Here is a 72,089-nt window from a genome sequence, read left to right as displayed (position 1 = left end):
ACATAACTCCCCGCAACTGATTCCAAGTATTTCCCTAGGATTATTATGATGAAATCTCCCTAATTACGCAAGTTATACCCTGAAATGCAAAAACACTAGAAAAACGCATCAAATACACAAAAATACTTGATTTCAAGACATCAATTCAAGCCATTATAAGACGTTCTAAGTGGTATAAAATGCCACTTATCACACCCCCAAACTTAAATCGATGCTTGTCCTCAAGAAACACAGACTCAAAAACAAAATAAAAATATGCATGAATGCAAACTACATGAATGCAGCGATCCCCATCGCGATGACTAAACCAACCAACACATGACATCTCAACAAATGCAATTAGGCAACTAAAGATCAATCAAATCACGCAAGCTAACATACAACTAGAAATGTGGTGTGTGCGAATGCTTAACAAATATGCTTCTAAACTAGATCAATTATCATAACTCAATTATCCTCAAGACAATCACAAGATTATACGAAGAATATATTCTAGACACAAAATGACTTATAACACTTCAAGATCACTGAAGCTTATTACGGAATCATGCTTTTATTTAACACAACAAACAAATGTTTATTTGATCGTGCAATGAGTGAGGCCACAAAAGACTTATGCAATGGTATCCATTTAGCGAGCGTTAGGTTAGCGAATCCCAGACTATAAAAGCCTTAAGTCACTAGGCACAAAGTCCCCTAAGAACTTAATAACTCGAATACCAAAGAGCTCACTCGTGATCAATTATTCATTAAACCATATTTTTTTCTCTTTTTTTTTTCTTTTTTTTCAATGCTTTTTTTTCAATTTCTGAGCAAGTGCGTTTCGCTCCATCTTGCTCAACCCTAGACTGCTCGCATACAATACGAGCCGGCTACTAGCCATTTGACGCCTAGCCACAACTAACAATGAATTCCAATTTTTACTCCAATTTTATCTTTTCATGCATTTTATCATTAAGAGCCTATCATATATTCTAAGCATAAGTAATAGATTAACCTCAAAAATCATCAAACCATGACAACAATCTAGTCCTTAAGCATACTCTAAGACTTAGTGAAATTACAAGTGTTTCTAGCATGCATGCCCACCTAACAAGATTCAACATCATTCTAACGCTATCACTACACTCGCATCAATATCACAAATCAATCGGTAAAGTAACGCAAAAGGGATCATGGTATATGCATGAGCTATATGACATGATAAATAAGCTATAAAAAAAACTATATGGAAAAAATATGCAACTATATGAACTAAACTATCATGAATATGCAACTACATGACACACACAAATATGTTCCTTAACTACCACCCCCAAACTTAAAATCTTCACTGTCCCCAGTGAAGGTAATAGAAAGGAACACAGGGTATACCTACTCAGAGAAATCATCATCATCATCACCCTCAGAGGGTGAAGTGTCAGGAGGCGGATAAGCAGAGTCCTCACCAAAAACGGGCCACTGGATATCAGCTCCAAGGCCTCTAAAAGCAGTCCCAAGCGCTAGGGTGAGCTCCTGCGCAAACCTACTATGTGACTCATACATCGCATTCATCCTCCTAGAAAGCCTCCTGTACTGGACATCAGCCATCCCTGAACCATCACCTCCCTGGGCTCTAGAAGAACCTGCCTCACCATGAGCCTGGCTAGGCCTAGCCATCGTAGCACCAGCTGCTGGACGTCTTTCTGGGAGATGATATCTCAAACCATGCTCCTCGGGCTCTCCACCCGTCCACTCCTGCATCGCATTCAGCGTCGATGAATCAATAGGAGCGGCTGACATCTGCAGCTGCTCATAAGAAGGCCAGTGGACTCCAACTGTCTTGCACAACTTCGTGATAATAGAGGCATACGGGATGTTGTAATGTGTCCTCCCCCTCAAAAACTTCAAAATCCCTTGGTAGATGAACTCACCAAGGTCCACATAATACTCCTCATTCAAAATCCCCCACAACAACCTGGCTATCTCAACTGTAACCTCATGTGCATGCGAAGAAGGCAAAATATTAGCACAAATAAAGGCATTCCATGCACGGGCATACCTGTTCATCGCAATAGCCAGAAAAGAATGATACTCGTTAGATCCCGTCTTAAACTTCCACACCGTGCCCGGATGACAGAGAGTAGCAATAATCAAATCCGAGTCAAAATCCTCAGGGGTCTTCTCATTCCAATTCTCCTCCTGGGGCTTCCTTTCTCGCTGCCTAATAACACGGCAAATCACCTCGGGCTGATAATCAACAGTAAGCCCACGAATAACAGAATACCCATTCTTATCGGCCTTGGCTTTCGCATAGAACTTGCGAACAACACTCATCGGGACCGCCTCAGGTGACTCGCAAAAAGTAATCCAACCCTTCTCTGCAATCATCGACAATAACTCACCATCCCTCTCTGATGGAAAAAATCCCCTCTCCTTCAGAATCGGCTTAGTCAGAAGCCTGTCATACTCCTCCTCAGCAGCCCTATCCACCAATCGAGGCCTCGCAGCAATACCCCTTGAAGAATCAGCAGTCGGAATGGTGCTACTTCTATCAAAAGTTCGAGATCTCTTTGGGGCCATTGAAACTGAGAATAAGAGTTGTAGAGTTGTATTTTGTGTGTAGGAAAGGGTTTGTAAGTTGAAAGTATATGGGAGTGTATATGGAGAGGTTGTGTGTATATATAGGGTAAGATTAGGGTTAAAATTAGATTATGAGTGGGATAATGGCTAATTTGTAGGGAGAATTCGTGGGTAATGGGGTTTGTTGTGCTGTGGTTTTGTGTTTTTTATTTTTCTATTTTTTTTAAGGCTGAAACGAATTTTTCAAAATTTTGGTCCGCAGGCGGTCGCCTGGAACCAGCAGGCGGGCGCCTCCAGCAAGCGGCCGCCTGGAACCAGCAGGCGGGTGCCTGCAAGGTTCCTGGAAAAAATATTTTTTTTAGCCAGCTTTTCTGATTTTTTTGGGTTTTTGGATAGAGTACTAAATTCTAAGGGTTTTTATGGTCTCATATCTTGGGTTGCCTCCCAAGAAGCGCTTCTTTTACGCATTAGCTTGACGTAGAGTAGTTCGATCAAGTTGACAATAAAACGACACTAACCACTTCCTGGTTTGGCGTATCCCCATAACAGTGCTTCAGTCTCTGACCATTTACTTTGAATTCTTGGCCCAGATCGTTCTCAAAAATCTCCACCGCTCCATGTGAAAACACAGTTTTGACGATAAATGGTCCAGACCACCTTGATTTCAACTTTCCAGGAAAAAGTCGGAGACGAGAGTTGAATAAAAGAACTTGTTGCCTCGACACAAATAACTTAGGAGATAGCTTCCTGTCGTGCCATCTTTTTACTTTTTCCTTGTATATTTTGTTGTTTTCGTACGCTTGAAGTCGAAATTCATCAAGTTCATTTAACTGAAGCATTCGCTTTTTCCCAGCTGCATCTAGATCAAGGTTTAACTTCTTCAATGCCTAATAAGCTTTATGCTCAAGCTCCGCAGGTAAATGACATCCCTTACCATAGACAAGTTGAAACGGGGACATCCCAAGTGGAGTCTTGTATGCTGTTCTATAAGCCCAAACAACTTCATCGAGCTTCAAAGACCAATCTTTCCTTGACGGACAAACAACTTTCTCTAGAATGCGCTTGATCTCTCTATTAGACACTTCAACTTGACCATTAGTTTGTGGATGATAGGCAGTAGTGATGCGATGATTCACATTATAGCGTTGCATCATAGAAGTGAACTTACGATTGCATAAATGCAACCCTTCATCACTTATGATAACTCGTGGCGTTCCAAATCTTGTGAATATCTGCTTATGAAGAAAGCTCAACACTACCTTTGCATCATTCGTCGGTAGAGCCTTGACTTCTACCCATTTTGAGACATAATCGACTACCAGCAAGATGTACTGATTATTGCAGGATGAGATAAATGATCACATGAAATCGATTCCCCAAATATCGAAGACCTCAACTTCAAGCATTACATTTAAAGGCATCTCATCCTTTCTAGTAAGATTCCCAACTCTTTGGCAACAATCACACCTTAAAACGAACTGGTAAGCATCCTTAAACAACGTGGGCCAGAAAAACCCTGCTTGAAGAATACGAACTGTTGTCTTTTAACCACCATAATGTCCACCATAAACTATGGAATGACAGTCTCGTAATATCCCCTTCGTCTCACAGAATGGGATACATCTCCTGATGATCTGGTCAGCTCCTTTTCTAAACAAATATGGTTCATCCCACATATACCACTTCACCTCATGCAGAAACTTCTTCTTTTGAGCCGTATTCATATTAGGAGGCATTATATTGCTGACAAGATAGTTCACAATGTCTGCGAACCATGGCTCTTCCTCCTGAACTGCGAACAACTGCTCATCCGGAAAAGATTCGTTGATCAATGTCTTATCATGTGAAGTAGAATCAGGATTCTCCAATCCAGAGAGATGGTCAACTACTTGATTTTCAGTACCTTTTCGATCCTTGATCTCCAACTCAAATTCCTGTAGCAAGAGCACCCAACGAATAAGTCTAGGTTTCGAATCCTTCTTTGAGACCAGATAGGGAATGGTAGCGTGATCAGTGAATACTGTCACCATTGTCCCAAGTAGATAATATCGAAATTTTTCAAAACCAAAAACTATAGCCAAGAGCTCCTTCTCAGTAGTGGTGTAGTTCATTTGAGCTCCATTTAGAGTCTTACTAGCATAATAGACCACATGAAAGATATTATTCTTGCGCTGCCCAAGAACTGCTCCAACTGCATAATCACTTGCATCGCATATCATCTTAAAAGGTTCTGTCCAATCAGGTGCCGTACTAACTGGTGCAGTTATTAAACTCTTCTTAAGAGTCTCGAATGCTGCCAAGCATTGATCATCAAATTTGAAAGGCTCATCCTTCTCGATCAAGTTGCACAACGGTTTAGATAACTTAGAGAAGTCCTTGATGAAACACCGATACAAACCCGCATGACCAAGAAAACTACGGATTCCTTTAACAGAAATGGGTGGAGGAAGATTTTCAATGACTCCCACCTTGGCTTTATCCACCTCAAGGCCCTTGCGAGAGACCTTATGCCCAAGAATGATGCCTTGTTGCACCATGAAGTGACATTTTTCCCAATTGAGCACCAAATTAGTTTCCACACACCTTTTGAGCACCAAACGGAGATTATTCAAACATTCATCAAACGAATGTCCAAAGACGAAGAAGTCTTCCATGAACACTTCGACATTATTTCCAATCATATCAGAGAATATAGCCATCATGCATCTCTGAAAAGTGGCAGGTGCACCACATAAGCCAAAAGAAACTCTGCAAAAAGCAAACGTGCCAAATGGACAAGTGAAAGTAGTCTTTTCTTGATCTTCCGGTGTAATGCAAATCTAATTGTAGCCCGAATAGCCATCCATAAGACAATAATACTCATGACCAGCCAACCTGTCAAGCATCTGATCAATAAATGGAAGAGGGAAGTGATCCTTCCTCGTGGCTTTATTCAACTTTCTGTAGTCCATGCATACCCTCCATCCTGTGACTGTCCGAGTGGGGATGAGCTCGTTCTTCTCATTTGCTACCATAGTAATACCTCCTTTCTTAGGTACACATTACACGGGGCTCACCCAAGAACTTTCAGAAATAGGATATATGATTCCTGCATCCAGCCACTTTAGAATTTCCTTCTTCACCACTTCTTTTATGATATGATTACGTCTTCGTTGTTGATCAACAGTCGGCTTGCTACCTTCCTCTAGTAGAATTTTATGCATGTAGTACGAAGGGCTGATCCCTTTTATATCTGCTATAGTCCATCCGATGGCCGATTTGAATTCTCTCAAGATCCTCAAGAGCTTGTCCTCATCACTACCTGAAAGGTCAGATGCAATAATAACAGGCAAAGTAGATGCATCACCTAAAAAAGCATACCTCAAGTGTTCAGGCAATGGTTTAAGCTCTAAAGTAGGTGTTTCCTCAATAGATGGTTTGAGCTTTCCCTCAGCATTCTTGAGATCAGTATTACCAAGAGATTCAAATGGTATGTCTAGCTTTCGCTTCCAAGGAGAAGCACTGAGATATTGTAACTGCTCATTGCCTTCCTCATCATCACTGTCAAATTCCCCCAATAAGGCTTTTTCTAAGGCATCAGACCTTAGCACATGATCAAGTTCTGAAGTAATTGCAGAATCAATCAAATCCACCTTGAAGCACTCCTCATCTTCTATAGGGAATTTCATCGCATCGAATACATTGAATGTTACATCCTGATCTTGCACCCTCATAGTAAGTTCACCTTTTTGCACATCTATCAAGGTACGGCCTGTAGCCAAGAAAGGTCTTCCCAAGATTATGGGAATCTTCTTATCTTCCTCGAAATCCAGAATGACAAAGTCTGCAGGAAAGATGAGCTTGTTCACCTTTACTAACATGTCCTCCACGATGCCTCGTGGGTATGTAATAGAACGATCAGCCAATTATAGAGACATGTAGGTGGGCTTTGGATCAGGAAAATTCAGCTTTTTGAAGATAGACAACGGCATCAGATTGATGCTTACTCCCAAATCGCAAAGGCACTTGTCGAATGACAACTTTCGAATGGTGCAAGGAATGGTGAAACTACCTGGATCCTTAAGCTTTGGAGGTAACTTTTGTTGCAGCACAACACTGCACTCTTCCGTTAGAACAACGGTATCAAGATCATCCAGTTTCACCTTCCTTGAAAGAATACCTTTCATGAATTTCGCATAACTAGGCATTTGCTCCAGAGCCTCAGCGAAAGGTATGTTGATGTGAAGTTTCTTGAACATCTCTAAACTTACCAAATTGCTTATCCAGCTTTTGTTTTTGCAATCTCTTAGGAAAAGGTGGTGGAGGATAGAGCTGTTTCTCCCCTGTATTACCCTCTGGCAGAGTGTGTTCAACAGTAGTCTTCCTTGGTTCCCCTCTTTCTCCTTTTACTTTTCTTCTTCATCTACAACTTCAGCTTCTCCATCTTTTGCTTTTTCAGCTTCAGCAACTTTTCCAGACCTTAAGGTGACAGCTTTGACTAGCTCTTTAGCTTCCTTCCTGCCTGGCACTTCAGTATCGCTGGGAAGTATGCCAGGTTGATGACTGAGCAAGGCATTGGCTATTTGACCGATTTGATTCTCCAAGGTCTTGATAGAAATAACCTGACTTTTGCACAACAGCTTTAGCTCCTCAAAATCAGCACTAGAAGGTGGAGCAGCACCTCCTTGTTGAGGATATGATTGCCTTTGAGCATATTGCTGAGGTTGCTGGAATCCAGGTGGATTGAACTGTTTACTTACGGCTTGCTGATATGGTTGCTGAACAGCATTCTGAGTATTGCTCCGGCTGAAATTGGGATGATTTCTGTTATTAGGATGATAAGTAGCTGGCACAGGCTGCTGCAGTCGCTGATAATTGTTCACATACTGAACAGATTCATTAACAAGAGAACACTGATCTGTAGCATGAGAGCCTGCACAAAGCTCACAGACAATAGCTATCTGATTGACTCCATAGTTGGCTAAAGAATCGACCTTCATAGACAACGCTTGGAGCTGCGCTGTAATAGCTGTAGCTGCATCAACTTCCAGAATACCTGCTACCTTCCCAGGCATCATCCTTTGAGTTTGGTTTTGATACTCGTTTGCAGCCATAGTTTCAATGAGATTATATGCCTCAGTATATCTTTTGGCCCACATGGCGCCTCTAGAAGCTGTATCGAGCATGGGCCAAGATTGGGCCCCCAAACCATTGTAGAACCCAGTGATCATCATCCAGTCAGGCATACCATGATGTGGATACTTTCTCAACATCTCCTTGTAGCACTCCCAAGCTTCGCACATAAATTCTGTTGGTTGCTGCGCAAACTGAGTAAGAGCACTCCTCATAGTTGCAGTCTTGGCCATTGGATAGAACTTCACTAGAAACTTTTGCGCAAGATCTTCCCAAGTAGTGATGGACCCAGCTGTTAAAGAATGTAACCAGTCCTTAGCTTTATCCCTCAGAGAGAATGGGAAAAACCTCAGCTTGATAGCCTCATCGATAATACCATTATATTTGAAAGTACTGCAGATCTCGACAAAATTCCTGATATGCATGTTGGGATCTTCAGTCGCAGCACCTCCGAAAGAAATAGAATTCTGCATCATCTGAATAGTGCCCGACTTGATTTTGAAAGTATTGGACTGAATAGGCAAATGAATGATGCTTGACTGAATGTCATCAATTTTAGGCCGAGAAAAGTCCATAAGAGCTGGATCTGCTGGAACTATATGATCACCCATGATTACCGGTTCTTTCTTTTCACTCTCTTTATCTGAATCTTCAAAATATAACTTCTCCGGAATGTCAAGAAGTGAATCTGTCTCCTCAGCCGTATCTAGAGTCCTCTTGCGAGTGCGAGAACGTGTTTGCATAAACGCTCGCTAAAGTACCTGAAACACAACCGGAAACAGTACGTAACAAGTCTTAATCAATGAGTCCTAATGACCACTGATGGAAAGTACATAAACTAAACAAATTAACACCGAGTCCCCGACAGCGGTGCCAAAAACTTGTTAGGCACAAAGCATGCGCTAATAATTCACTCAAGTATACTTGTTCGCAAGTAATATAGAATGATTTCTAGTTCGTTCCCACAGAAACTCTGATTAATTATATTTAATTAACATTTACTCACCAATGTATGATTACTTCTCAATGTCAAGACAATAACACTTAAGATTGATTAACTAATTATTAACTACGAGAATTAAACACTTAAATTAACACCTGAATTCACAATATTAAACACACATGAGATCATAACTTCATTACTACTTCAATCAATAGTTATTGTTATTACCCTTAGCATGTAACAGTGATGATATTAATCGAACAACACGAAACTGATAAAAGCCAACTTTCGTTGCATAAGTACCATTCTACCAAGAATCCATAATTAAGATAGAAGTTGAATATGCATCAATTATGTTGAGACCCTATATGTCTACAGAATTTGACAACATAACGAATTAAGCGCAAGTTATTCATTATGATTATACAGGGCAAGTAAAACGGTTAGAGTTACCGACTAATCATGCATACAATACATGAACCTATGCTAGCATGGCAAGTTCTAAATCTCAAGATTCACTGTCGCTTCACAAGAGATTAACAAGCTATCTTATATGTTCGCGACACACATAAGACGAATAAGCACAACCTATGCTAGATATCATAATATCATCACATACCAAGGTATTAAACAATTAACTAAAGAAATCCATAGTAAATCTGCTATGACCCCATGATCATGATTAGCTCATAATAGAACTCATCGTCACCATGGGTACATATGAAAATATGATAATAACACAATGATATAAACTAATAAAAATACTTAATAAAAACAGAGTATGCCACAAGAGTATTAAGGTTCAAAGTAAAGAAAACTAGCATCCACTGTTACAACGAAAAAAAGAATCACAAGATAACGTATGCTTCCTCTTCTTCGTTGTTACGTGCTAAAACGGTCTTCTTAATCTTCTCTCCTTGCTCCTTACTTGTCACTTGTTCAAACGTCTCCCAAGATTACTTATATAAGAGTCCACAAGAAACAGCAGTATCAGAAGCCCAATAGAACTCGAATTATAAAAATCCAGAGTCTGAAATTACGACCCCAGGCGGCCACCTCCATTCCCACGCGGGCTCCTGCTCTCCAGGCGGTCGTCTGCAAGCTCTAGGCGGGCGCCTGCACAGTTTCTGGAAAATTCCACTTCTTCTCTTCTGATTTTGCTGATTTCTTCGCACAACTCCCCGCAACTGATTCCAAGTACTTCCCTAGGCTTATTATGATGAAAACTACCTAATTACGCAAGTTATACCCTGAAATGCAAAAACATTAGAAAAACACATCAAATACACAAAAATACTTGATTTCAAGACATCAATTCAAGCCATTATAAGACGTTCTACGTGGTATAAAATGCCACTTATCATTTTTCATAAAATCTGAGGTATTATTTCATAGATAACTTAAATAAAAAGTATGATTGCGGCCAACCGGAAATGATGCGATGTTAAATGCAGTTATAGTCTCCTCATGCCATGGTACTAATTTGAGCAGAAGATCAAAATTATTACCTGCACAACCATTATAAAATTTCTTTAAATATTCTGTAAACAGTTCTAGAAAAACCGATCAGATTGAAGGATTTTAAAACCGCTAGTGAACAAGTTGAGCATTCATATACTATATGTGCTTTTTATTTGAACCTTGGCTTCTCTAAATATACATTTACTAGATTTGTATCCTGTGACTTTGCAGATTCAAGACAACGACAAATAATCACTAACATTGAGATCATCAGCTACCATAGTTGCAGCACTTGGACTTTGCAAGAGAATAACATAAGTCAATATGGTACTTCTAAAGGTCCCACACCCCTGATCGCACTCCATTATGAACCCAGAACAGATAAACAGCCGTTTGTCACCTAGAAAGGACATAACTGCAAGCGCAGTTACTCACGATTTAAATAATTCCTAGTTTACCTAGAACCATGTAACTAAAAAGCAAAACTAATAGGTCTTAAAGTTAATAAATTCCACAAACAATAATAATATAGATGTTAATTATTAAAATTATAGCCTTGGGGAATCCAATATACTCTACACTATAAATGGATCTTTCGCAAGGTAAGCATATCAATCAATTTTCCTTTTAAATAATAATAATCAAAATTAAATATTTTTGAAGATTAATTCAAATTTTCATTTAAATTTAAATTTTCTTTATTTATAGTCTATAGAAACATAATTTTGTGTTACTCTGCGTAACACCTTAGTGAGCTATGGCAACATAGATTTATAGCTTTGGTAACCCTCCTAGTGCAGGTGTTCTGATAGGGTGAAAATTTCATATATATTGTAACATACTCTAAGGTCAGACCATGTTGAAATGTAACGATAGGCCATCTATGGCGTAATGTTTTTCTTGTAGTGGAGTTCTATTTTCATGAGTGGATTGCTTTACTTGAGTGGGAGGTCCTTTTTTCTTAGTGGGGGAGTTGTTTTCCTGAGTGGGAGGCTGCTTTCTTCACAGGACTTTGAGTGGGATTTTTCTTCTACTGAAATTTGCTTTGCTTGGAGAATAATACTGAGTTGGTCTCAGTGGGAATCTTCTATTGTGTCTTCTTTGTCTTCTTTTGTGCCTTCTGCTTTCTTCACGGGTCTTTGAGTTAGATATGCGGATACAACGAAAACTAAATACAAAATCTAATGTTAGTACAATTTTTCTATTTTCTTTTTCATTTTAAGTACTTTTTACCATTTTACCCCTAATAATTTGGAGTAAAAAGTAACTCTACAAACTGATTATAATAATGAAATGAAGAAAATCTAAATAATATTAAATGATATAAATTTGCATAAAATTTATGGGGGTATTTTGAACTTTTTTAATTAATCAGTGGAAATTATAAGGGAAAATATCCCGTGATAGTCATCTCCATTGTCATCTCCTAAATGAACAGGATTGCTTTCGTTCTCAGAATCATAAATTGAATTTTTGAGTTGAAGCAAGAATTCATCGTATTGGCTTCTGGTCTTTTCTTGGGCTAATAATGTTTGGGCATTTGATTTTTGGGCAAAGAAAGTGGTAACTTCTTTGTTGGTAATAAGATTTTGACTTAAGAACCATTTGTGAATGATCTCTTTGAAAATATTTTGGTCTTCTTTGAAATTGCTCCACCATTTGACTTTAATGGACCGAACAATACTGGATTGTGGTTGGATGAAATGAATTTTTAACTCCCAAGAACAGACCCATGGAAGAAAGAACATTGAACATAACATTAAAAGAGGAGGAAGACGTCTTTCATATTCTGTGGGTTTGAAGTGTGTTTTAAACATGTTTAGATATTCAGATGCATTTGGAGTAAGAATTTCTTCAATTACTTTGAAGAAATCCCACCATTGTAGAAACCAAATAGGGAGTTCCTGGACTTGGATTTTGGTGTTCAAATAAAACAGCCAGAAATGACTATTCTTCTGATTTTGGGTAAAAAATGAATTATGTCAGGCTTGCTGGTAATCCCAGAAGGAATATAAGGAGCAGCGGTTTAATTGTGTTTTAAAATTTGAAGGAAAAAAATTTGGACGATGAATTTCTTGGCCCCATTGAATTGGGTGGATGACCTTTTGTATTTTCCATGTTGTGTATGAAGGCGTTGAGTGTTCTCTATCCTGAGCATTATAAAAATATTTTAACGTGACTGATTCGGTATACAAAAGAATATCTTGATAATAGTCATTATTTTACTACACCATAGATTGGATTCTACAACCCTAATAAACCGTTATTAAAGGCCAAAAAAGCGTTGCTAAAGGCCAAAAAAGGCTATTGCGACTCTTTTTCGGGGTTGCAATTTGAGGTGTTGCAATAAAGTTTTTTGCAACCCCGGGGACACCCTATTGCAACCCTTGGTTATCCGTTACAAAAACATGCTATTGCAACACGAATGGGGTTGCAATAGGACTTGAAAAGTGTTACACCAGAGTTTGGGCTATTAGTATAATATTGTGGGCCCCACATGTGGGGTATTGATGCAACCCTTTTGTAATGTTTTTTTAATATTTTTTGCAACGTTTTTAGTGTTTTTTGCAACATTTTATACTGATTATTAGCAACATTAAAAAGATCTATTGCAACGCTTTTACAAAAAAATGCAAAGAACTGTTTGTAAATTGGCATATGCCCGTAAATAAGACCATAGTCTTAAAACCAATACAATTAACCAATCTACCAACCATAACATCAGTTATTCTAAATAAACACCACTACCTTCACCATCACCATACTACCATCCTTATACCACCAATTGTCTACCAACCATAAAACAAAAGCGAAAGTTTTAACAAGTTAAAGTTACACACTTCAAAATATAAACATCGTAGTACTGAGAAAAACAAAGTAGAACGATAATGCCGCTAGAATGCTTCTGACTAGGTAGAATATTCTCTTCAGCTTTTTGTATAAGCAGCTCCATCTCTAGAACCTACAGAAGCAATCAGGCTAACAAGATCATCTAACATTCGACAACCTTTTTAATACAGTTTTAAAGCAGAAGCCGGACCAATGCCCCATACTTCTTAAACAAACTAATAATTCGCACCTGCAAAATTAATAGCTAATAGTTAACTTGAATACTGAAAATATGACACATTGAGGCTCTGGTTGTGAAAGGGACCATTAAGATAGTGAAGATGTAATAACCCCAAATTTTGGAATTTTTGAAACCCTTATGAATAGTGATTTTGCAGATTATGCTGAATGAGAAAACTTTTCATGCCACACTATGTAGGGGTTCTGTTATTGATATTCTGAGATTTTATTAGTACTCTATATGGTATATAAGTGTATGTAAAGATCGTCAGAATCCAATTCTGAACACTTTGATTTTTCCCGGAAATCCACCAGATACAGAAAGAAGTGAGTATAAGGTAACAGGATAAATAGGATTTAAATTCAAGGATTTTAAGAGGGGATCATAAAAAGGAATATAAAATATTGAGGAAGGTTTAAGGGAACCCAAGTGATAAGATCCCGGATATGATCCCTCAAACGATAAACGAGAACGAAAGTTAAGCGAACCGTATAACAGATATGACCTAAGCATGACAAGTGGGAAGGATTGGTTGGTTGATTGTGAGCCACACATTTTTCACCATGGTAAAAATTTAATTTATTTTCAAGATAAAAGGAAGCAACCAACCAACAAATATCATAACACAAATACAAATTGAAAGTTGACTTTCCCATTTCAAGAAGAAAGCTCTCGGCTAAAACAAACCCAGCAACTTCAAACTGCTATATCTCCTTCAATACTCACTCAAATTTTGTGTTCTATAGCTCGTTAGAAAGGTATTGAGATGGTCTACAACTCTTGTTCACAAGTCTTGTCCAAATAAGTATGGTAAGACCCTCGTTTTTACAGTTCTTTCAATCGGACTTTTAGAAACTTTAAAGCCTAACTTTATGTTCTTGATTTCTCTGGAAAGATCAAGCTTGTAGGAGGCTCCATAAGTCTTCTTAGTAACTTTTCACCCTCCAAGAAAGGTATAAATCTTCACACCCTTTAGTAATAAGTTTGAATGTTGAAGTTTGGAGATGGTTTGGATGGATGAGTAGTAATTTGAATGATAAGCATGATTCGAGCTTAATTGTTAAGTAGTTTAGTTGAATCTGGAGATGTTATAATATATGATTGGATTGAGATCCTTGAGCTTATTATGACTGAAATCAGTAGCATTGATGTGTATCTTGAGTTGTTGTTGATTGGTAGTTGGATTGATATGATTTGGAATGGTAAAAATTTGGGAAATCGCGTAAACATAGCCGTCGTAATGTCCGATTTACTTTAGACTGTTTTTGCTCTTAACATCAGGACCCTAGAACTCCCTGTTAGGTTTGACCATTGCCATGATTAGATAGTTCATGTTACGAGCTTCATTTTGATATGTGGTTCGTTTGAATCCGATGTACGGTTTAGGAGAAACGACCGTTTTAAGTAACGGCATTTTGCGACCGAACCATTACCCCTCGCCTTACTTTGAAACCTTGGTTAAGGACCTTAAATGACTAATTGGGGTATGAAAAATTTATGTAAAGTGTATTAGGAAGTTGGTAAGGTACTCGCGAAAGAATCGCCTTAAAAACTTTAATGGTTAATTTATTAAAAATGGTAGAGCCGAGGGTACTCGAGCGACTTAAGAGAATCAGTAAGCGCAAAGCGAGCGTTAGAGTCTAATTTGGTTAAAGTATAGATTTACAAGTGACTTTAGTTTAATTCCAACTTATATGTTGTTTATAGGTTACCAGACTCGCCCCAAGCCATTTATAACCCCCAGTCGCTCAGGCAAGTTTTCTACCCGTATAACTGTTGTTGTGATGTATATGTGTATATGCATGATCTTGTGATAAATGCATATTTGTTATTAGCAAATTCTTGCGATATATTGGAGCATGTGATATGGTATATATGCATGCCTGTTTCGTATTCTTGATTTATATATCTGTTGGTTCAAATGCTTATTAGTTGCATAATACCTATGCTAGAGATAAGCGGTATTTGAGTTTACCCTTAGTATAGGGGATCAAAAGGTGAACATATTTCTAAACCGGGAGTCGATGTTCCCGAGTATATTATATATATATATATATTTATATATATATATGGATATAGTTTTTAAAACTATTGATCGAATAAGGTTTATTCGATAACTTTATATTAATTAATGAATATTATTTGAATATTCATTCGAGGACTTATGACTCTGTTTATTATATTTAATGATTATTAATTGAATATTCATTTGAGGATGTATGACTCACTTTATTTTATTTAATGAATATTATTTATAATATTCATTCGAGGTATTATGACTCCGCTTATATTTAATAATATTCTTTATTTTATTAAAGAATAATGTTTCGATAACCAAACTTATTTTCGATTATTCAAATAAAGATAGTACTTTCATATAAGTATATCTTTGGTTATTTAATATCCATTTCAAGTATGAGTTTTAAAACTTCTACTTCGAATATTTTTATAAGGATTATCTTTATGAGAATATTATTTAAATAATAATATTCAGATATTTCTAATATATCGGGACTGATTTATTTTAATAAATCAGCAGTACTCCAAACATTCTTAAAAATATTTTCGAGTCTTCAAAATGATTTTTAAAGTTAGAGTGGACCCCAAAACTCATTTTTATATTTAAGATCTTCCTTTCAAAGGGGATTTAAATACTCGCTCAAAACCTGGGGGATCCAGCTCTGTGGTGTATTTTACATTCGCAACGTGGTTGCTGTTTTGAGAAAACAAATGAATTGATTACTTACCCAATGTTCGGGAAGTAAGCCCATCTAATTGAGTCGGCATAAGCGACAGGCCGGGGTACGGTCTATCAAAGTGTAAGTGGCTGGGTGGCAGTCCATCAACGCGTAAGAGGCCGGGTGGCGGTCCAGCACAAGGTCCTTATGTGGCCAGGGTGATGACCGGTGGGGGATTCATCCATCTACTAGTAGAAAAGGTTACTTATTGGTATCTTTGCCTGATCAGCAAGATATCAGGTTTATGCCAAAATTTCTTTTCTTTCCAAATTCATTGGATATTGCAATTCTGTTCATACATTACATGACAGAGGTTTTCAGGAAATGTATGAGAGATATATATAGGTGTATATATATATCGGGACTTAATGAAGTATCTCGTAACTTCATTTCATTCAATAATATTTCAAAGATTGAATCTATTCAAGTATTATCTTGTAGTCTCATCTATGTGATGAACTTTTGAAACTAATTATAACTTGAACGATGGTAGTTCAAGTAGTATTTGGAAAAGATATAAGTATATTAGAGTATCTTGTAACTTCATCTTTTAAAATTATATCTAGTAAATGATTATCTTATATATGTCAAAGATTTTCAGAAAAACGTTGAGACAAGGTTAGATATATGAGATCACCTTGCAACGATAGTTTTATACAGTTATGAACTGGAACTCTGGGTATATTATGCATTGAAGAGGACTTCCAAGATTTTAAAAAGTATATATGTATATAAACTGAATATTTTGCGACTTCATCGCATTAAGATATCAAACTTGGTTCATTTCTTCTTGACCAAGACTTTCATGAGTACTATGAGAATGCTCATATACTGTAAATCATTATACATATTATTTTGGTGGGCTTGCTGCTCACTCTTGCTTTCTTCTTTCATCACACAATATCATATAGACAAGATGAACAGGACCAAGCTTCCAATTCGCAAGCGGATGGAAAATGTTCCGCCGTTTTCTGGAAGCGTTGATGCCGCCGTAGCTGAGGTAGGAGCTACCAATAGGCTAGGTTTTAAACTATTGATGAACCAGATTTATGTAAATTTATGAATTGTAATAATGGCAAAGAAATGTAAATTTATTCAGAAACCCTTTTAAGATGTATTGGCATATAATTGTGGAATAAAACGACTTGTGATTATTTTTGGATATTCATATCTGAGACTATAACTTGTGGTGTGTGTGTTTATGGTGGGGTCACAGTACAGAATAGTTGATTATTTATTAAGATTGGGTGTTATTAAGGGAAATGGAACTCGTGACAACCCGGATCCCCGACCCCGGATTTGGGGGTGTTACAGAAGATATAGTACACAGTAGCATAGTAAGTTAATAACACAGACACCCAGAGGAGAGAATCATCAGATTCTGCTCATTCAATCAGTATAAACATAAACATGTACATTATTCAGCCAATATAAACACATGACCTTTGGACTGTTATTGTTCGACTTACATCCCAAGGGACGATGCAGTTCACTGCTGACAATCAGTCCCGATGTCTCTCACTTACTAGAATTCTTTCAGTACCCAGTTTAACTTTTAGTCACAATTCTAGGAAAATTAGTTGTTGAAGCCTTGTAAAACCGTAGACATCCAGATCCATCGATTTATTAAAAAATCAAAATAGTAATGCAAATACTTTAATTTGAAAACCTGTCATTGCTAATTCTGGTGGAAGGGAAATTATGTAGCTTGAGTCATGTAACACCTAATATATGCTTACAGAAAATACACATTCTAAAAAGTGTATGAAATAGAAATGGTTTTCCAAGTGTCTAATAAGTTAAAAGTTATTGCAATGATTTATGAACATTCAAACCAACATAAGAAAAATTAGAAATGAGATTAAAAATAAAGCTGATGAGATACTGAATGGCATCACTAGTGAAAAGTTCCAAACAATATGTACTAGATACGGAAACAACCTGAGATGGATTGTTGACCAGAGTTTGGCCTTAGCTGCTGGGCACGTGCAAGAACAATGGCATCCTCAACCTTCTGACAATAAAAATAAAAAGGGAAACACATAAATAAATATGTAGTAACATTTTCAGATTAGAGGATACTTACAACAACATAGTTTGCAGATCTACAATGAAGCAACATGGTAGAGAGTAATAATACTTCAACTTTATAGCCAAACTATAGACTGTAGTCACGTAGGTCTAGACTGCAATTAATGGATGTGAGATAGTTTAAGGCAATCTCTTTATAAGAAGACCTTCAAGGCAACCAGCTCCTTTAATCTCATCTCGACTAAAAGCATACTCTCAATGTTTCCTTCTCTAGTTAGATCACCCAAGTCTTGGACATGGTTGCTTCTCCACTCTAGATTTTTTTCTCCTGCTTAGTTAGAAGATAGATTTAATGCGATGTGATCACACACACAAATATATATGTGTGTATATATTTCCTCTATTGTACAGATAGAGCCATGGAGGAATTTTATCAGTTAAAATTAACATAATAATAAAATAGCATAACAGAACCCATGCAATACATTCAACTTTCTAAGAAAGTTATTACTAAATACAATACATGTTACCTTTAAGTAGTAAAAGAACCCACACAATACATTCAACTTTCTAGGCAGATCAGCTTCAAATGTATGAAGTTTTCCTTGAAGGTCTGCATCAAAAAGACATATGTTATGTAATTATCAGAAAACTGAAACTTAGCTTATTATAAGCTGAAACAAAATAGATTAAGGACTGGAAAACTACATCTTTGATTATATTGGCAATAAGTAACTATTTTGAAATCACTTCATTAGTTGTTTAAGATAGTATCACTATATAAGACTGTATAATACATTAAATTAGCAATTACATTAATTGTTTGTGGTAGTAGTTTGTTCTTATGTAACTATGTTTTCTAGCACCAATATATGGAGGTCATGATGTAATTATTTATTATGTTTCTAATTATAAAAATGCATAGATCATCATGTATTGGGTGGGTTCTCAACATCTGTGACTTTCCCATACTTAACCAGTGATTTGATTTAGAGATTGACAAATACCCACTGTATACTAAATAAAGAGATATATATGATATGATTAATGATCTTTTTCTAGTTTTGTATAAGAAGGGGATATAATTTCTAATCTTTCTTAATTACCTTAAAAGATTTCCTTTTCAGCGAGATAGATCTCCCCAAGTACTCATGAAATTAAAGAATAACAAACAGCACCCGAGTTTTTTTGACTTCTAGGTGTCAATGGGAAGTGACTCCAATAAAGTAGGGACCCGATGTACATCCTACACCAATGGCTTCTATAGTTTTTGTCCCTGGTAATGAGTAAGGCTGGTATCTAGTTACAGAATCATGTTTAACAAATATGATTATTTAAATATGAATTAAATATCACTGGGAAATATAAATGACTATAAGTCGGATTATTCACAGTGCTCGAGAGATAAACATACCACACTGGATACCTCTTGAGAGAAAAAGTACATAAGTAGATTTAACTAAAGTAAGTATCTGTGAAGGATCTAAAAGGAAAGAAACAACTTTTCTTCCAAAACCATTAACCATCCTCAGCAGAATTCTAGTGTCTAGAGTAGTCAGAAATATCAAATTTGCATTTGTCAGCTTTGATTGCACTTCAGGTATTTTATTCTTCACACCTACCTACAAAAATAGCATAACAAAATGTCATAAAACCAAAATTCTTAATTTGATCAAGAATCAATGTAATTTTCTAACCATACACGATAATTCAATACAAGGAACAATCAGAAACCAACTATCATATTGTTCATTTTCCATTGAAAGGTTTGTACAGCTCTACTCTATGCGCCTTTTTCTTTTTAAGGGTTTTTTTTAACGTAGCCAAGTCTATCAAGACTAGAGAGGATCTTGCTAGTCATTTGATTCTTTGCTTTATATGTTGGATCGAAGTTCACCTGTCAATGGAAATTTTGTCATGTTTATAAGGTGGAAACCAGATCCAAGTGCGGTGCGACTAAGTGGAGACAAGACAATATATGACTAGTGGCAGCTGCACAATTTTAAAGCATGTAAAAGCACTAAACAATGTTTACTAAGTATACCAGAAGTCAGTACAAGCTCATACACCAAAAATAAATAACCACAATCACAACAAGACTAACTTAGAGAAAGATTCAAAACCACTTGATATCATCTACCAGAACATAACAAAAACAACAAATTAAAAATACAAACAAAGCAATAACAGAAAGCCTTAGTTCATTATACATTTAACAAATTCATCCAGGCAATACATCAAATGCCTTCAAGTCTTTAACATGAAAACAAACAACAAATAATATATCTTCTATCTAACAACTCTCATTCAGACATTTCATCAAATATTTTACCCCTAACCACATTAAAACATGAAACCTAAGCATAAACATACTTAATGAGTTGTTATAGTGAATTTAAAAGTCTGAATTCAACTCAATCCCCCAAAACTTGTAGAATTTCAACTCCAATTCGAGAAGACCCAAATTAAAATCTCCCATCGGAACCTTAATTAACCCTGTCAAAATCCTTAAATTTGAAGCCAAATCTTCAGATGAAAATTGTAACACCCCCAGATCCGGGGTCGGGGATCCGGGTCGTCACGGTCTTTCTTTCCACAATATCACTTCACTTAATTAATAATAAATAACCTTATGCTGTGACCCCATACTAACACACACCACAACCCGTTATAGTCTCAGAGATGAAATTTAAATAAGTACAAGTCTTTGAATCCACAATTTAAAAGTTATTACAACCCAAAATGATTACTTGATAAATTTACAGTTAATTGCCATTATCTGCCACAAGTTATAATTATACATAATTGATTCTCAAAAGTAGATGGTCTGATCTACAATAGATCTACCTCTGCAGCTATAGCAGCTACAACATCAACGGGAAGACGCGGGACGCTTCCCACGCGCTTGCGCTGGGTCTGCTGGAGTCTGGCCATCTTTCCTAACTGTTGTTGTGTGATGAAAGAAGAAAGCAAGGGTGAGCAGCAAGCCCACCAAAATAATATGTATAATGATTTACAATATATGAGCCTACTCATAATACTCATGAAAGTCTTGGTCAAAAGAAATGAACCAAGTTGATAACTTAATGCGATGAAGTCGCAAAATATTCAGTATATATACATATATACTTTTCAAAATATTGGAAGTCCTCTTCCATGCATAATATACACAAAGTCCTAGTGTGTAACTGTATGAAAAAAATATCGTTGAAAGGTGATCTCATATATCTAACCTTGTCTCAACATTTTTCTGAAAATCTTTGTCATACATAAGATAATTATTAATTAGATATAAGTTTAAAAGATGAGGTTACCAAATACCCCAATATACTTATATCTTTCCCAATACTACTTGAACTACCACCGTTCAAGTTATAATCAGTTTCAAAAGTTCATCACATAGACGAGACTACAAGATAATACTTGAATAGATTCAACCTTTAAAATATCATCAAAATAAAATGAAGTTATGAGATACTTCATTTGATGCAAACATTATTTTGAAAACTTGACCCTGCCAACACTCAACAATCGCCCAACCGTAGCCTTTCTATCGAAGTGCTTTGGGTAGTGTTGCAGAAATATCCAATTGGATGATGAACTCATTACGGGAGTTTACCGCGCCAGGAAGACCACTTACGATGATCAGTCGTAGTAGTACAACCCCACCATTTTCTACATGTAGAGGAGAACCTGTCGGATTTACTTGTCAACCGAACACTGAACTCCTAAGGAATGGACCGTCTTAGCGGAACTTCCAGGCCATTTGGGCCAATATAATAAGGCTGGGCCGGCGCTACTCGACCACTTACGCCACTCCTAGTTCAGATGAAATCCATGACTCTGAAACGTAAAGCTCGTTTCCCCCTTTCCCCAAGTAGAAACTTGTTGATACGGCTCCACCAAGAAGTCGTACCTAGTTGGAAAGGAAAACTCACCGATATTTCCCAGGCGATGCCTGTTAATGGATTAACTTGTTCCAAGAATTTTACTTCCCGAATATTGGGTAAGTAATCAAAAACTCTTTTACCAAGACAGCAACCTTGTTGCGAATATAAAACACACCATCGAGCCGGATCCCCCAGGTTTTGAGCGAGTATTTAAATCCCCTTTTTAAAAGGAAGATCTTAAATATAAAAATAGTTTTGGGATCCGCTCTAACTTTTGAAAATCATTTTAAAGACTCGAAAATACTTTAAAGAGTGTTTGGAGTAAAACTGATTTAATGAAGTAAATCAGTCCCCAGAATATTTAGAAAATGTCTGAATATTATTATTTAAATAATATTCCCATAAAAGATAATCTTTATAAAATAATTGAAGTAGAAGTATTAAAACTTATACTTGAAATGAATAGCAAATAATCAAAGATATACTTATACGAAAGTAATATCTTTATTTGAATAATCAAAAATAAGTTTGATTATCGACACCTTATTCTTTAATAAAATAAAGAATATATCTCAGCAAATAATCGGAGTCATAGATCCTCAAATGAATATTCAAATAATATTCAATAAATAAAATAAGCTGAGTCATAATACCTCGAATGAATATTATAAATAATATTCATTAAATAAAATAAAGGAGTCATACATCCTCAAATGAATATTCAAATAATATTCAATAAATAATGTAAAGGAGTCATACGCCTTCGAATAATATTTGAAATAATATTCAATAATAAAATAAAGTTAAAGTTATCGAATAAACCTTATTCGATTAATAGTTTTAAAAACTATATCCATATATATATATAAATAAATAAATAAATATATATATATATATATATACTCGGGAACATCGACTCCCGGTTTAGAAATATGTTCACCTTTTATCCCCTATACTAAGGGTATACGCAACTACTTGCTTATTTCTAGCATAGGTATTATGCAACTATAAGCATTGAAATCAACAGATAGATAACCAGATTACGAAACAGACATGCATATATACCATATTAGCATGCTCCAATATATCGCAAAATTTGCTAATAACAATCATGCAATATCACAAGATAATGCATATACATATATTTACATCACAACAACAGTATAACGGGTAGAAAACTTGCCTGAGCGACTGGGGTTACGAATGGCTCGGGACGAGTCTGGTAACCTATAAACAACAAGTAAGTTGGAATTAAACCAAAATCACTTGTAAATCTATACTTTAACTAACTTAGACTCTAACGCTTGTTTTGCGCTCACTGATTCGCTTAAGCCACTCGGGTACCCTCGGCTCCACCATTTTTAATAATTTAACCTTTACGAGTTTTAAAGCGATTCCTTCGCGAGTGTCTTACCAACTGCCTAACACACTTACCATAAATGTTTCATACATTAATTAACCCTTTTTGGTCTTTAACCTATGTTTCAAAGTAAGGCGAGGGGAAAAGTTTCGTTCGCGAAACGCCGTTACTTGAAACGGTCGTTTCTCCTAAACCGTGCATCGGAATCGAACGAACTACATATCAAAACGAAGCTCGTAACATGAGCTATCTAATCATGGCAGTGGTCATAATCTAGAAGGGGGTTCTCGGGTCCTAATGTTATGCACAAAAACAGTCCAAAGAAAATCGAACGTTACGACGGCTATGTTTACGCGATTACCAATGTTTAAACTACTCCAATTAATCACCAACCAACTCATAACCATCAATACAACAAAACTTCACCTAAACCATACCACATCAGTCCATAATCTCCAAGGTTTTCAACTCAAACAACCACAATCAAGACCTATGAACTATAATCAAGCTTCAATTACCAAAACACTTCCAAATCAAACCAAACTACTAATAATCACAATCCATGCTTCTCATTTCACAACACCAACCATTAAACTTACTAACAAATAAAGTAAAGGCTAGGGTTTGAAGTTTATACCTTCCTTGGGAGGTGTTAAGTTGCTAGGAAGCCTTAGGGAGCCTCCTACAAGCTTGATCTTTCCAAAGAAATCAAGAACACAAAGTTAGGCTTTGAAGTTTCTAAAAGTCCGATTTAAAGAACTGTAAAAATGAGGGTCTTACCATGATTATTTGGACGGCCATCTCAATACCTTTCCAATGAGCTATAGAACACAATATTTGAGTGATAAATGAAGGAGATACATCAGTTTTAGTGTTATGATTCTGTTTTGGCCGAGAGCATGAAGAACAATGCCTTGGTTTCTTTTTGATTTTGATGAAAAATGATTTGCTTGGCTTGGTTGCTTGGTTTTTGTGCTTGCTTTAGTCAATTACCTTCTTGCCCTTGAATTTGTGTGGTTACAAAGCCACCACACCTCCTTCCTTCCCATGTCATGCTTATGTCACCTTGCACATGTCATAATGCTCCCACTTGTCCACACCTTGTGGTTTGATGATGTCACAATCCCTGGCTTCTTGTACAAGCTTGTCTCTTGATCACTTATATATTTTACGGTTCGCTTATCTTTCGTTCTCGTTTATCGTTTGAGGGATCATACCCGGGATCTTATTACTTAGGTTCCCTTAACCTTTCTCAATATATTATATTCCTTTTATGATCCTCTCCTATAATCCTTTAATTTAAATCCTTTTTATCCTGTTACCTTATACTCAATTCTCTCCGTATCTTGCGAATTTCCGGGAAAAATCAAAGTGTTCGGATTTGGATTCTGACGATCTTTACATACACTTATATCCCATATAAAGTACTAATAAAATCTCAGAATATCCATATCAGAACCCTTACATAGTGTGGCATGAAAAGTTTTCTCATTCAGCAAAAACACTATTCATAAGGGTTTCAAAAATTTCCCAAAAATTGGGGTTATTACAGTCTCCCCTCCTTAAAAGGATTCCGTCCCGGAATCAGATAGAAAGTGAATAGGGATACTCTCTTAGCATTGCACTTTCTAACTCTCGAGTAAATTTTCCCACATTGTGGTTCTACCATCAAACTCTTACTAGTTTGATAACCCTTCTCCTAAGCACTCATTCCTTTTTACTCTATACCCTTCCTGGTTGCTCCATATAGGTTACGTCTGGTTGCATGTCTATGCGCTCATATGCCCCTATTTGTCTGGCATCCGAATTACACTTCCATAACATTGATACGTGGAACACGTTATGAACTTGCTACAGGTTCGGGGGTAGGGCTAGCTCATATGCTAACTTCCCAAATGTCTTAATATATCCAAGGGTCCAACAAATTGTAGACTTAGCTTTCCTTTCTTTCCGAACCTCATCAATCCTTTCCAAGGGATACCTATAACATTACTAGGTCCCCTATTTCATACTCTTTATCCTTTCGTGTCAAATCAACATACTTATCATGACCATCTTGGGCTACTACCAGCCGTCCTCTGATTAGATCTATCATATCCTTGGTCCTTTGGACTACTGCGGGTCCGAGCATCTTGCGCTCTACAACTTCATCCTAATATAAGGGAGATCGACATTGTCTTCCCTCAATGATCTCATAAGGCGACATCTCGATAATGACATATGATCTATTGTCGTAAGATAACTCAATCCGAATTAAGTGATCATTCCAAATTCTTTCAAGTCTATTGCACAGACTCTCATTATTGCTTTTAACATTAGAGCTTCTGCTTCTCAAAACCCATTCTTTTCCAGTTCGTAATCGCTACTACCTTCCGTTCCTAATATTATACTGGTTATACTTTTGCTCGTTAGCGTTCTATAACCTTTTAATAACCACGTCAACCTTAGTATCACGAATGTGTTCCCATTCTGCATACTACCACCACTTTATTACTCCTTTTTCAGTTGCTTCTATTTTCCAAAATTTGATCAATCAAATAGAAGTAAAGGAATTTGTTGAGAGATCACTAAGATCATGAACACTTGTTATATCGCATAGTTAGTACAGAAGGTGGCCAGCCTTTAGTACTTGACAAGTAATTAAACAATAGCTGGTATCCTACTAGGCTTCTATCACACAGATAGATAGTCATTCGGTAATACCTCCCCTTTCTGGAAGGGTTGTTCTTCTCAGCTTACATGAAATGAAAAGAAGAGAAAAGAACGAACTGAAGAGAATTGTATATATGAAAAAAAAATATACTGCCACAAAATATCTGGCTTGGAATCTACCTCTGAACTATAGAGGTTTGTCATAGGAGAACAAAACATATATGTATTTATATCAACATCAAGTATTATAGCATCGTATTTCACGTGCCTAAATATTTTCGCTATCCCATCCATCATTCTATGGACCCATGCCCTTCCTCGAGCTTATACACAATTACCTTTGAAACTCCCTCGACATCGAAAATCGAACCTGGGATCTCATTCTAGACATCATCGTTACTAGAATTCTATGCTTGCACCGCAACCTTCCTCGTATAATAATACGACTCTCTATTGATAAGAAAGAATTATAATTCACTATGTAGATACTCTACTTAATTAGTCTATTAATGATAACTTATACACTACCACGACCCGATTAGTGGTACTCAATCTCAACACCCATTCCAATACAACTCTCACGGTTGTAATCAGCTCAATACTCGCAGAATCATTGCTGCCTTACTATGGTCCACCACTGACCTACTGTCGTCATTCATTTTCCATGAAGTCTTAATAGCTAACCATACGGAGTCCATACATGTCGTATCAAATCATTCTAAGGAGGTAACATAGTCACCACTCCTGATTCATGAAGAACACTCGTGATCCAGACATACATACATGACATGAAGCAAATAAAAGTGCAGAAGAGTTTCAATCGAAGCAACGATAGCAGGTTAATACCATTGTTAATCATACGCCCTAAATAGAAGAATTAACTCAAGGGTTCATCTAGTCCTTTTTGAAACATGGTTCTGGCTTATCTCAAGATAGGACCTTATAAGATAGATAGCCCGTTCATGGCGATTACGCGAATTAAACCTTTACCAACTACTATTACGGTCGGGTATTGCACAGTCATCAGAAGGAATGTCAATCTTCCAAACCATAATACAACCTTCACAGCTTTAACCATCATCACTGTATTCCTCTCGCACGAGCGCCTATAATTATCCTCTTACCTTTAAAGTGTCGGCCACCTCTTTGGCCTTTCCTGATAGTAAAATTTCCTTACAGTCAATGTCACATTAACCACCTCCAATAAATTTCTACCTTATTTCAATCACAGCTTATGTGAAGATGTTTTCCTTAAAATCTGATGAGTAAAAAAAAATCACCATTTTTCCATAAGTTATTGCCTCAGCCTTTAGAGGTTAATCACTGTCATGACTGACGCTCAATCATAATTAGAACATCTTTTATCTTAAGTCCTAATTGCCCTGAACAATTTCGACCATTACTGGTTCGATCCATACTTTCTCGTGGTTTAGCACGTGCCTCACTTGGCAACATTATAATTACGTCATATTTCCTTTATCAACATTTCTATTCTTGAGAATTTTGAATATTACCTTTCTCCTTGTAAAACCTCTAAGGTTATCCTTCAATCGTTCCTCCTGTATTCCCTAGATACAGGGCATATTAAAATACCATTTACTATTACTAGAACCATTGTCTATATACTTCTGAAAAATTTCTCCACTGATTCTTAAAGGTTGTTGCTACATTAACCCTTTCCAAATCATACTGTCAAAACTCATACTGTCCCTATTAAGGGTGAAATTCCAACCTTTATGCATTCCCCTAGGATTCATTTTAAGTTACCGATGTTCTATCCTTAATTCCACCTTTAAAAGGTACCTGCATCCTTCCATGGATAAATCAAGTCATATATCCCTGATAAGGGTGTCTTATTCAATCATTCCCACCTCGATACTCTATACCTAACTTCATAATAGCATCCTTATTCAAATTGAGGTCAATCCATATGGCCTCCAAAAGTTAACAATGGTCATCCACTTTTCTTTCTTGATTTGGTAATGATAATATGGATGTTCTGGAAGATATTGGTCATGTTCAACGTGAACTTCTTCTTAATAATTCCTTATTTATTTTTGTTATTTATCTCAACAGTCATCTCAATGTTGGGATATCTTTCATATCTGGCGTCTCCCTTTCTGGGTATCATGCCACCGGTCTTACACTTTACCTTCTTGAAGGTCACTTCCTTCACCCAATTTTCTTAATTTCTTACTTTCATGTCTCCTCAGTCTATCCGCGTCTCATTATTTATCCTTCGAATTATCTCAAGGTTTCCTCGAATCTTCCCAACTTACAGGGGATAAAATATATGTATCTCTTATACCTTCAACCATCAATTTAACTCATGGTAAATCACTCTCATCCGGACGATTACCTACTTTTCTATTTCTATTTCTACGAGTCTTTAGGGTTTCCTCATACCCAACTCCCTTATCATTCCTCAAACTCTCTTGCCTTTATATTCCTTTCTCTTATCGTTATTTCATGAACCAACACAACATAAGCATTGATTTCAAACATCCCGTCATTCTGGATTCGTGTCTTCAGAACGAATCTTGATAACTTTTACAACTTAGATTCATAATTCATCATACTCGTCTGCCTTTGTTCTGGCTCTTAAGCTTTTACACTATCTCCATAACCTTGGGAAGTACTTTCCTGAAAACAATTGACTGAACTTAAATCAGTTTATTATAATCTCTTGCTCCGTGCCTTCCTTGGCCTTTCACCAGCGGGTGGTCTCTCTCTTAGGAGGGTAAGTGACAAAACAGTCTTTTGTGGTTCGTCAATCATTTAGAATCTCAAATGATTCATCTATTTCCTTTAGCCAGGCTCTTGCCTCGACTGGGTCAGCTTGTTCCTTGGAACTCTGAGAGCTTAGCGACTTAAAGGTCATGAAAGAATTTCCCACCGCACTGTCTCCTCAGGGTGGTGGTTGGGGATAATAGTCTAAGTTCTTTTTAGACAGGTCCATGAATTGCCGTATAGGAGTACCGTCTCGGGTCTCCTTTCCTTACTCGACTTTCTATTTCCTTAGTATGAAATGTTTCATCCTACTCCCCATAATTGGGGTCATCTTTTAATTTAAAATCCTCATTTTCCACTCCATTATGTCATGGGTTCCTTCTATCTTGATGGCGACCTCCCTGACTATCACGTTCAGGGTTTGCTCTAAATCTTATTCCTCAAACTAGCTTTCGTCTAAGATCTCATCCTTACGCTCTTGAACTTTCGGAACCCAAATTCTATAGGAATACCTCATTATTCCCTTATCATCTTTCTCGATATTAACCTCTTATCTATTTGTTGGCTCTCTGCCTTCATTCATAACTTTTTCTGGCACAATATGATCTTTTCCAATAATTCGGGCTGTATTGCTATCTCAAACAGCTTTTCGGTACCGGCTCCGGTTACCTTCACTACTATTTCCATTTTCTCAAAATCTCTTATAAACTCTCCAAAAGACATTATCATCTTGAGTCTCTCCTTTTTACTAAGGGCATCAGCCACCATATTGGCTTACCCCGAATGATAAAGAATCTGCCAATCATAATTCTTAATTAGCTCTAACCGCCTCCTCTGGCGTATGTTGAGCTCTTTCTACGTAAAAATGTACTAGAGCACTTATGGCTTAGGTAATTCTCGCACTTCTCTCCATACAAGTAGTGCCTCCAATCTTTAGGGTAAAACTATTGCCACGAGCCTAAGCTCATGGGCGGTGATATCAAATTTCATATTACCTTAATTGTCTTGACGCAGACGCGATTATCTTGCTGTGCTAAGAAGCACCCTAATTCCTTATGCGAAGCGTCACTTACAAATCACAAAATCTCCTTTTTCCATCCGGCAACGCCAACATAGGGGCCGTCACCAACCTTTGCTTCAGTTCTTAAAAGCTGTTCTCGCATTTCTCTGTCTATTCGAACTTCTCAGTCTTATGAGTAAGCCACGTTAAAGGGGCTACTATCTTTACAAACTTGAACGAACCTCTGGTAGTGACCGGCCAATCCTACCTCTGGTAGTCGACCCAACCAGGGTCATCAATTCATTAGTGGTCCTTTATCCAATCTCGTCAGAATCCTCCATGGGATCCTCCTCAGCAACTATCCCTTCTAGGACAACATCCTCAACCGCTACATCCTCAATATCAACATCATCCGGTCCTGCGTTAGGACGCTCTATTGGATCCACAATCTGATCTCCAATTAGTAATAAAACATCATCGCGTTGATGTTCCTCAACTTCAGGGTTCGGAGTCTTGCTACCATATACGATAACGAACTACGCTTCTATCGCTACATTTATAAGGGTTCCCATAAGGGTTTGAACTGTCAGTACTACGTTAGGTAGTCCGACTATGAACTTGGCAAGAGTTCTTATTATCTTAGTGAACTTATTATCTTAACGTCCCATCATCTCTGAGGTTTATAACGCTTGGCTCTGATACCATTTCTGTAACACCCCCAGATCCGGGGTCGGGGATCCGGGTCGTCACGGTCTTTCTTTCCACAATATCACTTCACTTAATTAATAATAAATAACCTTATGCTGTGACCCCACACTAACACACACCACAACCCGTTATAGTCTCAGAGATGAAATTTAAATAAGTACAAGTCTTTGAATCCACAATTTAAAAGTTATTACAACCCAAAATGATTACTTGATAAATTTACAGTTAATTGCCATTATCTGCCACAAGTTATAATTATACATAATTGATTCTCAAAAGTAGATGGTCTGATCTACAATAGATCTACCTCTGCAGCTATAGCAGCTACAACATCAACGGGAAGACGCGGGACGCTTCCCACGCGCTTGCGCTGGGTCTGCTGGAGTCTGGCCATCTTTCCTAACTGTTGTTGTGTGATGAAAGAAGAAAGCAAGGGTGAGCAGCAAGCCCACCAAAATAATATGTATAATGATTTACAATATATGAGCCTACTCATAATACTCATGAAAGTCTTGGTCAAAAGAAATGAACCAAGTTGATAACTTAATGCGATGAAGTCGCAAAATATTCAGTATATATACATATATACTTTTCAAAATATTGGAAGTCCTCTTCCATGCATAATATACACAAAGTCCTAGTGTGTAACTGTATGAAAAAAATATCGTTGCAAGGTGATCTCATATATCTAACCTTGTCTCAACATTTTTCTGAAAATCTTTGTCATACATAAGACAATTATTAATTAGATATAAGTTTAAAAGATGAGGTTACCAAATACCCCAATATACTTATATCTTTCCCAATACTACTTGAACTACCACCGTTCAAGTTATAATCAGTTTCAAAAGTTCATCACATAGACGAGACTACAAGATAATACTTGAATAGATTCAACCTTTAAAATATCATCAAAATAAAATGAAGTTATGAGATACTTCATTTGATGCAAACATTATTTTGAAAACTTGACCCTGCCAACACTCAACAATCGCCCAACCGTAGCCTTTCTATCGAAGTGCTTTGGGTAGTGTTGCAGAAATATCCAATTGGATGATGAACTCATTACGGGAGTTTACCGCGCCAGGAAGACCACTTACGATGATCAGTCGTAGTAGTACAACCCCACCATTTTCTACATGTAGAGGAGAACCTGTCGGATTTACTTGTCAACCGAACACTGAACTCCTAAGGAATGGACCGTCTTAGCGGAACTTCCAGGCCATTTGGGCCAATATAATAAGGCTGGGCTGGCGCTACTCGACCACTTACGCCACTCCTAGTTCAGATGAAATCCATGACTCTGAAACGTAAAGCTCGTTTCCCCCTTTCCTCAAGTAGAAACTTGTTGATACGGCTCCACCAAGAAGTCGTACCTAGTTGGAAAGGAAAACTCACCGATATTTCCCAGGCGATGCCTGTTAATGGATTAACTTGTTCCAAGAATTTTACTTCCCGAATATTGGGTAAGTAATCAAAAACTCTTTTACCAAGACAGCAACCTTGTTGCGAATATAAAACACACCATCGAGCCGGATCCCCCAGGTTTTGAGCGAGTATTTAAATCCCCTTTTTAAAAGGAAGATCTTAAATATAAAAATAGTTTTGGGATCCGCTCTAACTTTTGAAAATCATTTTAAAGACTCGAAAACACTTTAAAGAGTGTTTGGAGTAAAACTGATTTAATGAAGTAAATCAGTCCCCAGAATATTTAGAAAATGTCTGAATATTATTATTTAAATAATATTCCCATAAAAGATAATCTTTATAAAATAATTGAAGTAGAAGTATTAAAACTTATACTTGAAATGATTAGCAAATAATCAAAGATATACTTATACGAAAGTAATATCTTTATTTGAATAATCAAAAATAAGTTTGATTATCGACACCTTATTCTTTAATAAAATAAAGAATATATCTCAGCAAATAATCGGAGTCATAGATCCTCAAATGAATATTCAAATAATATTCAATAAATAAAATAAGCTGAGTCATAATACCTCGAATGAATATTATAAATAATATTCATTAAATAAAATAAAGGAGTCATACATCCTCAAATGAATATTCAAATAATATTCAATAAATAATGTAAAGGAGTCATACGCCTTCGAATAATATTTGAAATAATATTCAATAATAAAATAAAGTTAAAGTTATCGAATAAACCTTATTCGATTAATAGTTTTAAAAACTATATCCATATATATATATAAATAAATAAATAAATATATATATATATATATATATACTCGGGAACATCGACTCCCGGTTTAGAAATATGTTCACCTTTTATCCCCTATACTAAGGGTATACGCAACTACTTGCTTATTTCTAGCATAGGTATTATGCAACTATAAGCATTGAAATCAACAGATAGATAACCAGATTACGAAACAGACATGCATATATACCATATTAGCATGCTCCAATATATCGCAAAATTTGCTAATAACAATCATGCAATATCACAAGATAATGCATATACATATATTTACATCACAACAACAGTATAACGGGTAGAAAACTTGCCTGAGCGACTGGGGTTACGAATGGCTCGGGACGAGTCTGGTAACCTATAAACAACAAGTAAGTTGGAATTAAACCAAAATCACTTGTAAATCTATACTTTAACTAACTTAGACTCTAACGCTTGTTTTGCGCTCACTGATTCGCTTAAGCCACTCGGGTACCCTCGGCTCCACCATTTTTAATAATTTAACCTTTACGAGTTTTAAAGCGATTCCTTCGCGAGTGTCTTACCAACTGCCTAACACACTTACCATAAATGTTTCATACATTAATTAACCCTTTTTGGTCTTTAACCTATGTTTCAAAGTAAGGCGAGGGGAAAAGTTTCGTTCGCGAAACGCCGTTACTTGAAACGGTCGTTTCTCCTAAACCGTGCATCGGAATCGAACGAACTACATATCAAAACGAAGCTCGTAACATGAGCTATCTAATCATGGCAGTGGTCATAATCTAGAAGGGGGTTCTCGGGTCCTAATGTTATGCACAAAAACAGTCCAAAGAAAATCGAACGTTACGACGGCTATGTTTACGCGATTACCAATGTTTAAACTACTCCAATTAATCACCAACCAACTCATAACCATCAATACAACAAAACTTCACCTAAACCATACCACATCAGTCCATAATCTCCAAGGTTTTCAACTCAAACAACCACAATCAAGACCTATGAACTATAATCAAGCTTCAATTACCAAAACACTTCCAAATCAAACCAAACTACTAATAATCACAATCCATGCTTCTCATTTCACAACACCAACCATTAAACTTACTAACAAATAAAGTAAAGGCTAGGGTTTGAAGCTTATACCTTCCTTGGGAGGTGTTAAGTTGCTAGGAAGCCTTAGGGAGCCTCCTACAAGCTTGATCTTTCCAAAGAAATCAAGAACACAAAGTTAGGCTTTGAAGTTTCTAAAAGTCCGATTTAAAGAACTGTAAAAATGAGGGTCTTACCATGATTATTTGGACGAGACTTGTGAACAAGAGTTGTAGGCCATCTCAATACCTTTCCAATGAGCTATAGAACACAATATTTGAGTGATAAATGAAGGAGATACAGCAGTTTTAGTGTTCTGATTCTGTTTTGGCCGAGAGCATGAAGAACAATGCCTTGGTTTCTTTTTGATTTTGATGAAAAATGATTTGCTTGGCTTGGTTGCTTGGTTTTTGTGCTTGCTTTAGTCAATTACCTTCTTGCCCTTGAATTTGTGTGGTTACAAAGCCACCACACCTCCTTCCTTCCCATGTCATGCTTATGTCACCTTGCACATGTCATAATGCTCCCACTTGTCCACACCTTGTGGTTTGATGATGTCACAATCCCTGGCTTCTTGTACAAGCTTGTCTCTTGATCACTTATATATTTTACGGTTCGCTTATCTTTCGTTCTCGTTTATCGTTTGAGGGATCATACCCGGGATCTTATTACTTAGGTTCCCTTAACCTTTCTCAATATATTATATTCCTTTTATGATCCTCTCCTATAATCCTTTAATTTAAATCCTTTTTATCCTGTTACCTTATACTCAATTCTCTCCGTATCTTGCGAATTTCCGGGAAAAATCAAAGTGTTCGGATTTGGATTCTGACGATCTTTACATACACTTATATCCCATATAAAGTACTAATAAAATCTCAGAATATCCATATCAGAACCCCTACATAGTGTGGCATGAAAAGTTTTCTCATTCAGCAAAAACACTATTCATAAGGGTTTCAAAAATTTCCCAAAAATTGGGGTTATTACAAAAATTCCAAATCTTAAACTCAGATAGAGAGAGCAATTTTTTAGTTGGTTTGAGATGTGAGAGTATGTGAGTATCTGAGAGATTTGAGTGTGTGGGATGGGTGAATTTGAGTGGGTATCTGTTTCTTTATTTTTGCTAAAATTTCAACCTAGCGCCAATTTTGCCGCTTCCAAGTTTTTGGAACTCGCCCCTCGATTTTTGTTTATTTAAATTAATATTTTTGCCTTTTTAAAACATGAATTTTTAAAATTATAATTATAAAAAAAATATATTATTTCATAAATATATTTTAAATCACTTCACTAATAACTTGTTAAATTTTTGAAATTTAAAAATAGTAATTACATAATATATATTCATTTTTTGGATAAAATAATTTGTTATAAACTAGGTTACAATATTATAAACCACTACACTAATATTATTAACTTTTAATAATAAGTAAAATATATATTTCAATTATTATTTCAATTTTATGTAAATAATTATTAATTAGTTAAATTAAAAAATCATCTTTATATATATGCCATTTTGGTAACGTATTGTAACTATACCGCAACATCAAAAAACAGGGGTTGCCATAGACATTGGTTTATAAAGCTACTATTACGCTTTTCTTTGCAACCCCAGGATCAAGGGTTGCAGCATGCAATCTATGGCGTAGTATTTTTTGATAAATCCCAGGGTTTGAACATCCATCCTTTGGGGAACACATTTGAAATTGCTAGGGAGGCATCGTCATTGTTAAATCCTCTTTCGACTGATTCGATTATTTGATGGTTTCTTTTGGTATAATATTCAGAATTGAATTTTGAATAGTTTGATTGATTGACTACTACCTCCTAGTTTTGCATTTTTGGGATATCAATTTCTAATGCTTGCCATCTAGCAAAAAAAATTTTTGATGCAATATTTTGGACATCTTGTTATAAAACCTCTTTTGCAGATTCACAATCGACTCTAAGGAGTAATTTTTGATTTAATAAATCACTCTGAAATTTTGTAATGCATAAAATATTTGAAAGTATTTCCTTTTTTATAGTAGAATAATTTCTTTGACAATCATTCCAATATGCAGATGTAAACTGGACTATATATTCTATACCATTGGCTACTTGTTTCAGTAAACCACCGTATCCTAACTCAGAAGCATCTATTTCGACTACTTTAGAAGCATTTGGATCATCAAGATGTAGACAAGGGATTTCTAAAACATGAGCTTTGATTTGTCGGACAATTTTGGTATGTTCATATTACCAAGGGACGGGTTAATTTTAATGCGGTAATGTAAGGGCTTGGTTATCCTATTGATATTAGGATAGAAGTCTAGGACATAGTTGAGACTTCCTAAAAATCTTTAGAGTTGAGTTTTATCTGTGATTTTATCAGGAAATTTTATGGCAAAAGTTAAGGCTCTTTCAATGGGTGTAACCGTTCCTTATGATATGTAGTGGCCAAGAAATCTTACACAAGTTCGAAATAGGGAAATATTGGATTTGATATAATAAACCATTTTTCTTAGATACATGGAAGAAAGTTTTAAGGTGTTTGAAATGTTGTTTAATAGATTCTGAAAAAACTAGAATATAATCAATATATACCAGACATAATGTAGAATAGTCATTTAATATGTCATTCATAATTCTTTGAAATTTGCTAGGGGCAGTTTTGATTCCAAATGGAAGGACATTCCATTCATATTGTCCGAATGGGACCGTTAAAGTAGCTTTATATCTATATTTTGGGTGGATTTCGATTTGCCAAAATCCTGATTTTAAATCAAATTTTGAGAATATTACCGAAGATCTTAATTTTTGTAAAAGGTCTTTTTTATTAGGTATAAGGTATCGTACCCATCTTAGGGCTTTATTAGAGGCTTATAATTGATAACTAGTCTTGGGGTCCCTCTCTCAATTTCAGCATTTTTATTTACATAAAAAGTTGTACGGAACCACGAGAATCTGGATTTTGATATGATTTCTTTTGATTCGAAATTAATGATCTCTTTTCTACAATGTTGCTCTAGGTTTGAGTTCATTTGAATATATATCGCTTTTGTTGGTATTTCCTTCTTATCAAAATCTTTATTCATTAGGTAAATTAATTATATGTTATTTTCGATGCCAAAATGCATTTGGCAGGTCAGAACAAAGCTCCACTTCTATTTGTTTTAGTAATCTTAAGTTTTTTTCTTTAATAAAGCGGTCTTATAACTGCTTCTCAATCTTGTGAGAGAAAAGATCTTATTTTAGATGTGATAATTGTATTTGTTTGCCTTGAATTAAGGCATTTATCTCATTATTATATATATATATATATATATATAATATGCCTTTATTTTATTGAGGTTCCTTGTTTTGGGTTTTTCAAGAAATGGGAAAATAAGTTTGGTGTCATGGATTTTGGAAGTAATACCATCGTAGGTGATATTATAAAGGGGTTATTAAATTGAAGAAATGTGTACCTAATATGACAAGATGATGTATTTATTTAACTAAGAGAAAAGATGATGTTAGTCCCTTAACAATATAGCAAGAATTACAGAAGGGGGGTTGAATGGAATTCTTGAACCTTTTTCTTGAAATAAAATGTTCAACTCGATTATGGATATATTTGTTTTGATTAGCACAATGCGGAATGTAAACTTGAATGAATCAAAACATAAGTAATTAAAAACAAGAGTCTTTAAAAACTTTCTGGTGGATTTAAACAATTCCACCAAAGATATATATAATATATCGAGAGGACTCTGTGTGCAGAAATGCTCACAGCTGCTTACAAAATAGAACTGCTAAGAACACAGAAAATGCTAAAGATAGTGCTTACAAAGATTTCTCTGTTATTGTTTCTTAGCTATCTCAGTTATTTTTCTATTTGCTACTCTCTTGGTTTATATATTACCAAGATTACAAAGTCAAAAGAACTGAACAAATATAAAATCTAACAGTCTTGATCTTTGCTGCTTTTCGTCCTCTATTACCCAGTTAATGGGCTTCCACAGTGTACTTGTATCCAACTCAACGGCTGTGTGTCAGCTTTTACTGTTCAACTGATGTTTGAATCTTGATATTATCATCTGTCGACTTTCAGATCATCCGTCGATGACTTAATTGATCATCCGTCGACTGTTATGTTAAACATCCGTTGATAGTCATTTGATCATCCATCGAAGCTTTGTTAAGCATCCGTTGGTAGCTATTTTGGTCATCCGTCGAAGCTCTGTTAATCATCCGTTGGTAGCTATTTTGGCACTTGACTTCATTTCACTTATACAGAATTACAAGACATTGCTTATGTACAGTTAATCAACCTATTCTGCATATCTAGTTAAAGTCAACATGACTTATATGCTACTTCAGATTCTATACAAAGGTGCATACAATACTGTGCTACAAACTTATTATTACATAAGCTACTCACTCGATGGATAATAAGTTAATCATCCGTCAGGACTATAATGAGTTATCCGCCGGGACTATAATTCTTATCCGTCGAGTGCTACATTATTTCACTAAGTAAAATCTACTTATATGTTTTGTTTAGGTAATCATCAAGTACTCAACATATTCACAACAATCTCCCCCAATTTATGTCTACTGGAATTGTAGCCATAAATTAAGAGATACTTGATGATAACAAAACATCCTAAACATATATTTTTAAAGATAAGTAGATAGAACTGAAAGTGCTTCAATTTAAACAAAAATGTACAAGGTTTGGCTCACAGTCTGTTCAAGATGCTCCTCTAGTCTGAGCAGATTTTTCTAGATTCTTGAAGGTCTGGATCTTCTTCCAAGCTTTCTGTTGTTTTCTTCAATTTGATTCTGGAGCTGTCTGTGGAATTCTAATTCATCAGATTCGGAGAGATCTAAAATTTCTTGCATTTCCAAGAGAGTCTCATTGCTAGAGATACTCAATTGGTCTTCTAATCTGAAGAATCTTCTCACACCCTTCTCACACTCTTCTCCCTGTGTATGGGATGATAAGAGTTTTGGGTAGTGCATCTTTGGCTCTAACACTCCTTAGCTCTTCAATCTTCTTCAATACTAATCTTCTTGCAGTTATATTGAACTCAAAGTTTTTCTTGAAGGATGAATAGACTTCGATCAACACAGCTTGGCTTTCTTGAAGTATCCTGTGAAGAGGCCACTGAATCTCCCTTCCCCCTTTGTACTTGAACACCAACCTTTCATGTAGGTTTCTGTATGCATCAATTTCCCTTACCTCATCCAGCTCCTCCAGATAAAGGTTTAGATCTGAGAATTCTTTGATGTCACATAAGTACAAGTAGTCTCCCCTGTTGACCTTGGGTTGAGCTTTGACTACTGACCTGGATTTGAGAGGTGACAACTTCACTTTCTTGACTGCCCTTGATTTTGTCCTTCTTGGCTTAGTAAGAATTGGCAAGTTAAAGTCAGGAATTGGTAATTTATCCCACTCTATTGGCTCATCCTTTGGCACAATATGCTCTCCATGTATGTTCCTGTAGGGGTCCACCACCCTTATATCTTCAAATACCACAGAGGGCTTTGATGCTTGAGTTTCAGCTTGAGTGGATTCCTTTGGAAATTGATCTTCCAATTCCTTGTCAACAACATCCAACTTTCTTTTTGTTCTTTTAGCCAGTTCTTTCTTTCTTGGGGATTTCTTCTATTTTTCAATCTTCTTCTCTGATTCAGTAGCTTGAGATGGTTGAGAGGGAATTTGTTGAGAAGAATTCACAACCTGTAGCTTGGCCAAGATAGCAAACTGTTCTTTCTTTTATTTAGACTTCTTTGCATCTAGAGCAGCTTTCCTCTTTTCCTGCTTCAATCTGGCTTTTTCTTCTTCCTTTGCATGAGCAAATTATGGATGTCCAGCAACCACACAAATTTCCTTCCCATTTCTGAATATCTTTGCAATTCTCTTTCTTGAGGCTGAATCAGCTGGATCTTTGTAGAGGAGAATAGATCTTGAAAGAAGCTTCTTTTCATCAGGCTTGGGTGTCTCATACATAGAATCCATAGGGTTCTTCAAAGATAAATTTGGATAGTTTGCCCTTGGTTTAAGAATTATCTCAGCCTTTGTAGTCTTGATGCAGGAAGATTGTCCTTTCTCCAGATAGTTCATGCTCATCTCATTCACATTGATTGGCTTGACATGAGAGTGATGGATGGCTGACTGATCTGGTTCCTTGACTAATTGAAACTTTTTCTGTATTTTCTCATCAATCTTTTTCCAGTTGATCAGAGTCAACTCTCCTTTATCAGCATCTTTCAAATTTGCTGCTGCTGCATTTATAAGATCTATACCAGCTGCAACTGGTGGCTTGGAGATAGTAATTGAAGGTACAATTACTTTGCTGATTTGAACTAGAAGTTTCTCCCCCTCAGTTGGTCCTTTCTCCCCCTTACTTGATTCTCTCTCCCCCTTTTTGTTATCATCAAGTGGAGGAGTTAGGCCTTGTGCTTTAGCCAGTTGCATAAGAAGATTTGTCTGAGTTTGTTGATTTTGAAGAAGTAGAGCCACTGAATTCTCAATAACCTGAACTCTGTTCTCCAGCTTGGCTATCTTCTTGTCAGAATCTGATTCTCTCCTTAATCTTAGTAATAGATCATGCATGGTACCATATAGCATTATTGAATCCAGCTTTTCAGAGTTATATGTCTTTAAGTCAGCTATCTCCTTTTTAAATTCATCCACACTGAGATTCTGTCTTGAGTGTTGGATTTCATTAAATGTAAAGAGTCTAGGTGAGCTTGAAGAACAACCTTGGTACCAGCATCTGAAGCTTCCTGAAGGGCCTGCTGAATAGCTATTACTTGTTTTACCAAAGACACCTCAAATTGCCCTGGTGAAAATTCCTTTGCCTATGCCCATTTAGTTAAACTGAAAGCAGAACTTGGGCCTTCAGCTCCCCCTAAGTTCATGCTTCCATCCAAAGAACCAGAGTCATCATCATCAGAATTTACTCCAAATTCTTCAGATGGCTCTCCAGCTTGAGAAGGCATTCTGTTCACAGCAGCTTTATCTCTTTGAAGAGATTCTGTGGTGTGCACTAAATTCAAAGTCTGCTTTGCCTCCACATTGCCTTGAGCAGCCAACAGTTGATAGGCTGAAATAGGGTGAGTAAAAGTGTCAGCATCCAAGGAAATGTTATCAATTACAGCTTTGTAATATTGCTAAAATTGTCTTTCCTTTTCAGCATCATCCACAATCATTGACTCACTGGCAATGGCTGGTTCCATCCTTATTTCTCCAGTACCTGCCTTTCTCTCATATTCTCTCTTTTGTTGCATCAGGGTCTCACCCTGGCTCCCCACCCTCACACCCTCACCTTCACCTACTAAGGTGGGACTCCTCTCACTCACTTTTGCCAATCCTGAATGAATGGATTGCTGAGATTCACTCTTTTCCTCTCCTTTTGCCTGGGAGCAACCCAGCCTCTCACTCAATGCACTTTCCTCTCTCAGTCCTAAGAGTGATTATATTACCACCAAATCTTCTGCACTTGAAATTATTGAAGTTTGAAGTTGTGCAGAGACACTCGACGGATAAGTGATATCCGTCGGGTGAGTGGTAAAGCTATCTGACGGATAACTGCTGTTAAGCTTATCTGTCGGGATACAATCACTACTCGACGGATGAGCAATATCCATCGAGAGAGTAGAAATGAATGAGGTGGGAAGAGAAACTATTGTTGACTCTGTGTTGATTGAAGTTATTTGAGGCACATATGTCACAATAGAATCAGAAAGAATTGGCAAGTGAGCCAACAAATCATCTAAAAGATGATGCTCACTTGCACTAGATTTTGGCTTCCCCAACAGAGTTAAAGAAGGGGAATCAGGAATTGAAGTGTTTATCATGTCCACTTCCAGTGAGTTAGTTGGTGAGTATTGTGTTTCTGTGGCTTCTATTATGAGAGATTTTGGCCGTGACTCCACATTTATTGGAGCCACATCAATCTGAATTTGAGAAGGTGCAGGGACTGTGTCTTTAGCACCAGTTTGCACTAAGTGTGTGCCCTGTGCATCCCCAGTTGTTTTGGATTTCTTCTTTCTAGTGTAAGTTTGGTGTGAGCTTGTGTCCCTAACCCTCTTGGCCTGTGCTCTTGGATGAGAGCTTTGTTCAATAGCCACATCCTTTTGGGAGGATGCAGCTAGAAGTGAGCTTTTGTCCTTTTTAAGCACTACAGTTTGTTGGGAAACTGCAGGTGGCTAGGCTGGGATTCACCCAACTCTCTAACCTTATCCTTAGGGCTTCTTTGATGTTCACCCCTTCCCTCACCTACCTTACCCTCCTACACACTCCCCTCTTTGGCTTTGGTAGATTTTTCAACTGGTACCTTTTGAGAGATACCAGAGGGGGTTTTCTTTGATTTGGATTTAGAAATAGCAGTTGTTTTGGCAGCTTTGGTTGGCAACTGTTTGGTCATTGCCACAGTTGCCATAGCCATGCCTGAAGTCAAAGAAATAGAAGAGATTGGAATGGTTGAGGGTATGGATGAACTTACCTCACTTACCTGAGGTGTCAGTATTACAGGAAAATAGAACATTGGCACATCCCTGTGATGGTTGGCTCTGTTCAAGTCTGCAATGATTCTTCTCTCTTGAGCCCAAAAAGCTAATTTGTTGTCAGGGTTCTCAAGTACAATCTCTTGACAAAGATGGTTAGCCAAAAGCATAAAAAATCTAGCATAGTAAACATTCTTTCCTCTTTTGGCTAAGTCACCTAGTTTAAAACCTAACTCATACACAACAAGGTCACTGAAATTGTAATATTTGTCTGTAACTAGCATGTATAGCATGTTAAGCATGGAAATGTTCACAGAATCAAAATTACTGATTTTTCCAGAAAAGACTTTAGTTACTACATCACACAAGTAACTTCATTCCTTCCTAAGACCTAGTCTTCTAATTTCACTTAGTTTTGCAGTAGGAAGTGCATAATGAATGGAATTGAGCATATTGACAATATCAGTGCCAGTGTGTGGTGCAGTTACATTATCATCAGGAATCTTGAAACATACTTTTATTACATCACTATTGATACAGAAATCATTACCTTTGATGGTCAGAGTGATTGTTTTGTCAGTAGAGTTGTAGATTGCTGTTGTCCACATCTCCTCAACAACTTCACAATAAATTGTGGGTGATTCCAGCATTGCAAAACTTAACTTGCAGTTTTTCATGAAGTCCATCATCTTATGATAGTCTTCAGATTGCTGAATCCCCTTATTGACCAAAGCAGTGAAGTTGTTCTTCTCATAGATGAACCCAGTCTGTGACATGATCTTTACTACGGGTGCCATTGTTAGAGAAGAAAAGCTTGAAGAGAAAGAGGATTTTTGCTTGAGAGAGAATGAAATAACACAGCTGAATTTGAGAGTGATAAAAGAAAATGATTAGAATGAAATAAGCTTTTATACTTTACTCAAAATTAACGGATAAAAATAATAAAGAAAAGTAAATTACCCAAAAGAAATTGCCTAAAACAGTCGTTTTAAAGTAAACTGTAAAAATTCTACCCATTATCCGTCATGTAATGCTTACAAACGGTAAGTATACTCGATGGATAATGTTCATGGAATTAACGGTTAAGATTTAGATACTTCGACGGATGAGGATAAGCTGTTATCCGTCGAGCTTTAAATACTCCAGAAAAGTAATTAATTTTTATTTACAATTTGTATATCGACGGATGACTCAACTCGATGGATAATGGTCATCCGTCGAGATGCAAATTTTGACTTAGCCAAAATTTTCATCCAAGACTAAAAATCAGTTAAATTTCTGGCTACTTTTCAACTTGCAAAATAATTCAGATAAATTCAAGAGTAATTAAGCATACCTAACTCACTTACCAACCTAGAAAAGGTGGATTCATCCAGTGGCTTGGTAAAAATATCTGCAAGTTGCTTCTTACTTGGAACAAAATGTAACTCTACAGTACCATTCATTACATGTTCCCTTATGAAATGGTACTTGATGTCTATATGCTTTGTCCTTGAATGTTGCACTGGATTTTCAGTGATGGCAATTGCACTTGTGTTGTCACAGAAAATAGGAATCCTTTCAACTTACAAACCATAGTCTAGCAATTGATTTTTCATCCATAAAATCTGTGCACAGCAACTGCCAGCAGCAATATATTCAGCTTCAGCTGTAGAAGTAGAAACTGAATTTTGCTTTTTACTGAACCAGGACACAAGCTTGTCTCCTAAAAATTGACAGGTTCCTGTTGTGCTTTTTCTATCAATTCTGCAACTTGCATAATCTGCATCTGAATAACGAGTTAGATCAAAACCAGAATCTCTAGGATACCAAATGCCAAAGTTTGGTGTTCCTTTGAGATATCTGAAAATTTTCTTAATAGCTATCAAATGAGACTCTCTAGGATCAGCCTGAAATCTAGCACATAAACATGTAGCAAACATTATATCTGGCCTACTGGCTGTTAAGTACAGAAGTGAGCCAACCATGCCTCTATAACTTGAAATATCCACAGACTTTTCAATAGTGTTTAGTTCAAGCTTAGTTGCAGTGGCCATGGGAGTTTTTGCAAATGTGCAATCCATTAGATCAAACTTCTTTAAAAGATCAAAAATATATTTAGTTTGACTAATGAATATTCCATTACTAACTTGCTTAACTTGTAAACCAAGAAAGTAAGTTAGTTCTCCCATCATACTCATTTCATACTTGCTTTGCATCAGTTTGGCAAACTTTTTACAAAGTTTCTCATCTGTAGAGCCAAAAATAATATCATCTACATAAATTTGAACAAGTATGCTAGAGCCATTCACATTTCTGAAAAATAAAGTTTTATCTACAGTACCTCTTGTGAAGTGATTTTCCAAAAGGAACTTTGATAAAGTGTCATACCAGGCTCTAGGTGCTTGCTTCAGTCCATAAAGTGCTTTCAGTAGATAATAGACATACTCTGGGAAATTTGGATCTTCAAAGCCAGGAGGTTGACTTACATACACTTCTTCCTCCAAATCTCCATTCAGAAAGGCACTTTTGACATCAATCTGATAGACCTTGAAATTGGCATGGGCTGCATAGGCTAAGAAGATTCTGATGGCTTCAAGTCTTGCAACAGGAGCAAATATTTCATCAAAATTTATTCCTTCTTGCTGACAATAGCCTTTAGCAACTAATCTTGCTTTGTTCCTTACTACTATGCCATTTTCATCCATCTTGTTTCTGAATACCCATTTGGTGTCTATTGGATTCTTTCCTGTAGGCTTGGGTACCAGCTTCCAAACTTTATTCCTTTCAAATTGGTTTAGCTCCTCCTGCATAGCTAAAATCCAATCAGGATCTAACAAGGCTTCTTCTACCTTCTTTGGTATTCTCCATCTTTTAGTCCTTCAATCTTTTTATCATCAAACATAACATGGATAGATTCAACAACAATGTTGGTTCTTAGATTGTAGACTCTATATGCTTTACCAACAGCATATCCAACAAAAATTCCTTCATCTGCTTTAGCATCAAACTTCCCATTTTGATCAGTTTGATTTCTCAGATGATAGCATTTATAGCCAAAGACATGAAGAAAGTTCAGAGTTGGCTTCTTGTTCTTGAACAATTGATAAGGTGTCATGCATCTTGCTTGATTAATCAGAGAGATGTTCTGACTGTAGCATGCAGTGTTTACAGCTTCAGCCCAGAAGTATGTTGGTAGTTTTGATTCTTCAAGCATTGTCCTTGCAGCTTCAATAAGAGATCTATTCTTTCTTTCCACTACTCCATTCTGTTATGGAGTTCTTGCTGCTGAAAACTCATGCAAGATTCCATTTTCCTCACAAAATGCTCTCATGATATAGTTCTTGAACTCAGTTCCATTATCACTCCTGATTCTTCTAACTTTGAAATCAGGATGATTGTTAACTTGCCTTATGTGATTGATGATGATTTCACTAGCCTCATCTTTGGACTTTAGGAAATAGGTCCAAGAGAACTTTGAGAAATCATCTACAATTACTAGGCAAAATCTTTTCTTTGAGATTGACAATATATTGACTGGTCCAAACAAATCCATGTGAAGCAGTTGTAGAGGCTCTTCAATTGCTGAATCAAGTTTCTTCCTGAATGATGCTTTAATCTGCTTCCCTTTTTGGCAGGCATCACACAGTCCATCCTTTGTAAACTCCACCATAGGAATGCCTCTAACTAGCTCTTTCTTTACCAGCTCATTCATGGTCTTGAAGTTCAAATGGGATAGCTTCTTGTGCCATAGCCAACTTTCATCTTGACTTGCTTTACTAAGAAGACAAGTTACTGATTCTGCTTTAGTTGAGTTGAAGTCAGCTAGATACACATTTCCTCTTCTCACACCAGTGAGAACCACTTTGTTGTTTTGATTATTAATCACAACACAGGTTTCTTTGTTGAAGGTTACTGAGTTGCCTTTATCACAAAGCTGGCTGATACTCAACAGATTGTGTTTGAGTCCATCCACTAAGGCAACCTCTTCAATGATGACATTGTCCTTTGAAATCAAGCCATATCCCACAGTATAACCTTTGTTGTCATCTCCAAAAGTGATACTTGGGCCAGCTCTCTCTTCAAACTCTGTGAGCAGGGTAGAATCACCAGTCACGTGTCTTGAACAACCACTATCCAAGTACCAAAGATTCCTTCTATTTCCCTGCACACATCAAAATTAAATCAAGTTGATTTTGGTACCCAAGTTTCCTTGGGTCCTACCTTGTTAGCTTTCTTCTTCTGTTTCTTAGGTCTTAACTCATTTGACTTAGGAATTTCAGATTCTTCCTTAGTCATTTGGGTTGGGCCTTTGAAACCACTAGATGCAACAGAATTATCATGCATGTTATGGCTAACAGGAAATGGCATGCTTGGTGCAAACATGTTATTCCAGTAAGGCATGCTAAATGGCATTTGAGGCATATCATATGCAGCATAATATGGATTAGGTGCAAATGGCATATTAGCAAACTGTGCATTCATGTTCTGTATAGGCATAGCATTAACAGGCATGGGAGGCATGGCATTCATGTTAGAGAATTGAGGCTGAACAGATATGGGAGTAGGCATGACAGATTTGCAATTAACAGACAAATGATTTACACTACCTCACTTGACACATATTTTTCTAGGAGCATATTTGTCAGGTGTGTAGTTGTTATGTTTGTTAATCCCTACTTTACCATTCCTACTGTTTTTCCTTTTAGTCTCTGTTTTTACCTCTATCTTCTCAAGTCTGTCACTTAACTGTTTGACAGTCATGTGACCAACATTAGCCTTCTTCCCTTCCTTGGCTTGACTTGACTCTCCTGAAACAAAGTTCTTGGAAACAGACCCATACTTTTCATTTAGCTTGGTTAATTTGGCTTTGCTAATGGGTTTGCTCACAGCCGACGGATGAGGATTTTTATCATTCGACGGATAACACTTTTTGTTATCCGACGGATAGTCATCATCATCCGTCGAGTCTACATCTGTCAGCAATCCATCTACCAAAATAGGTTCTAGTTTCTCCTTATTCTTTTTCCAGGCTTCATCACAAAAAGACTCAATTCCTTGAACCTTTGTGATTTGAGCATGAACATCTCTGGATGTTTTCCATGCTTTAATCACCTCCTGTTCACGATCGAGCTGCTTCTTTAAAATTTCTTCCTTTTTCAAGGACTCAGTTAATTCCTCCTTGGCAATTCTACAGTCAATTTTTAGTTTCTCAAACTCAACAAACTGAGACTCAAGCACATTATTCCTCTCACTCAAAAACAAGTTGTTTTCTTTGATTTTAGCATTTTCTTTAGTGAGGGACTTAAGTGTAACACGCAAATGATACAATTCTGTAGACATGTCATTTATTGCATCATTACACTCAGCTTTAGATAAATGTGCAAGGTTTGTAGTGATTACCTGATTGCTTGAGGAACTTGTCTCTATTTCATCAGACTTGGCCATAAAGGCTAGATTGACATAGCTGACATCCTCATCTTCATCCAAACCATCAGCTGCCCAGTCATTCTCTTGTGTAATAAAAGCCCTTTCCTTCTGTTTGAGTAGATCAAAGTATTTTTGCTTATAATCCACAGACTCAAATCTTTTCTTACTGGAATTTGACTTTCTACACTCATTTGCAAAATGCCCTGCCAAGCCACATTTGAAACACTTGAATTTTGATTTATCCACCATATTTCTATTTGGCTTGGTAGCTTTAAAGTTCTTCTTGAACTTGAGCTTGGAAAATCTTCTAGAAAGGAATGCTAGGTGCTCATCAATGTCCTCCATGTCATCTTGACTCAATGAATCTTCAATTTCTGCAGCTAGCCCTTTATCCTTGCTTTCACAGGCCTTTGAAGTTGATTCCACAGCTTCCATCTTCACTTCCTTCTCCTTTTCCAGTTCAGCCACTAGTGCAATGGATCCTCCTTTCTTCTTTCCTCTCTCCATTCTTTCATCCTGCTCTATCTCAAGCTCATAGGTCTTCAGAATGCCATACAGTCTCTCCAAAGTAAACTCCTTATAATCTTGTGAGTTTCTCAATGAGACTGTAATTGGTTTCCATTCCTTTGGAAGAGATCTAAGAAATTTCATATTGGAGTCTTTAGTCTGATAGACTCTTCCATGCAATTTGAGAGCATTTAGTAGCTTTGGAATGTACTAAAAATGTCAGTGAGTGACTCACTTTCTTCATTGTGAAAATGCTCATATTGCTGAATCAGGAGCTGCATTTTATTTTCTCTTACTTGCTCAGTACCATCACAGATTATCTGTATTGTGTCCCAAACTTCCTTGGCAGTCTTGCAGTTGATGATGTTATCAAACATGTCTGCATCAACACCATTGAACAGAATGTTCATGGCCTTTTTATCTTTCCTGACTTGTTCAATATCAGGATCAGACCATTCATGCCTTGGCTTTGGAACAGATGGTTCATTTCCTGTTGCAGCTCTCATTGGAACATGAGGGCCTCTTTTTATGCAGTCCACATAGGCCTCATCTTGAGAAAGCATATGAAGATACATCTTTACCTTCCAATGATGGTAATTATCTTTATCAAGAAAAGGAATCTTGACTCCAACATCTTTCTTGTTCATCTTGCTGAATTGTTTTGATCTTTAAACTCTTTGTAGATTAAGAGTCTGCTCTGATACCAATTGTTAGTCCCTTAACAATATAGCAAGAATTACAGAAGGGGGGTTGAATGGAATTCTTGAACCTTTTTTCTTGAAATTAAATGTTCAACTCGATTATGGATATATTTGTTTTGATTAGCACAATGCGGAATGTAAACTTGAATGAATCAAAACATAAGTAATTAAAAACAAGAGTCTTTAAAAACTTTTTGGTGGATTTAAACAATTCCACCAGAGATATATATAATATATCGAGAGGACTCTGTGTGCAGAAATGCTCACAGCTGCTTACAAAATAGAACTGCTAAGAACACAGGAAATGCTAAAGATAGTGCTTACAAAGATTTCTCTGTTGTTGTTTCTTAGCTATCTCAGTTATTTTTCTATTTGCTACTCTCTTGGTTTATATATTACCAAGATTACAAAGTCAAAAGAATTGAACAAATATAAAATCTAACAGTCTTGATCTTTGCTACTTTTCGTCCTCTATTACCCAGTTAATGGGCTTCCACAGTGTACTTGTATCCAACTCAACGGCTGTGTGTCAGCTTTTACTGTTCAACTGATGTTTGAATCTTGATATTATCATCTGTCGACTTTCAGATCATCCGTCGATGACTTAATTGATCATCCGTCGACTGTTATGTTAAACATCCGTTGATAGTCATTTGATCATCCATCGAAGCTTTGTTAAGCATCCGTTGGTAGCTATTTTGGTCATCCGTCGAAGCTCTATTAATCATCCGTTGGTAGCTATTTTGGCACTTGACATCATTTCACTTATACAGAATTACAAGACATTGCTTATGTACAGTTAATCAACCTATTCTACATATCTAGTTAAAGTCAACATGACTTATATGCTACTCCAGATTCTATACAAAGGTGCATACAACACTGTGCTATAAACTTATTATTACATAAGCTACTCACTCGATGGATAATAAGTTAATCATCCGTCGGGACTATAATGAGTTATCCGTCGGGACTATAATTCTTATCCGTCGAGTGCTACATTATTTCACTAAGTAAAATCTACTTAGATGTTTTGTTTAGGTAATCATCAAGTACTCAACATATTCACAACATATGACTTAATTTGGAAAGTTTTATTATTGATAGATACATCAACCTTACTGATTACATTGAGGTTTGAGTTATTAGTAACAGTTAATTTTTCATTGGTATGCTGATGAAACCTTTTTGGTATTATTTCATCTTTAATGCAATTCAAATCTGCTCTTGTATCGAATAAGACAATGGTATCTAACATAAAGTCATCTGAAAAGACAACTTTGAATTTTATGAGATATTTTCGGTAGGTAACTTGTCATAATTCGAATAAGAAATCATCATTTTGTTCAGGAGTATTATTTAAAGTGTTTAGTTATTTATGTTCAGTGTTTTTCTCTTCTACTTCACGAACTAGAAGGACATTTAATGCTTCAGACTCTATCTTCTATTGTTCTTTAAGAATTTTTAATTCTTCTTTGATTTCTTTTATTTCTTTGTGTAGGTCTTGTATTGTTGGAACATAATTCTAGTTGTGTCTTTGCTTTTTTAATATTGTGGTAAAGTCATACGTAGTTTTTGTTGATGGAAGAATAGAAGGTTTTTCTTCTGGTTTGGGTTCAATTGGTCGTTGTAATAGTTTTTCTAAGAGTTTTTTCTTTTTTGGGGATCATTTATCTTTTCTATAATTTTGAGAGAATGTTCTTCATTTATGGTTAGGACGTTGAATCGTCTGTCTTCAGAGGAAGAATTGTGAGAGGAAGAAGAGCTTGTTGCAATCTCATCCATGAAGGGGTTCATCATTTCCAGACATTTCAGATGTCTCAGAGTCAGAAGATTTGCTGAGATTTTATTGGATAAGCTTTCTTCTATGTTTAACTCTTGTTTTTTCCTATTAAGTCTACAAAATTTAGATATATGTCCCTTTTTGCCGCATTTGTAACAAGTTATGTCTTTATTGGCTGGTTTAGTAAATCTATCTTTGTTGAAAGGTTTTTTATTGTAGGAAGGCTTATTGTTATTATTAAAGGAAGGTTTCTTATAGAATGGGTCTTGTTGATCTTTTATAGAAATGTTTAAATTTTGTGAAAGACCTTTTCTGTTAAGGTCTTTGATATGGCTTGTATTCGCCATCACATTTTTCTTTTGAATAACTTTTGTTGGGATTATAGTCAAACTGTTGTGACAATGTACCTAATTTTTGCTTTGTTCTTTTCATTTCCAATTTGAGACACCTTTGGAGTTTTAAATCCTGACAAATCTTTAGGCATTCTCGTTGTGTCTGGCTTATGAGTTGGCCATATGTCAGGTTTTTTAAGGTATCGGGCTTCCACGTTCGACTATTAAAGAGGTTCCCACTCTTTCACCGAGTAAGGTTAGAAGTTTGGCTAAGAACTTTTTCTTCCAATTTGCATGGTTTGAGTCTTCTCTAAGCATACTCTGGTAAGGAAAGTAGTTTTATATCTTTGGAAATCACTAAGTTTTTTGTATTTGAGATTATGTAAAAGTTCAGCATTCTTATCTCTTAGGTGAGAAGGGTCGCCGATGAAGTGGTGTGTTATGACTAGAATGAGTTGTGCTACTGCTCCCTGGATGGAGTTTCTGTGTTCATCTAAAATGGGTTTTCCCTCTTTATCTTACCTGATGGAATTTAGGATTCCAAGATGATTTTCAGGAGTAAGGTGATAGTCTTACCAACCTTTTAATTGGCCAGAGAACCCTGTTGTGAGTAATTCAACTATAGCTTTGTCAGGGGTTCCTATTTGGGTTGTATAAGCATTGGTTGGCATGGTCATTTATTGTAAATGATTTAGGATACTATTTTCAAACATTCCATCTATATTCCATTCATACACATATGATGCATTGAATTTAGTCTGGGTTAAAATTTCAGGTCTATTTTCAACTCCAATGCCCAGGGCTTTGAATTTTGGAATCATTTTTCGGAGGTCATGAACTTGGGGTATTTCATTTATGAAAGCATCTTCATCTGAGTCATGATGTATGGCATTCAATTCTTTGGATGAAGCACTGTCAGTAACTATTTGGGTTGTGGCAGAGGAAGCTTCAAGCCTGCTAAGATGGTCTTTGATGGCTTTAACAAATTCTGGTCTATTTATTTGAATTTATTATTGACTTTGCCTAGAAACTTGGTATGGTTTAAATATGGGTTCTTTGCAGTTAGGTTGGTTACTAATATTTTTTGAGAAATCTATTTTTTTAAATCCGGTCTTCTATTCGGTTTATTTGACTTTCTATGCTATTTAGGTGTGTGTTTGTGTAATTAACATCAATAATTATATTCTTAGTATTTTTTAGTATGTCATCATCTCGCCTCTTGATGGGATGTGCCTCGATTTTTTCACTATGAACTATTAGTTTAACATTTCTAAAAGGTGGGTGGTGAGATTATATAGTTCCGCTGTTTGTTTCCCATTGTTTGTATTTTTTGTTCATGCTTCGAGTGATGGGATTCAGGAAATTTGTGAATAGGAAGTATAAGTTTTGGTCAGAGGATTAAATTTTCAACCAATCAAAGAATAACATTTGGATATTGTTTTTATTGAGAAATTCATAATAAATTTCTTGATGTTATGTCTTTTGTTCTTTGAAGTTGGTAAAAAACCAATTTGTTTTTTCAGTATTTTGGGGAGAGTAGAATTCTTCTCGGAGAAAAGTTTTATTGATTTGAAATTCTATTTCAATTACATTTAGCTCACTTGGCATTACCATATTCTCAGTTATAGCGAGAAGGTTGGGGATGCTGGTGATGAAGGGGAAACCGTGTTTTGGTTTGGGAGTAATTGTAACGCCTGGGAAATTTACGTCTGTATTATATCATATTTATAATAAATTATGTGTGTTAATGTGTCATTTATGTGGAATTAACTGTCAAACCCTAATTGTTATATGTTATGTGCATTCTGTGTCGTCCAGGCATTTTTAAGGTATTTTCCGGGTATTTTATTTCTCATTTATAGTTTTATTTCAAACGTTTTACGACCCGAACCATGATTTTAAAGCAGATATTTCAAATAAAATAATGGGTCTTATTTTTTATCAAACGGCTTTTACCATCGCATTATTCTGGACATCTAGACATTTTATAAATTTTCTTGTTTTGCGAAAAATGACTTTTCCGGGCCCCATTGGGTGTTAAAAACCCCACAAAAATCATATTTTTATTTCTATAAAATTATAGGACTTCCATTTATACCATTTCTTGTATTTTTATATTATTCACAATTTTTTGGAAATTTTGACATATATATTGTATATATAAAATATTTATAAATTAAATTTAATACTAAAAAATTATAAATTAGGGGCCTATTAATTTTAAAAAGTGTAGAATTAAGGCCTTAATTTTATTTAGGAGTATTAATTTCACTACTATAAATAGCCTAATTTTTATTTAATTATTATTAATTAAGTAATTAAAAATTACAAAATTACAAAATTCTCTGCAAATCGGGTCGGGTTTGATTCTAGGGTTATTATGATGTTTTGATGATTGATATAGTTTCCTGATGTGATTTACAGTCGATTCATGGTATTTAATTGATCAAACGATACCTAGATAGCAAAGTTCGATTATTAGGGTTTATACCGAATTTTCAAATTACAACTCGATTATTTCTGTGAATATTTGGTTCCTCACATGTTAGGGGTTATATTGTATGTGTTCTTAACTTCGATTTGTACTATTAAACGTTAGGTTTAATGTACAAATGAATGATTTAGATTTTTGGTCGGAGTTCATGTCGATTTTGATCGGAAAAGATGAACCAGGGATGATTCTGGGATGTTTTGATCGTGGTTAGACTGCTGTGTTAATTTGCAAGGGAAAGCACTCAAAAACAGCACCAAACGGTGTTGATTTGGGACTGTTTTGGACTCACCGGAATCCGGTGAAGTCGCCGGTTTCTGGAAAAATCCGGTCATGTTCTTCATGACCCGGATTGTGACCCGGTTAACCCGTTTGTCAACCCGGTTTTGATCTGTTTCTGTCAGATTCTGGTTTCTGACAAATGTTTATGGATTTAATTTTAATTTTAATTTTTATTAATTTAAAAAATCAGTTTTATTTATTTTATAAATTGATTAATTAATTATTTAATTAATTGATTTATATTATAAATAATTCTGAAATATTTTCTAATTATCAGATTTAATTATTTTCTCAATTATTTATTATTTATTTATTCCTTATTTATTAATTATTTAAAAATGATTAATTATTTTGATAATTAATCAAATAATTTTCAATAAATCATAATAAATTCATTTTAATTCCAAAAATTATAGAAAAATCATTTTTAATTCTGATTTTACTTAAATAATGATTTAAAAATCATTTTAAGGTTTAAAAAATTTGTAATAATTATTTATATTGAATAATAAATTGAATTATTCATATTTAATTGATATTAATTAGGCCGTTAGTCCGATTCGAGCGAAACGAAAGCCCTTTGACTCAGAAAAATGAATTATTTTCATTAAAAATAATATTAAGACCTAATTTCCTTTAGAGATCAGTCGAATTACGTGCCAAGACGAGTCTGGAAAAAAAATTCCGAAAAATGGGAAACGAGTCAGATATAGATCAGTTGAGCGGTCAGCGAGTCAATTTTGATTCTAAAAATTATTTTAACTATAAAAATGATTATGTGCTTATGTTCTTATGTGTATTATGTGGTTAATCGAGTCTTACTTGTTAATATATAATATACGAGTCAGTCATAAGCGCATGGGTAGACAATGGGAACGTTGTGAAGTCGATTCAAGACGCAATTGAAGTACGAAATGACTAAACCAGTCTATTTATCTAACAGATGCTAAGCCAGCAAGGCAGGTTGACTCGGTGATAGACGAAGGTGACATAATGGTAGTGAGTCGCGCAGAAGGCAAGTTTTTCCCCTATTCTAATTTCAGAATATTGATATTTCTTCAGAAGTTTATCACGCTTACACTCTTTTGATTCTTGTTCATAAACACTGATACATATTTGTTATTCTCTTGTTCATATTTCATTTCGATTATTGATTTCTCCGTTTCTTTGGATTCCTAATTCATGTTCCATTTGTTACTCACTTATATTGATATATTCTGGTGATTAGAATATATCAAAGCATACCGATTGTTCCGGTTGCTGTGTGATGGACTGGATAATGATATTTTGGGGATTAAGTGTGTCTTAATCCTAAGGACCGGAACATGACCGGTGCCTTGAGATGGACTGTAGTGCCTGGGTACCCGAATGGATCTATATATGGAGATATAGATCTGTATTATATTCTGACTGAACAGCAGGATATAGATGCGAACTTATGTCCAGTTTAGTTCATTTGTGCTCGCTAGTAATGGTCTTCTTTCTATTTTCGTGGGGTTATATCTTTGCAGATATACCCGGGTTACCGATTCATTTAAATTGCTTTAACACTGTGCTAGGTCACACACACTGTAGAAGGGGGTTGAATACAGTGTTTATCACAATCAAATCGAATTAAAGAACTCAAGTAACAGAAAATACACTTTATTCAATATAATAAACTCTGTTACAATATGGAACTGTCCTCTCTCAGTGATGAACAAATATCACGAGAGTTGCTAGGGTTATAATGAATATTATTCTCGATAATGATAACACATATAGTGTAAACCCTATGTCTGTGTTTATATACTACACAGTTACAAGATAATTGCTAATTAATATAGAATATAATTCTGCTTCCTAAAATATATCAATCATATATCTTTTCTTCCAAGTATTCTATTCTTCATAGAATTCCTTCTTCATGCATATCTCTTCTTGCATTTGTCTTTATCTTCTTTCCTCTCAATCAGTCGCCTTCCTTACCTGAAAGTCTCCTTAAGTCCTGATATTATCTCCTGATAAATATCTCCTGATAACTTAAGTTCTGACAACTTAAGTTTTGACTTCAGTATAAGTGCTGATTTCCAGTTAAGTATTGATTTGTCCTGTTTAAGTAAGATCTGAAAACTAAACATAAATCATATTAGACATGACATTATCAAATATATCTAACAATCTCCCCCAACTTGTAAATTAGCATAATATATAAGTTTAACAAATATTTGATGATGTCAAAAACATTAAGTACAAATGCATGAGAATTTGACTAGATAACTACAACTTACAGTCCTTAAAGCTTTACCAACTTTAACTTTTGATAACAGCTTCAGTCTGTATACACATCAGAATTTGAGCAGTTGTAGATCTTGACTTGGCTTCAATTACTGATCTCTTTGATATCAGGAGTTGTTCTGAGATAGTTCTTTAATAAACATCTCTCAGCATATTTAAGTTCATCAATCATCCTCCTTTTTGCATTCTTCAACTCAACTGTATCTTCACCAATTTGAAAGATAGCAGCCCTGAGATCATTTATTCTGGCTTTCCTTATGTCATGATCCAGTCTGATCAAATATGCCTTGTCAGACTCAAGATTGAATTCTACAGCCTTATAACCCAGAAAGGTAGTTATAATCTTAGCAGAGTTAGGCTTCATCTCGACAATATCACCCTTGTGATCTCTGTACTTGGGACAGTATGTGCTGTCATACTTTACAGAATAAAGCTTCTTCTGTCTCTGAATTCGAGTCTTCAAATAATTTGCAGCACTTTCTGTTAATCTGTTCTTCACTTGAAGTAAGAATAGAACATGTTCTAGTTCCTCAAAATACTTCAGTGGTATAACATTCTCCCTTATGTGGTAAACCCTTCCATCTGTCATGAAATATAACAAGATGTGTTTTTTTAAGAAGGTATGGTAAACCATCTGTACAGATTCAAGCTGATTCAATCTTTCAGGAGTTACTTCAATACCTGGTTCACTTAAGAAAGTTGGATCATTGATTGTGTTCTGCACTCTTCTTTCATCAGCACTACCTAATCCAGATTTATCTCTTGCTTCCTTTCCTGTAACCACTCTAGCTTCAAAACCACTTGTTGCAGTCTTCAAAGATTGAGTTTGCTTGGCTTTAGTGAATCCTGGTAGGAGTAACCTTGAGGATTTAACATGAGCAATGTCAGAGGTTTCCTTTAACCTATCTTCTGATATCAAGCCAACTTGAGCTATATCAGAGGTTGCTTGCTTCATTGTCATATTAGAATTTATTATATCTTGACTCTGAACAACTTGAGCCATGTCAAAGGTTGTTTGAGAAATCTTCTTTGAAACCAAAGTAAGATTAGCATCTTCATCAGATATTTCTTCATCCATAGCAGGCACATAAACCTTTACAGGTTCACCAACTTTCTCTTTGTCCTTGGACCTTGGATCTATCTGCATTTGTGATTTGGCCTTGGTTGCCTCAGGATTTACCCATTCTTTTATCACAATGCCTTTAGTCTTAGGAATTTTCTTTTCAACAACAGAAGCTTCAGATTTGGAGTTGACTTTTTCTAACTTAATTCTAGCTTCTTCTTCCTTTAGACTCTCAAAGTCCATTCCTGGATTTTCTTTCAGAAATAACTGTCTTGAAATCTCCTCATCAAGTTCCAGATGTTCATCAGAAGTTATCCTTTTACCAGTATCAGAAGTTATTCTTCTCCTAGTATCAGAACTTGTTCTTTGACATGTAGTTCCAGCTTTACTTGATAAAAGACCTTTACCTTGACCATGACCTCCACCCATTCCAGAGTTTCCCGGGTCATCTTTTCCATCATCCTTTCCCTTCAGTGTCTTGATAGGTTTGTATTTGGACTTAATTACTTTCTCCCCCTTTTTGGCATCAGCAGGTAATAGAAGAGAGACAAGCAATTCCACTGAGGATTGGATCTCATTGAGTTGATTTTAATGAGAAGCTTGATTCTTCAAAATTTCATCAATCTGAGACTGTTGCTTCTCTTGGGTTTTCTCAATGTAGGAAATTCTGTCAAAGTTAGGTTGGAAAAACTTTTTCTTTTCAAGTTTCAGATTCATATCTTGCTGGATGAAGTTTTCTTGAATTTTATTCACCTTGTCATGAGTTATTGAGTGTTGACCTTGAAGGTGCCTTGTACTCAATACAGTAACTCTCAGCTGTGTCTTGAAATCATCTTTTATCAGCATTTCATCAGCTTTTGCAAGATGCTCAGCAAGAATCTTTTCAGAAGGAACAAAGGTAACTGTGTTCCACTCCTTAGTCCACTCCTGTCCTCCAGGAGTTTCACTCCAAGGTACTGGTGCTTCCCCTGTAACAAACTTCTTGACTATCTCAGCTTTATGAAAAGTTTGTTGAGGTGCATATCCTGATGGACCAGCTGCATCAGCATCTACATTTGTAACATCAGCTTCACCAGTAACTTCATCATTAGCAGCATCAGAACTTATAGAATCAGCATCAGCAGCATCCTCTGATAAAAGAATAGTATGAGAGGCTATGGAGGCTTCAACATCATCCTCGAAGTGCTGATCTCCAACTAAGTTATGATCAACAGCCATATTCTGATGCTCACCTAAAATCTGATCTTCAGTATCTAGATGCAGAGAAGGTGTTGTAGGCAATTCTGGATTAAAATCAGCATCAAGAAGTGGTGTTGTTGGTGGAGTAATTTGAGTTGGTGGAGCTTCCAAGTACAAAACCTCAAGCACAATCAGGCTGTGAATATCAATCTCAGCACTTGTGCCTGGGTCTTCAGTATGTACTGGTTCATTTACAGAAGACACAGGAGGAGTAGGCAGTCTGTCTTGAGTAGGTTCTGATTTTGCTGAAGGAAGAAAATCAACAACAATTTGTTCTGTTGAGATCAGAGATTCCTGATCCCCTTCCTTAGCTACTTCTTCCAGAGTTTCTCCAGAATGTGATGATACACTGACAGGCCTCCTGGCTCTTTGCTTTTTATGTCTCTTTGAGGGTGGAGAGACTTTGGGAGTTTCATCAAAATACATTCTTCTAAGTCTTTTGAGAAGGTTAGAACTCCCAGTTTTAACATCCTTCTGAGAGGAAATCTTCTCAGCTTCTTCTACAACAGGTTCTGACACTGGAACCTGTTCCTCACTGTCTGACTCATCTCTCAAAACAATCCTCCTTCTCTTCTGTTGTGTCTGAGGTACAGTCTTTGCCCTCTTAGGTTTGGAAGATGAAGGCCTCACAGGATGTGCTGATGGTGAAGGTTGAGATAACTGTGATGGTTTGAAATATGTTCTGATGGAGGGTTGAGTAGATTGAGGTTGAGAAGTTTGAGGTGTAGGTGTTGTATGTTTTGATGGTTGTTGTGGTGGCTGGGATGTGCTGGAGGGTTGAATATCAGGGAAACAGATGTGTAGGTTTAAGGATCAGCATTTAACAGGATTTGGTTGACAGACTGAGGTATCTGTAAGGGTCTAACCCCTTGTTTCTTTATGTCAGCATTTAACAGATCATTAAAAGCCCGTTTTGCAAGCTTAAAGGGTGGAATTAAATCAGTGGTAGGTTGGGGTTCATCAGCACAACAGAAGTTATATATAAGCTGACAGAATCTAGCAAAGTACACTACATTCCTATCTTCTGTCATCCTATCCCCTATGAAACCTAGCACAGCACTTGCAAAATCAAAGTGAGTTTGATGAATAAGAGCATACCCGATGTGCTGACTCATAATTGGAATGGCATCAAAGTTGGAACACTTGTTGGCGAATGCCTTAGTGATACAATCGAAGAAAGAGCTCCATTCCTTCCTGATTTTTGCTTTATTCAATTGTCCAAGCTTTCCCAAACTGCCCTCATAACCCAAACTGGCCATGAACTGCTGTAGAACAGGTTCCTCCACTGTTGAAAAAGTACAATCTTCTGGTAAGTGGAGAGCTTTACGAACTGCTCCATGAGTAACTACATGCTCAACATCATTCACTTCAAAAACGATGCTTGGAGTACCAGTAGCACCGCTATTATTAAAATGCCCAGTCCGCCAGAATGTCAGAACTTGGCTTGAAATGGCTTGAGGTTGGGTCAAAGCATACCCAATCTCACTATTTGCTAGAAAATCTTGCACAAAATGCAAATCAGATGGAGCTTCTGCCTTGTTCAAGATTGCAGCATAGTTGTTAGGTACAAACTTGGCTCCATCTACAATCAAATCCTTGGGTGCCATGAGAAATAAGTGAGAAATTAGGTTGCCTATAAGGTATTTGATAAAATGTCTGCATGATAAATCGTCAGTAGATGTGAGAGAGAATAAAAGTAAAAAGAGAGAGATAAAATATGAAAGTGAATAAAAGATTTTACAACCTTTTCTCTCTTTTACTTATACACGGTAAAAAATAGCCGTTGAGACACCTGCTAGACATGCAGTAGTAAAAGATAATTAATGGGCACGAGTATTCAGTAATGATTACTTCTCACATACAGTTTTTCAAGGAGAAAAATCGTTCCACTTACCAAGTAATCCCATTAATCAAGGACGTTCAGTTTTGTTTTTTTTTTTAAAAAAAATTGTTCCCACTAAATAAATGATTATTACTGCTTTACCAATATCCTGTAAAAATATAACCAGTGAGGTAATGACCAAAAATAAACCAAGTAAATAAATACTGCCACGTCAGCATCAGAACTTGATTATTATCAGAATTTAAAAGGTCAACAGAGTATATATAATATCAGGATTTAAAAATTCATCAAAATATGAAACGACTCAGAGACAAAATCTTGCAATAAAGGAAAATTTCATTAATATATCAAATTAATACATTTCATGAAACTTAAATTACATGCATAAAATTACAAGATTGCCCGAGTCTAAAATGCCTAACATCAACAGCTTTAATCCTAAGCTAAGAAGCCTAACGACTAACTCCTTCTGCTGCTAACGAAGAGCACTACAAGACGGATGGTCCGTTCTTGCTGACGTGGATAACGGAGATGTAGATCTCTTTGGACAGTCAACAAGTCATTTTTAATGATCTCTGGAAATTGAATCCAGAGATTATGAGGAATGTTGTTGATATGATATGCAGTCGGAATTCCATTTTGAAAAATATGCACAGTTTCGGTGCCATAGTTGTAAAACCAACCAAACTCAGCCATTTTTGTTGATATGAATAAAAAGAGAGTGAGTTTGTGAGAAAGTGAAGGATGTATTGGCTGGAATGAATCATTGGTTTAAATAGCCAATGGAATACCAAGGGATGCGAGAACTGGGCAACAATTACAAGTAAAAATAATGACCCCTCCATTCCCTAGACTGATGAGTAATAATAACAGCCATTGGAAGCTTGAAACAGAAGTTAATGAGCACACGAAACAAGTAGGAATTACTGTGCATGTACGAGTACTAATAACCCAAATTATGTTGACTGTTTATAACTCACCCAAACATATTCTGAATGTTAAATATGACTGTTTCAGATTTTAACCACAAATAAGTCAAGTAAAGAATCAGGATTTAATATCAGAACTTAGACTTATATCAGAACTTAACAATCATCAGAACATGGCTCCTTAACTCGAAAAGTGAATGTCTATTCCTGTAATTCTTCACACAAAATACTGATTTTGTTTCTTCAGAACTTAATCATCAGAATTTCCATCATTACTTGTCCTCAGAATTTATGCAACTGATACTTAACCTGTTCATCTAAAACAACATTTATCACCACAGTAATTTTCATCATTCATATGGAGTGTATGTGTGTGCAGTAAGCTAAATATTAGATTAAAGATTAAAGTCTAATTCACTTCTGTACATCTTAGAAATAAGGCATAACTAAGAACTTTGCTCAAAATCTGTTAGTATTCTGAAGTCTACTTTAGAATGAGTTCATGTATGAGTCCACCTCAACTGTTTTGTGCACATTTTATGCATCTTTTCAAATTCTATTTTATAATGGCTTCTCAGTTAAGTGAGTTATGACTGCTTATCAGAATTTATGCTATTATCAGAGTATTTCTCCAGTAATCACAGAGTGTGAAAGGTCACCAAGAAAAATTTTAGTTTGCTTTTCTAATGCATATTACTTAATACCAGCAATGCACTTGGGTCGTCCCTTCCACATTTTTTACTCTAGATCTCAAAGGAGTACCTGATTTTTATTTCTTTTTCTTTTGATAAGTGAGGTTTATCAGCACTTAGTACATCCATCAGATTTACTAACAACAGAACTTAACATATAAGAAGCACTATTCTAGTTTTTTGACTTAGTAATAAGATACACAAAGTAAACTTAACTAAGCTCAATATCAGAATTTGCTTGTGTTTAAAAGATTTCCACATAAACAATTACTTCAAACATGGGACTTAGTATATTAAAGACTACTAGGTCAGCATCTAGCACAGTTATCCTCATTGGATTAAATAGTCACAGGAATATTCATATCACTATCAGTGTTTAGAAATTCTCATCAGACAATAATCAGCACTTAAGCAATTTTCAATTTAAGCACAGAATACACAAAGATAGTAATATATGTAAATACTGATCATAAAGTTTGATGTATCAGAACATAAACTAAGCAGATTTAGAGAAAGAACCTGAAACCATTCCAAGTTCATTTACCAATATTGTAAAAGTAGCTTTACGCAGTGGTTTTGTGAAGATATCTGCTAATTGTTGATCTGTTGGAACAAAGTGCAATTCCACTGTACCTTCATCCACATGTTCCCTAATGAAATGGTACCTAATGCTGATGTGCTTTGTCATTGAGTGTTAAACTGGATTACCTGTCATAGCAATAGCACTTTGATTATCATAGTAAATAGGGATTTTAAAGTATGTTAACCCATAATCCAGTAACTGATTTTTCATCCAAAGAATCTGTGCACAACAGCTTCCTACAGTAATGTACTCTGCTTTTTTAGTTGATGTGGAAATTGACTTTTGTTTCTTGGTAGTTTCTTGCTAAACCAAGAAACTAATCTGCCTCCAAGAAATTGGCAGCTTCCACTTGTGCTTTTCCTGTCAATTTTGCATCCTGCAAAATTTGCATCTGAGTAATTTATTAGCTTAAAGTCTGATTCTCTAGGATACCACAATCCCAGATCAGCTATACCCTTAAGGTACTTGAAAATTCTTTTTACAGCTGTTAAGTGAGGTTCTCTTGGATCTGCTTGAAATCTTGCACAAAGACAGGTATCATACATGATATCAGGTCGACTTACAGTTAGATAGAGTAATGAGCCAATCATACCTCTGTAATCAGTAATATCTACTGATGTACCAGTATCCTTATCCAATTTTGTTGCAGTGGCCATGGGAGTGGATGCACTTGAACAATCTTGCATTCCAAATTTCTTCAGCAAATTTCTGGTGTACTTGGATTGACAAATAAAAGTGCCTTCTTCATTCTGCTTGACTTGAAGACCCAGAAAATAGCTAAGTTCCCCCATCATACTCATTTGATATCTTGACTGCATCAGTTTGGCAAACTTCTTGCAAAGTCTGTCATTTGTAAAACCAAAAATCATATCATCAACATATATTTGCACCAAAAGTAAGTCTTGTCCATGGTTGAGGTAAAACAGTGTTTTGTCAATAGTTTCTCTGTTAAATCCACTTTCCAGAAGAAACTGAGCTAAAGTCTCATACCATGCTCTTGGAGCTTGCTTAAGGCCATAAAGTGCTTTATCAAGCCTGTAAACATGATTTGGAAGTTTGGAATCTACAAAGCCTGGAGGTTGTTCAACATATACCTCCTCTTCCAATTCTCCATTGAGAAAAGCACTTTTCATATCCATTTGAAAGACAGTAAATTTTTTGTGAGCAACATAAGCCAAAAATATCCTTATGGATTCCAATCTAGCAACTGGTGCAAATGTTTCATCATAATCAATTCCCTCCTGTTGAGAATATCCTTTTGCAATCAGCCTTGCTTTATTCCTTGTAATTATGCCATCACTATCAGTTTTGTTTCTGAACACCCACTTTGTACCAACAACAGATCTGTTCTTTGGTCTTGGCACTAGGGTCCAGACTTTGTTTCTTTCAAATTCATTTAACTCTTCCTGCATTGCTTGCACCCAGTCAGCATCTAGAAGAGCTTCTTCCACTTTCTTTGGTTCAGTCTGAGAAAGAAAAGAATTATAAAGACATTCATTTGATGTAGCTGTTCTAGTTCTGACACCTGCATCAGGATTTTAAATAATTAAGTTAGGTGTATGTGATTTAGTCCACTTCCTTGCAGATGGAAGGTTTTCTCTCGAACTGGATGCTCCCCCATGATCCATGCTGTCTTCATCAACATTTTCTGATGATCCCCCTAAAATTATGCTCTCAGAGTTGGATCCTTCAGAATTTGAGTTTCCAGAATTATCAGAACTTGGCTCATCAGAAGTTGATGAATCAGAACTTGAAGAGCCAGTTGCAGGTTCTGATGCTTCTTGAGATGTGGTTGTATCTTCAGTATGCTTCCCCTGCACAGGTGCATCTTCTTTTGGCGTAGTCACCACAGTTTCAATAACATCAGAGTTTAATCCATCAGAGTTTACAGTATCAGGATTTAGATTGTCAGGATTTATAGTATCAGAATTTAAATCTTCATTTTCAAATCTCAGCTGATCATGATCATTGAAATCTTCAAGTCCAGTAATCTTCTTATCATCAAAAGAGACATTGATGGATTCCATGATAACCCTTGTTCTTAAATTGTAGACTCTGAAGGCTTTTGTGGAAAGTGGATATCCAACAAAAATTCTTTCATCAGCTTTTAAATCAAATTTGGATAGCTGTTCAGGATGAGTCTTAAGAACAAAACACTTGCATCCAAATACATGAAAACACTTTAGATTTGGATTCTTTTTCTTCACCATCTCATATGGTGTCTTTCCATGCTTGTTAATGAGTGTTGCATTCTGAGTAAAACAAGCAGTCTGCACAGCTTCAGCCCAAAAATAGGTTGGTAGCTTTGCTTCATCAAGCATAGTTCGTGCAGCTTCAATAAGAGTTCTATTCTTTCTTTCAACAACTCCATTTTGTTGTGGAGTTCCAGGAGCAGAAAATTCCTGCTTTATTCCATGGTCTTTGCAGAACTCTTCCATGATCAAATTCTTGATCTCAGTGCCATTATCATTTTTTATAATCTTCATAAAATCTTTGACCAATTTATCCAGTTGCTTGATATGATCAATCAAAATAGATGTAGTCTCACTTTTTGTGTGCAAGAAATACACCCATGTGTATCTGGTGAACTCATCCACTATGACCATAGCATATTTCTTCTTTGCAATAGACATGACATTCACTGGACCAAATAGATCAACATGTAGTAGGTGATAAGGCTCAAGGATTGATGATTCAGTCTTGCTCTTGAATGAAGATTTTCTTTGTTTAGCCTTCTGACATGAATCACAAAGGCCATCAAGAGCAAATACTGATTTTGGTAGTCCTCTCACAAGAGCTTTCTTTACTAGTTCATTTATATTATTGAAATTTAAATGAGAGAGTTTCTTGTGTCAATTCCAGCTTTCTTCAATTGATGCTCTACTTAACAGACATATTGCAGAACCATCAGTACTTGTTGAAAGCTTGGCTTCATAAATGTTACCATGCCTGTATCCTTTCAGAACAACTTTGCCTATGGATTTGCTTACAACTTCAAAGTGTTCTTCAAAGAAATCCACATAATAACCACTGTCACAGATTTGACTAACACTCAGCAGATTGTGTTTAGGTCCTAAGACCAGAGCTACTTTTTCAATGATGACATTCCCTAGATTGATATTGCCATATCCCAAGGTTTTTCTAATGTTGTCATCTCCATAAGAAACACTTGGGCCAGTTTTCTCTACAAAGTCTGATAGCAGGGCTTTATTTTCAGTCATATTTCCTGAACATCCACTGTCCAGAACTAAGATGTTTTTCCTGTTGCCTTGCAATCACAAAGACCATTAATAATTAGTTTTAAGGACTCAGACTTGCTTGGATCCTTTGGCCTTATTAAGTTTGTTAACATTTGCAGCGGATTTAGCATCAGAGTTTATGTTAACATTTTTCTTATCAGCATTTACACTAACAGACTTTGTATCAGAACTTACACTAGAATGAACAATGCTAACTTTCTTTAAAGAAGGTTTTATTTAATAATAATCATAGTACAAACTATGATATTCCTTACAAGTATAAATGAAATGCCATAAACTACCACAATGAAAACAAGGATTTTGTGGCTTATATCTAACAGACTGACTCTTAACTCCTAACTTTGAAGGTAAGGACTATATGTTCTTATTTTTCCTGCAAAAAGAAGCCAGATGGTTAGAATTTCCACAGTTATGACATGTTTTTCTAGGAGCATTAGGAACAGGCTTGTAATCATTATTTTTATTCACACCTTCCTTTCCATTCCTATTTTTCCTAGGTGACTTTACCTTGTTTACATTCTTAACATCATTCAGCTTATGCTTAAGCTGCTTCTTTGTCATTAAGCCTATGTTTACTTCAGCTGGCTTACCCTGTTTTGGTTTGTCAGAAGTTAACTTCTCTTTAACTTCTGATTTATCAGTAACAGACTTTAAAGCTACAAACTTAACTGGTTTTACCTTTGGCATTTGTTTAATAACTATAGGCTCAATTTCTACAGTTCCTTTATCATTCTTATCATCTCCATAACCTAAGCCAGCTTTCCAATTTTCACTACTTAACAGATTCTGAGTTGTTCTGCCAGAGTTAGTCCATGTCCTGATAATCTCTCTTTCCTTTTCTAACTCAGTTTTTAAAGATTCATTCATTTTAAGTACTTCATCCCTAACATAGAAGGCATCATCTCTGTCTTTCCGAGTTTGATGAAACATGACTAACTCTTTTTTCTAAATAATCATTCCTGTTTTTACAAGCAAGATTTTCAGAAGTTAATCTTTCACATGTTAAAGTTTGATCTCTATAACTAATGAACATGGTTTTAAGATATCTTCTCAACTCATTAATATCATCAGTATGAAAGACATAAGTAGTTTGAGGTACCTTTAACTTAGCAGCATCAGAACTGCTATCAGCATTTGCCATCAAGGCATAGTTCTCCTCACTTTCAGAATCTGAAGTGCCTGTCCAGCTTTTCTTCTTTGTGACAAGAGCCTTGCCTTTGTCACTCTTCACTTTCTTGCACTCAGGAGATATGTGGCCTTTCTCACCACAGTTGTAGCATTTAACATTTGTGTAATCTCCTCTTTCAGACTTTCCTCCTTTGCCTTCAGATTTTCTGAAACTCTTCTTATCAAAACTTGCACCTTTCCTGGAAAATTTATTTCCCTTCCTGAATTTTCTGTATGCAATTCTTGTGATTCCTTTCACCATAAGAGCACACAGCTTCATCATCTCTTCATTAGCATCCATCTCAGGCAAGTTTTCAGTTTCTGAGTCATCATCACTATCAGAACTTGATGACTCAGTATCAGACTTTGTGATGAGAGCTTTTCCCTTGCCTTTCCTTGAGGTAGCTGCTTTGGGAGATTCCTCCTCAGCCTTAAGAGCAACTATCCTTGACTTTCCTCATTTCCTCTTGCGTCTTTGTTCCATCTCAAGTTCATGAGTCTTGAGCATCCCATAAATTTCATCAAAAGTTGTTTCTTCAAGATTATAGTTGTCTCTTATGGTGGTGGCCTTCAAATCCCATCTTTCAGGAAGTGCTAACAGGAATTTAAGATTTGAATCCTCAAGTTCATATTCCTTGTCAACTAATGACAAATCATTCAAGAGTTTGACAAATCTGTCATATAAACCAGTTAATGACTCATCAGGCTTTGCGTCAAAGTGTTCATACTCTTGAGCAAGTATAGTCTTCCTGTTCTTCTTAATTGATTCGGTTTCCTGACATCTTGTCTCTAAAGCATCCCATATCTCCTTTGCAGTCTTGCAGTTGATTATCCTGTTTGACATTACATTATCAATAGCACTATGCAGCGAGTGTCGTACCTTAGCATCCTTAGCAATTTATAGAAAAATCATTTTTAATTCTGATTTTTCTTAAATAATGATTTAAAAATTATTTTAAGGTTTAAAAAATTAGTAATAATTATTTATATTGAATAACAAATTGAATTATTCGTATTTAATTGATATTAATTAGACCGTTAGTCCGATTCGAGTGAAACGAAAGCCCTTTGACTCAGAAAAATGAATTCTTTTCATTAAAAATAATATTAAGACCTAATTTCTTCTAGAAATTAGTTGAATTTGTTATTTGCTTGATTATCAGTCGAATTGCGTGCCGAGACGAGTCTGAAAAAAAAATTCCGAAAAATAAGAAACGAGTCAGATAAAGATCAGTTGAGCGGTCAGCGAGTCAATTTTGATTCTAAAAATTATTTTAACTATAAAAATGATTATGTGCTTATGTGTATTATGTTGTTAATCGAGTCTTACTTGCTAATATATAATATACGAGTCAGTCATAAGCGCATGGGTAGACAATATGAACGTTGTGAAGTCGATTCAAGACGCAATTGAAGTACGAAATGACTTGTTGAGCAATTTTTGGCTCACCCTTTTTGTTGTTATCCACCTTATTATTTTCAGTTAAGAAGGAATATGATGAAACCAATCAGGACTCGAGTGGTAAAGAAGCGGGTCAAGCCTCGTGATCCTCTCATACCCAAGGTGTTGATCCCAATCCAGGAAGAAAGTTTTAAGTTGCCCGAACAGGTGGAGTGTAGATAGTTAGTGTGTATTTGAATAAAAGATGAAATTAGTTTAAAACTGGTTAGACAATGGTTTGTAATAAAGAGAGTTGTAAGATTTTGAATTTGGTTTGTAATAAAGTAGTTAGTGGTTCTTGTTTTCATATTTCAACCTAAAAAAAAGATCTTGGTTAGTATTAAAGGGGTTTAGAATTATTTCTTTATTATTGTGGGGTCACAGTTTGTACTGTGACCCCACAATAAACACACACACCACAAGTTATAGTCTCAGAGACGAATATCCAAAAATAACACGAGTCATTTTATTCCACAATTATATGCCATTACACCTTAAAAGGGTTTCTGAATAAATTTACATTTCTTTGCCATTATTACAATTCATAAAGATACATAAGTCTGGTACATCAAAAGTTGAAAGCCTAGCCTATTGGTAGTTCTTACCTCAGCTACAACGACATCAACGCCTATAGGAAACTGCGGAACGTTTCCTATCCGCTCGCGAATTGGGAGCTTGGTCCTGTTCATCTTGTCTATCTGATGTTGTGTGATGAAAGAAGAAAGCAAGGGTGAGCAATAAGCCCACCAAAATAATATGTATAATGATTTACAATATGTGAGCATCCTCATAGTACTCATAAAAGTCTTGGTCAAGAAGAAATGAACCAAGTTTGTTATTTTAATGCGACGAAGTCGCAAAATATTCAGTATATATATACATATATACTTCTCAAATCTTTGAAATCCTCTGACATGTATAATATACACAGAGTTCCAGTTTATAACTGTATAAATATCGTTGCAAGTAGATCTCATATATCTAACCTTGTCTCAACGTTTTTCTGAAAATCTTTGTCATGCATAAGATAATCATTTACTAGAAATAAGTTGAAAAGATGAAGTTACAAGATACTCCAATATACTTATATCTTTTCCGAATACTACTTGAACTACCACCGTTCAAGGTATAATCTGTTTCAAAAGTTCATCACATAGATGAGACTACAAGATAAGATTTGAATAGATTCAATCCTTGAAATATCATTATAAGTAATGAAGTTACGAGATACTGTTAGGTCCCAATGTGTTTGTAGAAGGGGGGTTGAATACAAACAGTACCAAATAATCGAATAAATGCGGAATAAAAAATGTGAAACAAAATTCAAGTTAAATAAAAATATTATTAAACTTAAAAGGTGTTACAACAACTGTATCGATTACAAGGTATTAATCTCAAATCAATTATCACAAATCTAGAATAAATTCGACATGAACTTTTTCTATTTTTGCAATAATTAGAATCAAATGCTAAACGCGATTTGAGATTAAGTTCTAGGGATTTTGATCCGCTAGATTATTACACAAGAACAAGATAAATAATTCTAGTGGTTTGGATTTAACATTAACAAACTAGAATTTTGATCTTGATGTAAGCAGAGAAGAAAATAAAATGTTTCAAGGCGGCTGCTTTCTTTTCTTTGTTCTTGAATGTGTTCTGTATGATTGAGATGTTTTTGAGTTGAATGACTTCTGCTTCTATTTATCAACAGCCGAATTAATTGAATTGGAATGACAATCCTTTAAGCTTGTATGACAATCGGTGAGACTATCCTTTTGAGTTAGCAAGACAATCGTTTGAACCAGCATGATTATCGGTAGGACAATCTTTTGAACTGGCATGACTATCGGTAGGACAATCTTTTGAACTGGCATGACAATCGGTATGACAATCCAGATTGTCATGCTAGTTCATTTTCAATTGTCTTGCTGATTTAAGATTGAATTTAATCCAATTAAACTTCTGAAAATTCCTAAAATTAATTCTGAATTAATTAATCAATTAATTTAATTAATCAATAAATTAATCTTTGCAGATATAATTTATTTACTTAATTAAATTATATGACTTAATTAATTAATAGAGAATTAATACTAACCCTGAGCAGCATCCATTCTTCTGAATATCTTCTGAAAATCACTGAGAATTATGAATCAATTCCGCCACTTCAACGTTGACACTCGATGTACTGTCTGGTTCATAAGTGACTAACTTCCGTGACGTTTCTTCATGTCTTGACTTTGACGCTTTGATTTTCTTCAGATTAAATCCTTGTAATTAATGATACTCTGACGAGATCTCTGTCACTTGATTAAATCCACGATCTTGATTTATATCACTGAGGCATGATCAACTTCTTGAACTTCTTCCAGTGAATTACCTCCTCAAGTCTGTAGATGAACCTTGTTTCTGAATCCTTTGACAGATATTACTTTGCGAGATCTCTCTGACGGTCGATCCACTATTTACTTATTACATTCTTATTTGAGTTGAGTTGAATCCTCGAATATACAAATAGGCTATGACATATGACTTACAGATACTTCATTAAGTCCCGATATATATACACCTATATATATACATTTCATACACTCCTTGAAAACCTCTGTTATGAAAATTATAACCAGAGTTGCAATATCCAATGAATTTGGAAAGGAGAAAACTTTGGCATAAACCTGATATCTTGCTGATCAGGCAAAGATACCAATAAGTAACCTTTTCTACTAGTAGATGGACGAATTCCCCACTGGTCATCACCCTGGCCGCAATAGGACCTTATGCTGGACTGCCACTCAGCCACTTACGCATTTGATGGACTCCCACTGAGCCACTTACACTTTCATGGATGCCTGCTGAGCCCATGTTGCTTATGCCGACTCAAATAGATGAACTTACTTCCCGAACGATGGGCAAGTAATCAAGATGTTTTCCTCAAAACAGCAACCTCGTTGCGAATGTAAAATACACCACTGAGCCGGATCCCTCAGGTTTTGAGCGAGTATTTAAATCCCCTTCGAAAGGAAGATCTTAAATATAAAAATGAGTTTTGGGATCCACTCTAACTTTTAAAAATCATTTTGAAGACTCGAAAACATTTTTAAGAATGTTTGGAGTAATGCTGATTTAATGAAATAAATCAGTCCCGATATATTAGAAAATATCTGAATATTATTATTTAAATAATATTCCCAAAAGGATAATCCTTATAAAAATAATTGAAGTAGAAGTTTTAAAACTTATACTTGAAATGAATATTAAATAACCAAAGATATACTTATATGAAAGTACGATCTTTATTTGAATAATCGAAAATATGTTTGATTATCGAAACATTATTCTTTAATAAACTAAAGAATATTATTTAATAAAATAAGCGGAGTCATAAGTCCCTGATAGACTTAAGATTAGAGTGGGTCCGATAACCTATGAACAACAACATAAGTCGGAATTAAACCCCGGTCGCTTAAGAAACTAGACTTTAACCAATTGAACCCTAACGTTTGCTTATGGTCACTTCTACGCTTAACGAATCACATAAGTCATTCGAGTACCCACAGCTCCACCATTTTTAATAAATTAACCATTAAGAATTTGAAGGCGATTCTTTCGCGAGTACCCTACCAACTGCATAATCCACTTTACATAATTGTTTCATACTCCAATTAGTCATTTAAGGGCCTTAACCAAGGTTTTAAAGTAAGGCGAGGGATAATGGTTCGTTCGCGAAACGCCGTTACTTAAAACGGTCGTTTCTCCTAAACCGTACATCGGATTCAAGCGAACCACATATCAAAACGAAGCTCGTAACATGAACTATCTAAACATGGAAATGGTCAAAACCTAACAGTGAGTTCTCGGGTCCTGATGTTAAGAATAAAAGCAGTCTAAGGTAAATTGGGCATTACGACGGCTATGTTTACGCGATTACCAAATTTGTACATCTCCAAATCAATCCACAATCAATCCCACAATCATTACTACAACCAAACTCCATCCATACTCTACTACAACAGCCCCAGCATCTCAAGATTTCCAATTTATACTACTCTCA

Source organism: Apium graveolens, chromosome 10 (genome assembly GCF_009905375.1).
Source record: "Apium graveolens cultivar Ventura chromosome 10, ASM990537v1, whole genome shotgun sequence".
NCBI lineage: Eukaryota > Viridiplantae > Streptophyta > Magnoliopsida > Apiales > Apiaceae > Apium > Apium graveolens.
This window is presented reverse-complemented; position numbering follows the sequence as displayed.